Source organism: Diceros bicornis, chromosome 3 (assembly GCF_020826845.1).
Source record: "Diceros bicornis minor isolate mBicDic1 chromosome 3, mDicBic1.mat.cur, whole genome shotgun sequence".
Taxonomy (NCBI): domain Eukaryota; kingdom Metazoa; phylum Chordata; class Mammalia; order Perissodactyla; family Rhinocerotidae; genus Diceros; species Diceros bicornis.
In genome coordinates this window covers 82,597,302-82,669,390 of record NC_080742.1, presented here as the reverse complement: position 1 = coordinate 82,669,390, position 72,089 = coordinate 82,597,302, and the positions used below count along the sequence as shown (strand labels likewise).

At 41.9% G+C, this 72,089-nt stretch overlaps 1 protein-coding gene across 1 annotated transcript; it reads right to left on the bottom strand.

Annotated features, from left to right (window-relative positions):
• Positions 1-23,939: 23,939 nt before the first annotated feature.
• On the bottom strand, positions 23,940-36,344 carry LOC131397457 (aldo-keto reductase family 1 member B10). The gene is made up of 10 exons (XM_058530345.1): positions 36,279-36,344; positions 34,081-34,248; positions 32,870-32,986; positions 31,826-31,903; positions 27,800-27,922; positions 27,426-27,532; positions 26,944-27,025; positions 26,106-26,189; positions 25,372-25,454; positions 23,940-23,982 (listed from the first exon to the last, which is right to left on the bottom strand). Exons 1-10 carry the CDS (start codon positions 36,342-36,344, stop codon positions 23,940-23,942), a joined length of 951 nt encoding a protein of 316 aa, XP_058386328.1.
• Between the last annotated feature and the right edge of the window lie 35,745 nt (positions 36,345-72,089).

Genomic DNA, 72,089 nt, shown 5'->3' with positions numbered 1-72,089 from the left:
GGGCTGATGTTTTTTCCCTCTTAATATTTGATCTATTCGGATCTGTTGGCAGACTATCACCTTTACTATCCTCTATATAATAAAATATACCTTCAGTCCATTTGTTTGGAGTGGAAAGTGTCTTTTACATCTCCGATCGAATCCCCGAACCTCTCATAACAGGGGAAGAAAATTCACATGGAGAGAAAAATGTGAATGTTTGTCAGACAGTTATTTACAGGGCAACTTATAGAGAATGTGGCCGGAGAGACAGAATTTTGATAAGATGAGCTTGTTGGTGCCTTTCTTATCGCCTTCTTCCTTTTATGTTAAATTTTTTTAAACAGTTTGGGAAGGGAAGCTTAAATGTTCTTCCTGAGTCTTCTGAGCCTTTATTGCCTTCAGCTCGAAATAATCCACATACCAGAGTGGTGCATCTTGGGGTTGCCTGACCTGAGCACCATCACCCACTTAAGTCGGGAAGTCTCAAAGCGGAGGATAACTGTGCCCCGTTTCCCAGGGTGAGGCTGGGAAGAAGACGTCAAGTCTGGGATGGAAGCTCCTGGACCCCAAAACCATAGAGTGGCAATGACTGCAGGTGGTGTCCAGGTGAGTGGGCCCGAGGGTGGCCTCAGGATGTCCCATGAGCCCCAGCCCAGAGCTGGGAGAGCAGCCTGATTACTCAGTCCCCTGGGGAAACTGGCTGAAAAGAAGGAACCGGGGAGCCCACAGATGTCTCAGAGCTGAGATTGTGGAGGTTGTCATGTGGACATACACAACCTGCACATCATATTCAGGGGAGCTGGATCGAGGTTATAGAGTGGGCTGTGTGGCCAGGGAGTTGATGGGGATGCGGACATCTGGAATGACTGCACAAAGGGATGAGCACACCTGAGGACCAGATATATGAGTCACATCTCAGGGGAAGCCAGTGTCAGATGGTGATCCACCCCAGGCACCGCTCCTCCACTGTGACATTTAGCGAGTCTCACCTAAACCCAGCTGAGAGCTGGAAAGAAGAAATCCTAAATGTGATGGATTTTAATCCTGAAACAAATAAAAGTCAAAGTGAAATAAAGGAGAAAGCCAGTGTAAGCTGGAAGTGTAACACAGAAAATTTTCACAAGTGGTAAGATCTGCCAGAAGCAGTTGATCCCAACTCATTTTTTTCTTCATGCCTTCAGAAATTAATTTTAATTTCATTTATTAAAAAAAGTTTTATTTCCATGATGAGAATTTATGGTTCAGAATTTATGTCTTGGGAAGAATTATCCAGGCACAAGTCTTACTCAGCTTAAAACAAATGAAAAGAAGTCTTCCTTATCAGATGAGGAGAGGGGCTATTCTGAATTCAGCACAATTCTCTTCATGGTTTATTATTATTATTATCATTAGTATTATTAACAGGACTTGTACCACTTAACATTACATGGATTAACATATTTTCTCATTTACCCTTCAAAACAACCTCAGAAGGTAGATCCTATTATTATCCCCATTTCGGATGAGTAACTGACAAATAGAGATGTTGAGTTTTGAATTTTATTTCAATGTTTCAACGGAACCATATGCTTCACATTCTTTTGTGTCTGGCTCCTTTCACTGAAAAGTATGCTTGTGAGGTTCATCCACGTTGCTGAATGTAGCTGTAGTTTGTTTATTCGTTTATGCCTTAATTCCTCCCAGCCCAGGTTCTTATCCAAATTAGAAAATACTCTGGCTACCCCTCCATCTTATTCCTGCTTATGCAGTTTCTGATTTGCTTTTTAATTCCTTTCCAGCAGTCTGGTTGCCCAAACTTCTTCTGAAACAAGTTGCCCCAGGCCGCCTGTTTTTTTTAACATACTAGCTCTCTAAGTAAGCTCTTAGGTCCTTTCCAGCTGAACTCCAGCCATGGAGCAGGCCCACCTCCAAGCTCATTGGGGGTTATGTTTCACCCACACACAGCAAGGGCCACATTATGACATTTGTCGGCCGTAGACACTTTTGTCTTTGGGTGCCCCTTCTTCCATTTTTCTAAATATTTTAAAAAATATTTAAAACTATATTTTATGACTGCATTGGTATAAGGACTGGGTTCATGATTATATATTTATTATTATATTCATGTTATTTTTCTGACTTTAAGAGAAATTAAAATTAAAATATCTTAATGGTCCCTAAAAGTATTATGGGCCCTAGACCCTGTGCCTACTGGGCTTCATGGATATGTGGGCCCTGCACATAGACCTTTTTCAGATGTGACAGCCTTACCCTTTTCTTATGACATTTTTTTTTCATTCATAGGCTTCATTTTTTTGAGAAGTTTTAGGTTTACAGAATATATTGATACACGATTACTAACTAAAGTCCATAGTTTATGCTAGGGTTCACTCTTTGTGTTGTATATTCTATGGGTTTTGACAAATGTATAATGACATGTTCATCATAAAAATATCATACAGAATATTTTCACTGCCTCCAAAATCCTCTGTGCTCTGCCTATTCATCACTATCCCCTTCTCCTTCAACCCCTGGCAACCACTAATCACTTTACTATCTCTACAGTTTTCCCTTTTCCAGTATGTCATATAGTTGGAATCATATAGTATGTAGCCTTTTCAGATTGTCTTCCTTCAGTTAACAATATGCATCTAAGTTTCCCCCATGTCTTCTACAGCTTGATAGCTCATTTCTTTTTTCACTGACCAGTGTCCATTTTACGGATGTACCCCAGGTTGCTTATCCATTTACCTATTGAAAGATATCTTGGTTGTTTTCAAGTTTTAACAATGATGAATAAAGCTGCTATGAACATTCACGTTCAGGTTTTTGTGTAGCTGTAAGTTTTCAACTCATGTGGGTAAACACCAAGGAGCACAGTTACTGGATAAGATGGCAACAATGTGCTTATATGCTTTTGTTCTTATAACATTTTTCTCTCTGAAACCTTGCCTTTGCTTTTTACACATCCATCCCACCTGTCTAAGGTATCTAAAAACCCACTGTGATTTTCTCTGCACTTCTCTCTGAAAAGTGTGTGCTTGCTCCCACAATGGGAAGGCCTTCCCATCCACCCGATGTTCCTTTTCTCCTCCATCCTGCCAACAAGTCCATGCGGCTTCTAACAATATTGCATTTCTATTGCTCTCCAGCGAATACTATTATGCTGATGAAAATAGGGGTGAAGCAAGCTTTAAAAGGCCTATTTCTATTCCATCAAGATCCTGCTAATAGACCGGAATCAAGTTAGAGCCTCGGATCACAAGTAGAAGAGGAGTTTCTGTTTGTTCATGGTGAGGCAACAAGTTCAACACAGCTGAAAGTTGGAAAGCTAGAGTTCTTTTATGTAAAAGGAACTTAGCTAGAGGAGAAAGACAGAAAGACAGAAAGGAAGGAGGGAAGGATGGAAGGAAGGAAGGAAAAAAAGGAAGAAAGGAAGGAGGAAGGGTGGGTGCGAGGGAAGGAAGGAAGAGAAGAAAAAAAGAAGGAAAGGGAGGAAGGAGGGAGGAAGGAAGAAAGGAAGAAAGGAAGGAAGAAGGAAAGAAAGAGACAGACAGACAGAAAGGAAAATAGTCTTGCTTTGTGATTGTTTCCACTGTGAAATGGGGTCCAGAAGAGGAGAGGCAAGCAGCAGCATCTCCATTTGGAAGGTTGCAATTCCAGGTTCAGTTTAGAGATGGTCAAAACCTGACCTGGTTCATGTCAGCCATGACTAGTCATGTAGTCAGCAATCCAGGGGACATGACACAGATGTGTGGCATGGCATGGCATTAATTTTGGCCTACAGTTAGTCAGTTTTTCTGTCTTTTATGTGTTCTCCCTTGTTTTGAGTTGGCTTTGATTGAATCTTGAGGTGAATATTATTAAGCTCCAGGCTGTGGATTATGACATAGTTCATCGGGGTCAATTGGCATGATATTTTGTACATTTGAGCTGTAAAGCTTAACATACTCCATTAATAATTGTTAACTTATCTATTTCAATATTAGATAACATACACGTTTCATAAATGGGTGGCTGCTACGTTATAGTACAAAGTCTTGTGAATATACATGTGGCATCTTATTGTCCTAGCACACATTGGATGACATGCCATTGCAAGTATTATTGAATTAGTAAATTCTCTGTGACTTACAGAATAGAGAAAGGTATATTACCCCTGATAATATTTCTTCTAGAACCACTTAAACTATGAGTCAGTGAGAAGATCTTTATTGGATAACTGGGATTAGGAAGGTATATTGTTTAGCTTTTTCTGTGTAACAAATGAGCTCATTATAATGACAATCATTTATTTGCTGATGCTTTTGTGGGTTGGTAGTTTGAGCTGGAATCAGTTGGTAAGCTTGTCTCTGCTCACCTGGTGTCAGTTTGGCTTATTCTTCATTTGGGTGGGCTAGGATGGCTGAGATCTCTCTCCACATGTTTCTCATCCTCTAGAGGCTAACTTGACTTGTTCACAAGACAGCAGCATTTTAAGGCCTATTCTTAGAATAGTCACAGTGTTACTTCTACCACATTCTGTTAGTCAAAGCAAGTCACAAGGCCAACACAGATTCGAGGAGTGGGAAAATACACTCCACTTCTTGATGAGAGTTGTTGCAAAGAATTTGTGGCTATTTTTAGCCAACCTCAGAAGGCTTAGTAAGAGCTTTATCAGGTACTTTCAAGCTTCATGGTTTCATACTTTTTAGAAATGGAATTTCTCTTTTATTTAGTCTGAGGAATATATATGGTAATAAGTTTTACTTTGTTTAAAATAAATACAAATTGAGGAAAATTATTTTATAGAAGAAGAATGAGCTAGGGGCAGTGATCATCCTTCACCCCTTCCACCATTCGTGCATCAGTTTATCCAAGAGGGAGCAGAAGCAGCAGCTAATGTATCTTGTAGAAACCAGGAAGAAAAGGACAATTCCCGGAATGGTGGGGTGCAGAAAGCTTTCTGGGCAGAGAAACAGTAGGAGCCAAGGTCCTGTGGTGGGAGAGACTGAAATACATTGGAGCGAGCCAGCGTGTGGACGCTCCAAGAGCAGAGCTAAGAGGTAAAGCAGAGAGGTATATAGAAACCGGATGGTCCAGAGCCACAAAGACATTTCATGGAGGTAGATTTACCACGAAGCTAAAAAAACTTAAGTTTCAGCTGCCCTCACTTACACAGGCCCTGCCTTAGGCTTAGCTATTTTTTTCTCAATAGAGGTTATTTATTTATTTATTCAACTTTATTGAGGTATAATTGACAAACACAATTATAAGATATTTAAAGTGTACAACATGATGATTTGATATATGTATACATTGTGAAAGGATTCACCACATCGAGTTAATAAACGCATCCATTATTTCACATATTTACCTTTTTTGTGTCTCTGTATGTGAGAACATTTAAGTTCTATTCTCTTAGCAAATTTCAATTACACAATACAGTGTTATCAACTATGGTCACCATGCTATACATTAGATCCTCAGAACTTATTCTTCTTGTAACTGCAAGTTTGTACTCTTTTAATAATTTCTCTCTATTTCCCCCTCCCTCGCCCATGGCAGTGACCATTCTACTCTCTATTTCTATGAATTTGAGTTTTTTTTGGATTCCATATATAAGGGATGCCATGCAGTATTTGTCTTTCTCTGACTTCTTTCACCTAGCATGATGCCTTCAGGGTCCATCCATGTTGTTGCAAATGGCAGAATTTTCTTTTTTCTCAGGCTGAATAACATTCCATGTATATATATATACCACATCTTCTTTATCCATTCATCTGTTGACAGACACTTTGGTTGTTTTCATCTCTTGCCTACTGTGAATAATGCTGCAATACACATGGGAGTGCAGATATCTTTTTGATATCCCGTTTCCATTTTCTTTGGGTATACCCAGAAGTGGGATTGCTGGGTAATATTACAGTTCTATTTTTAATTTGTGAGGAACCTCCATACTATTTCCCATAGTGACTGAACCAATTTACATCCCCACCAACAGTGCACGAGGGTTCCCTTTTCTCCACATGCACACCAAACTTGTTGCCTTTTGTCTTCTTGATGATAGCCATTGTCTCTTTATCTTTGATTTTTGATAAGCTTCATCATAATGTGTCTTGGAGAAGGTCAGTTTGCCCTGAGATAAAGGAGTGATCTATTAGCTTCATGAATTTGATTGTCCAAGTCTCTTGTCAGGTTTGAGAAGTTCTCAGCTATTTTTTCTTTAAATAAACTTTCTACCTCCTTCTTCCTCTCTTCTCCTTCTGGAAACCTGATTATTCTAATGTTCGTATGATTCATGGAGATTCATAAATCACAGAAACTTTCTTCACTCTTTTTCATTCTTTTTTCTTTGTTCTCCTCTGATTGGGTATTTCAAAGTTCCTGTCCTCTAGATAACTTATTCTTCCTTCCATTTGGTCTATTCTGGTGCAGATGCTCTCTATTGCATCACATTTTTCATTTTATTCATTGAATTCCTCAGCTCTGAAATTTCTGTTTACTTCTTTTTTATGATTTATATCTCTTAAATTTCTCATTTGTTCATGTATTTTTTTTCCTGATGTCATTAAACTGCCTTTCTATGTTTTCTTGTAGCTCATTAAGTTTCCTCAAAGCAGCTATTTTTAATTTCTCATCAGCTAGATCACAAGATTCTGTGCTTTTGAGGTCAGTTATTGGAGAATTATTATTACCTTTTGCTGATGACATTTCTTTGATTCTTCATGTTCTTTATCGTTTGCATTGCTGCTTTTACATCTGAGTAGTATGCACCTCCTCAAATCTTTACTAGCTGCCTTCAGATAGGGTGTACTTTTCATTGGTCCTGTTATATCTGGGGTTTTCTCTCCGACTGTGCATGGATCCACCTGTTCCACACTTCTTGCTCCCTGTTGTGGCAGAATTCTTAAGCTCTTATGTCTTCTCTGCTGCTTACAACTCACCTGGCTGGCTGCTGGGAAGGTCTCTTTTGTTTTTCAGAAGGTGGCTCTATACCTCAAGCTTGTAGTCTCTGCCTTGCCCACAGACCTGGTCTGCTTTGCTGATAGCGCTCCTTTTACTGCACTTGCTCTTGCCACCACACTTGGGAGTGTGCACAAGGAGTTGGCTGTAGAATGGGGGTAGGTGTGTTTACTTGGGGTACTAGGGGTGCCTGCGGGCCATGGGGAGATCCTCAGGAGAAGTTCTCCCAGCAGCTTGTGTGTGGGCTTCCTGCTGGAGTCCTGAGCACAGTCAGCCCTTTGATATTCTTATCTGCCTCTTTCCTGATCTCCCTCCTTCCAGTCATGGAAGTCCCATATCAGACTGTGCGTGTGGCTGGAGAGACAAGATTTTCTCCAGCATCACCCCACATAGCTGGGGTAGCAAGATACTCACTCACTGCTCTCCTTTTCCTCTGAGCAGGAGGTCACCTTGGATAGATTAGCACCACACTGCGTATTTTGGAGGCGAGCCAGAGGGGACAAAAGTCCTGATACCCTCTCCACCGTGTGCAAACTCATTTAGTTTCCTCCAATGGTGTGCTAGAATCTCCCCTGGAGAAGGCTAAACTTCTACAAATTCTTTTTTATCTATGGGTATTTGCCTCACTCAGCACTCTCCAGATTCTCCCTGGCTTTAAGAGGTGGTCCTGAAGCATGTATCAAGGTCTGTCTGCCTATTTCCAGATGCACAGGTGGGTGAGACTCCTCCTGGGTCCTTTGGTGTATGGTGCTGCATCCCACAACTCCCACAGAGGCAATTCTGTTCAGGGACAGATGCCTAATTAGTTGTTTAAGAAAGGGGACAAAAAGGAGGGACGTCCTTGCTGCCATGATGCTGACATGAGAATTGTGAGTTTGGGTAATGGGCCCATAGATTACCTAAGTCAGAGCAAAGATTCAGTTCTCAGTTTTGCCACTTTATCTGAACCTCCTAATTTGTGACTTTTAAATATTTAAAAGAAAAATAAAATAATATTTAAACAAAGTTGAGAGAATTTCTTTGCAAACTTTAGAGTAAAATATAGTTAGGACCTACATCAACGTTTCTTGTTGATATGACTATAAATGCTTTACAGATCAGCTGACTGATTGCCTCTCAATCTCCTTGCCATTGACACTGTGTCACCGTATCCATTTTCACCCAGATCCCTGAAGTAGCTCCTACCTGGTCTCTGTGGACCTACTCCTGCCTCTCTAAATGCAGTGGATCTCAAAGTATGGACCCCAGCCCAGCATCAGCATCACCTAGCATCTGAGTCTGTCAGGCTGCCATAAGAAAATACCACAGATTGAGTGAGTTAAACAACAGAAATTTGCTTCTCACAGTTCTGGACGCTGGAAGTCCAAGATCAAGGTGCCAGGAGGGTTGGGTTCTGGTAAGGGCTCACTTCCAGGCTTGTAGATGGCAGCCTTCTCACTGTGTCCTTACATGGCAGAAAGTGAGAAAGGGCAAGATCTCTGGGGTCTCTTCCTAAGAGGGCACTAATTCCATCATGTGGACCCCACCTTCCTGACCTCGTCTAAACCTAATTACCTCCTCAAGGCCTAAGACCATCACGTTGGTGGTTAGAGTTCAACATGTGAATTTGGAAGGGACACAATTCAGACTGTAGCACTAGAAAGTTGCTAGAATTGGAAATCTTCAACCCTCCACGCAGACCTACCGTTATAAGAAATTTTTGTATGTTAAAATATATGGGGAAGCCATTCTAGTTGTAGCTTGATTCAGCCTAAATTTTATTTGAACCAAAGAAGCCTGACTTATGGCCTGTCAAACATACATTGTACATCTGCTTTAATCATTACCCTAAAGTAAAGAACGTGCTCTTCTGAAGATAAGCATTGATGCCTCACTTCTTATGAGCCAGCCCTCTTTGAAGATAAGTCTCCCTTCCTGTGATGACGGGGTCGTGATGACCCTCTGTGTAGGTGCTAATCTGTAGGAAAATATCTCCTGGAACCCTTGAAGAAACATACCCCTGTCATGCTTGAAGTAAGTCCTTTGGTTGAGAAAGGGTGTATAACTGTGCTGAAAATCACTCTTCTCTGAGTGCTTTCTTCCTTGTGAAGGCTGCACTTCCCAGGCTATAGTCCTCAGTTTGGCTCAAATAAAACTCTCTCTCCTGTTCTTTTACAATAGCATGATTATTGATTACTTGTGTCGACATTACTGATTTAGAAACACTGGAGATACAGCCCATCAATCTGTGTATTAACAGCTCTCCAGGTGGTTCTGATGCATGCTAAAGTTTGAAAAACGCTGGTATAAACCATTTTTGACATTACACCCTTTAAACACTTAAATGGATCATGTTACCCCCTGCTTAAAAATCCATGTAGGGGCTCTAGCCAGTGGTGCCCTTTTAAGCCATGTGTCCTTGAGGGTCCTTGTCTGGGCTACACTCCAGCACTCATGATGGTAACAGTCCTGGGCTTGGCTAACCCAGGTGTGTTCTCATGGGAGAGTTAGCACAGAGACCCTTGTGATCTGAGGGAACATAGAGGCCCTCCGGAGGGGTTCTGGTCCTTGAAATGCAGGTCATACAGGGACAGCAAGCATGCAGCCTTTGTTCCTCTGCCTACTTAAGCAAGCTTCTCTCAGGGGTGGTTGCGGGTCCACATTTCCTGTCCTGTTGGCCGCCACTGGACTTTCCGTGTAAGTAACTCCGAATAAAGACACGTGTCTCGTTCACTGTCTCTGGGTCTTTTCTTTGGGTTCTCAACAAACTATCCCGCACTGCTCACCCAGCTGGGCGTGTGGCAGAGCAATCCATCAATGAGTTCCCACTGCACCAACAGTGAAATACAGAGCTCAGGATAGAGGCTTTGAGGCCCTTGTGCTCTGTGCCTTTACTGCCTCTCCTGCCTCGTCCTGTGCCACTCTCCCTTTGTTTATCATGCGTCCACCTTACAGGCTGCCATGCTGTTTTATAAAGATTCCAAGTTCTTTCCTGTCCCAGGGCATTTGCACTTGCTTTTCCCTCTGCCTGGAATCTTCTTGTACTGGCTCTTCACAGGGCTGACTTCTCTCTTCAAGTCTCCACTCAAATGCCTCCTCTGAGCTTATCCTCCTTCCTCGACCAGTCTGTGTAAAGTGGCATGCCTACCCACTCTCCCCGAGTATTCTCTACCTCTCTCTCCAGTTTATTTCTCATATCAGCTTATGACAATCAGAATTAATGTTCATTTACTTGTTGATTTCTTTCTCCTACCACAAGAATGTAAACTCCATGAGGAAGAAATCTTGTCTGTCTTGATCAGCACCATCACCCCATTGCCTGATAGAGTACCTGGTGCATAGGTGTTCAATACATACTTCATGAATGAATGAATGAATGAATGAATGATTGTGGTTGGTGAAATTCTCGGTCTTCAAGGGAGCAGGCTACACAGTCCGTTATATTGCTTAAAAGTTTGAGTCAAGCATTTTTTTTTTTTTAAATAGCCAACAACTCCGTCTTCCTACTGCTTCTTTAGTATCTATTATTTGTCATCTTCCTCATGTCAGAGCAAACTACTTGCCCCCTGGAGCTAGTGCTCCCATTTCTTCCCAGCTTGAAGCTGCTACCACCCAGCATGGCTGATAGTGGAAAGTTCCTGGAGGAGAAATTTGTGATAAAAGGTAAAGGAAGGAGTGTCCAAGAGAAAGTCACAACATCTCACTTGACCCACAGTATTTGGCAAACTTTCCATTCAAACAGGACTTATGTGGATGTGCCTTCAGCCAGATAGCTACACAAGCATGCACAGTCTCATTTTAGTAAAATAAAGAGGGCAGGTGGAAATCATCCAAGACTGCTGATGCACGTGGATTCCTTTGCCTTTAAGCAAATATTAATTCCGTGAATGGATTGTAGAACACCCACACCAATAGAGAGAGAAACCATTAGGATTAAAGGAAACATTTTCAATTTGGAAAAAGTCAGGAAAGCATGACAAAAAGAAAATAAATTTAGATAACATAAGTTTCATAAAATTTATCCTTATTACAATAGATATGAATATGTTGAGTTTACCTACTAAAAGTCAAAAGATACAATTGTCTTTAAATGGAAAAGGACACTGTTTTCTTCACAAGTTATTATTACCTAGAATAACCCTTACTGAGCACTTATAGTTCTTCTAGAATTGCACTAATGCTTGTGAAACAATTAATCTTTACTACAAGCCTCTGGTATCCCTTGAGGATTATGCTTAATAAATATTTATTGAATGAATATGATTAATTCAGTGCATGGCCCAAGCCTATCAAATTGGGTAAAAAAGCTAAATCTACATGACATGTTTATAAGAGACAAACAAGAATGAGATACAATAACAAAAGAGTAACACCTGCTAGATTCATGAGAAAAAGAACAAGGAAATTACAAATATTTACACCCAGGAATGAAAATGCAAAAAAATACTCTATAGATACAGAGGAAATTTTTAATTTTTTGACATGATTTTACCTAATTCCATACTAAAAAATTTTAAATTGTGAAATATTGGTATGTTTAAGTTGCTTAAATGTATCTCCTTCCCTCCCACTCGCTAAAAGTTACAAGTCCAAGTGGGTTGGTAGGTGAACTCTCTTCAAACCTTTAACAAACAAACAATCCCTCTATGTTTTAACTCTTCCAGAACCAGACAGAAGAAACGCTTCACAGTCTCTCTTAAGAATTCATTATGACATGGTTACCAAAACTTCACAAAGAGAGTTCACCAAGAAAACTAGAAGCTCAGAGACAACATGGGTGGTCCAGGAGGGCACTGTGCTAAGTGAAATGTCAGACAGAGAAAGATAAATAAGGTATGATCTCACTTAAATGTGGAATCGAAAAAAACCAAACTCACAGAAAAAGACATCAGATTTGTGGTTGCCAGAGGTGGGGGTTAGGGGTTGGGGGAAATGGGTAAATGTGGTCAAAAGGTACAAAAATCTCATTTATAAGAGAAATAAGTCCTGGGGATGTAATGTGCAGCGTGATGACTATAGTTAACACTGTTGTATGGTATATTTGAAAGTTGCTAAGGGAGTAGATCCTCTCTCTAGTTCTCATCACAAGGAAAAACATTTTTTTTGTAACTATATGAGATGATGGATGTTAAACTTACGGTGGTAATCATTTCGCAATATGTACATATGCTGTCTTTATGCGTATATCATAAACTTAATACAGTGTGTATGTCAATTATATCTTAACAAACTGGAAGGAAAAAGAAAAAGAAAACTGAGCAAATACACTAATGGATATTGGTGTAAAAATCTTCCAATATTAAAATACAGAATCTAACACCACTTTAAAAGAAATTTACCTTATGATCAAATGGAATCCCATTCTTACATTATGTATTAATATCTTAGGAGGGAAAAAAAAATATGGTAGTGGCTGGAAGTTGAGGCCAGGAAGAGTGACAGGGACCTAGGACAAGGCTCCCAAGCCCTCAGAGGACACTGCTGTAGTAAGCAGGGAGTTGGCAATAGCCCTCTCGCAGGCTGGCTGCAAGCAGAAGAATTAGGGAAACGCTCCAGCCCAGGAGAAGCAAGATAATGCCGTGTCCAGATGCTAGTGGTCTGTGGCTGTTGGTATATTCCATCAAAACCCTGCCACCCTGATAACGTTAACCCAGGAGCTGGGGCAAGACAGTCAGAGGTCTGAGGTGCCTCAACAGCTATAGTATGGTTGCTGGAGAAGACCTGGGTGGGAGAAGTGGAGCAGGCAGGGCAATAGGACATTGCCATCAGACTTCGTTCTGTCCCCTCATTGTTAAGGGATGTTGATCTTGAAGAGTCATCTCGCAATAGCAAAATCTGCTGAAGAGAGGTCCTGGAAATGTGGTTCCACCCAACACGTTTGGTAATGAGCAAACATTTCCCTTGATGAGTATCTGAGTTCAATTAAGGAAAGTCTCATCTTAAGTAAAATAAAGTAAGTAGAGCACTTACCACAGAGACCGCCCCTTCGACGGCTTCAGTCCCCTGCCCCTCTTTACAAATAATTCCTGCCTTGTAATAATGTAGCACTACAGCGTTAGAGCTTTCCCTAACAGTCACTGGTCTCGTGGCATGAGCTTTCCTCCCTGCTCCTGCTCCTGTCCCCCCGTCTCTTCCTGTCAGCCTTCAGGTGATCTAATTTCATAGTAAACTTCCATTAAATCTGACGTTGCTGTTTTGATTTCAGAGGAAACACTGCTTAATGATGACTTGAACAATTTACAAGGCCACCTTGTGCCTTGTAAGCTGAGCATACATGTGCGTGTACTCCCACTGCTCCTTGCCCTCCTCCTCCAGTCTCTCACTTCCTGCCCTTTTCCACTCACCTGGAGAAAGATGGGACAGGTGGACAGGTGATGAACCATATCTGCCACCCTCATCAATTAGCTTTTGTTTAGGAAATGTTTATTAAGTCAATAAATGGCATGCCTGCCTGGCAGGTGACAGTTCCAGGCACAGGTTGGGGAGGGGGATGAAGAGCTCTAGGCCCAGCCCCCACCACAGACCACAGTATGGCTTTGGCACCTCAAGGGCTGGGGCGCCATGAAGAGAAGAGCTATGACATCAGGATAGCATCCTCACAGAACAAGTTGACCCTGGACAGAAAGGGAGGTCAGGGCAGGAGACCAAGGAGCCCCTATCTGGCACGTGTGCAGGCCCAGGAAGCCCAGCGCTAGTGCCATGGGGTGTCTGTGGTAATGGGTCTCATGTGCACCCTGAGCTGGTGAGGAGTTGCAATTTAGACCACGTGATTTACATTTCAGTCTAGATATTCGTAATTGAATGAAAGTATGAATTTCACTAAGATATTATTTTGTTAAGAATCTCAAAAGCAGATATTCTTCATCAAATTGTTCAGGGAAAATCTTCTTAAGATCAGAAGAAAATAGGTGGAAAGGCAGTATTTCAGAGAGATTGGACTGCTCCACTGGACTACGACCAGCAGTAAGATAACTGTCGAGACTGTCCTGAGGGCAGGAGTGGGGCCTGGACCAGAGGAAAAGCAGATAAGGGAATGTCCAAGGGCCGTCACCATGAGTGTCTCCAGCTGTCCTCACTTTCTGGGCCTCAGGTTTTCTCTCTCTCACGGTTTTGTCCTGTCCACCCATTTTTTTGTCCACCCCATTTCCTGACCTTGCTCATAGTCCCTGACTCACTTAACGTATCAAGGCTAAACTGGAGTCCAACAGTCTGCTGCAGAACTTTCCCTCACTTCCAACATTCTGCTCAAAACCAAAGTACAAACAGCAGCACACACACCCCTCATTACACATTTGTACAAACACCGACCTTCACCTTGGTTACGCCCTAAAACACAAGCACATTCAGTCAATAAAATGTGATTATGAACAAAAGCAGTATCTGCTTGGTGACAGGTTTCATGTTGAACTTATCAAAAGAGCAATTAGTTTTGCCCTCTTTCCTGCGAGAAGAAGAGAATGAAGGATACTTCCTTCTGCAATAAACGCACACTGAGCAACTGCAGTTGTAGTCCAGCTGCTTCTCAACCTTTCTCTGAAGGGCATGAACACGTGCAGGCAGCCTCATCAGCTCTGGCAACAGGCACTTAGTCTACCCAGTTGATTAACTGGCCCAGACTTCATCACTACAATCTCCCTATTTCAGTTTTCCTCAGTCACTCCGAAATGAAAACATGTACGATGTTTGTGCTCTATCTCCCTGCCTCCTCCCTCATGTTCAAATATAGTTCTAGCATTATTGACTCTTCCTTTAGAATGTGTCCCATCTCAATTCACACCTTCCTGTTCCGCAGCCTCCACTTAGTTCAGAACCATATAGAATCACCTGAGACCATTGCTATGGCCTTTGGCTTCCCTTTGGCCCTCTCCTCCTCCTCCCCACTGCCCTCGGATCATGTTAGAGGGTTTCCAACAGTGTGGTCCATGGAATAGCTGTTATGTGAAAAAAAATGGATATATTCAAATAAGTTTGGGAAATTCTGTGTTAAATAAATTTAAATAGGTCTCTTTTCTATAGGACTCATCAGAGCCTTTAGTACGCTAATTATGTGCATTGTGAATCTTGAAGGGGAGGTATCGGGTGTGGTTTTTCTAAATTTTTCTTTTGTTGAGGTCATAATATTTTATAACATTGTGAAATTTCAGTTGTAAATTATTATTTGTCAGTTACCATATATACGTGCCCCTTAACCCCTTATGCCCAGCTCCCAACCCCTTTACCTTCTGAAAGCCACTAATATGTTCTCTTTGTCCATGTATTTGTTTATCTTGCACATGTGAGTGAAATCATACAGTGTTTTTCTTTCTCTGTCTGGCTTATTTCACTTAACGTAATACTCTCAAGGTCCATCCATGTTGTTGCGAATGTGACCATTTTGTCTTTTTTTATGGCCGAGTAGTATTCCATTGTATATATATACCAAATCTTCCTTATCCATTCATCAGTCAGCAGGCACTCGGGTTCCTTCCATGTCTTGGCTATTTTATTTTTTATTTTTTTTACAGATTTTAATTTCTTTCTTTTCTTTTTATTGTGAAACTTTTGTTGTACATTATTGTTTACCGGTCACCATATAAGTGCATCCCTCCAGCCCTTGTGCCCACCGCCCACCCCCCTAGTCCCTGGTAACTACCAAACAGTTCTATCTGTCCATGTGTTGGTTTATCTTCCAAATATGAGTGAAATCATGCACTGTTTGTCTTTCTCTTTCTGGCTTATTTCACGTAACATAATACCCTCCAGGTCCATCCCTGTTGTTGCAAATGGGACAATTTTGTCTCTTTTTATGGCTGAGTAGTATTCCATAGTGTGTGTGTGTGTGTGTGTGTGTGTGTGTGTATATATGGTATACATATATACCACATCTTTATCCAATCATCAGTCGAGGGACACTGGGTTGCTTCTGTGTCTTCGCTATAGTGAGTAATGCTGCAATGAACACAGGTGTGCATAAGTCTCTTTGAATTGTTGATTTCAAGTTCTTCGGATAAATATTCCGTAGTGGGATAACTGGGTCGTATGGTATTCCTATTTTTAATTTTTTGAGAAATCTCCACACTGTTTTCCACAGTGGCTGCACCAGTTTGCATTCCCACCATTAGTGTCTGAGGGTTCCCTTTTCTCCACGTCCTCTCCAACATTTGTTGTTTTTTGTCTTGGTGATTATAGCCATTCTAACAGGTGTAAGGTGATATCTCATTGTAGTTTTGATTTGCATTTCCCTAATGATTAGTGATGTTGAACATCTTTTCTTGTGCCTGTTTGCCATCTGTATATCTTCTTTGGAAAAATGTCTGTTCATATCCTGAAATGAAATGTCTGGGTTTACTTCTGCACTCTCCATTCTATTCCATTGATCTGTGTGTCTATTTTTGTTCCAGTACCATGCCATTTTGGTTACTATAGCTTTGTGGTATATTTTGAAATCAGGGAGTGTGATACCTCCAGTTTTGTTCTTTTTTCTCAGGATTGCTTTGGCTATTTGGGGTCTTTTCTTGTTTCATTTATAGTTTAGGATTCTTTGTTCTATTTCTGTGAAAAATGTTGTTAGAACTTTGATAGGGTTTGCATTGAATCTATAGATTGCTCTAGGAGGTATGGACATCTTAACTATGTTAATTCTTCCAATCCAAGTGCATGGAATATCTTTCCATTTCTTTGTGTCTTCTTTAATTTCCTTCAGCAATGTTTTACAGTTTTCAGTGTACAGATCTTTCACCTCTTTGGTTAAGTTTATTCCTAGAAATTTTATTCTTTTTGTGGCAATTGTAAATGGGATTGTATTCTTAATTTCTCTTTCTGCTACTTCATTGTTAGTGTATAGAAATGCAACTGATTTTTGTATGTTGATTTTGTACCCTGCAACTTTACCATACTCATTTATTTCTAAAAGTTTTTTGGTGGATTCTTTAGGGTTTTTTATATAGAATCATGTCATCTGCAAATAGTGACAGTTTCACTTCTTCCTTTCCAATTTGGATCCCTTTTATTACTTTTTCTTGCCTGATTGCTCTGGCTAGGACTTCTAATACTATGTTAAATAGGAGTGGTGAAAGTGGGCATTCTTGTCTGGTTCCTGTTCTTAGAGGGACAGCTTTCAGTTTTTCACCATTAAGGATGACATTAGCTGTGGGTTTGTCATCTATGGTCTTTATTATGTTGAGGTACTTTCCTCCTATACCCATTTTATTCAGAGTTTTTATCATAAATGGATGCTGTATCTTGTCAAATGCTTTCTCTGCATCGATTGAGATGATCATGTGATTTTTACTCTTCATTCTATTAATGTGATGTATCATTTTGATTATGGGCATGTTGATACGGGCCATATTATGGGCATTTGCAGCAGCCGGGAAATCATTTGGCTGGGCAAGCAGCTCTGCTGCCCCCTCTTCCTAGGTCGCACCAGCCGTTGCGCTTGGTAGGCAGGGCCTCCTCACATGGTCAAGCCTGGGCCACTCCCTGGGACTGTGGTGGCATTGTGGGCTCTCCCCTTGGATGGGAAAGAGATCACGTGGGGGCTCAGGGCGGCCATCACATGTTCCCACAGTCGCACTGAGGCACACTTCCAACCTCGGGGCTGCAGGGGTACTACGGGTGCTCCGGCCGGGAGAGCAGGCACATGTGTGCAAAGGGCTGCTGGGGGCCGGAGAGTTCTCACCATCCACCACCTTCCCGGGGGTATCGTCCATCCACTTTCAGACGTGTAGCTGCACGGGTCTCTCAGGTGTCCTGTTGTGCAGTGTGGCCATCCTTTGTTGATCAATGAATGTTCATTTACTTGTAGCTCAAAGAGGAAGAGATAAAGGGAACAGCTCACTCTACCATGTTGCTGATGTCACCCTCCCTAAATTTTTTTGTTCTTAGAACACCGTCCTCCCACTCCTACCTGCTTTTGTTAGTAGATCATCCTGGAGATAAGTGAACTGCAGAGCACACTATGACAAACAACACTAAGAAAACTTATTTCTCAAAAACTATGTTCTAATAGTCCCGAGTACTCTTACTATATACTTAGAATTTTGCATTATATGGAAATAGAAAGTATTCTTTGATATTTCATATTAATTTAAAAATGTATGCTATATTTCATACCTACAAAAGAATAAACATAATGTACAAATAAGATATAAAAAACATTATAAAGGACGCTTGTGGCCCCACCACACAGTGGATGAACTAAACCAGGGGGCAGAAAACATTTTCTGTAAAAAGCCAAATTTTATCAAAAGGGCAAATTAGCTTTGTCCTCTTTCCTGTGAGAAGAAGAACATGAAGGACTGCTTCATTCTTTGTGGGCCGTGTGGTTTTGTCCACAAATATTCTACTGCTGTGGCATGAAAGTGGCTATAAAAAATATGTATATGAATTAGTGTTCCAATAAAGTTTTATTTACAAAACAGGTGGCAGGCCAAATTTGGCCTGTGGGCTGCAGTTTGCAAATGGAGTCTGAAGTGTCCCAGGCACAATGGCCAGGGATGCTACAGCGGAAGCCCACGTTCTATATTTATGCCAATCTTCAAGGCCACCCAGTTGACGGAAATGTTTAACTGGGGAATGCAGCCTATTAAGACACTCTCACAGTTTTAGCACCATGACTGAGTGCTAATCATTCTTTTCCCATAGTGCCAGTTTTTGTACAAACTTTAAACAGGTAATTGGACTCATGGTAATTAGACAAATTTTAAAAAGGACTAGCGTACTTCTGTGGACCTTGTTGTGGGTTCTCTCTCATTGGGAAGCAATATTTATTTAAGCTATATACCCCAGAGGAAAGGAATTTCACTGTGTGCTCACACTTTTTTTCTTTTTACTCAGGCATTCTGAACCCTAGAATAACATAGATGTGGCCTCAAGTTTATACTCTTATTAGAAGTAACATATAGGGGATGGTAGGCAAAATAATGACCCAAAAGATATTTACACTCTAATCCTGGGAACCTGTGTATATGTTAGATTCCAAGGAGAATTAAGGTTGCAGATGGAATTAAGTTTCTAATCTGCTGACCTTGAGATGGGGAGATTATCCTGGATTATTCAGATGGGCCCAATGACTTCACATGGGTCCTAATAAGTGGAAGAGGGAGGGAGAGAGATGAGAAGAGAGAAGAGAGAATCAGAGAGATGGTAACATGAGAAGGCCTCAGTCTAACATTGCTGGCTTTGAAAATGGAGGAAGGAGACCATGAGCCAAGGAATGTGGGCAGCCTCTAGAAGCTAGAAAAGGCAAGAAAACAGAATCTCCCCTAGAGCTTCCAGAAAAGAAAGCAGCCCTGCCAAGACCTTGATCTTGGACCAGAGAGAACCATGTCAGCCTTCTGACGTGTAGAACTGTGAGATAACAAATTTGCATTTTGTTAAGCCACTAAGTTTGTGGAAATTTATCACAGCAGCCATAGGGAAGTAATGCATACAGTATATGCAAAAGTAGTTCTAGTTGAGAGGGAAAAAATAATGACATTGTATTTATGTCTGATTTCTATTGTAACCCACATCCAGAGTACTACTTGCTATAATTTAGGAAGCATAGATGAAATTAACGTTGTTGAAACTAGTAAACCTTATGATAATACTGATGTCGATGATCACACTTATTGAGAGATTGAATCAAAGCCCCTGCAGGATGTTATGTCTATGGAGGGGAATTGGTCTGAAGATATAGATTTAATTAATGATTTGATTATGGTTCTTAATCACTCAACAGATGTATAGCATAAAGTGCAGATAGCTACAGATCAGGAAGGCAAAAGATTTGTAAAGTTACTACAGAAATATGAGATAGTTTCTGCCAGAATTACTGGATGCTTCAGGTATCTGTTTCAACCTAAATCAACCCCTCCCTGGCTATTGAAAATGTTTGGAATTTGTATGTACATTCTCATGTCAATCTGATTAGGCAATGTCATGAGGCAAGTAATTGCTGTCAAACTGAGAGTGATTGTTTTGTTGTGAAAAGGCTTTGACCATGGATCAGGGGTGGACTGTGCTGTTTAGAGTTCATTCCAGCAGGCCCACAATTAGCCTAAACTGTCTCACTGAAATAAGAAATGCAATTCCATGATGTTGTGCATGATCTGCCCCTGGTATTGGTGAGGCCTCCAGAGGAATCCGGCAGTGGGGCTGGTTACCTAGCAAGACTGTCTACATGACAGAGGATATAAGAGGCCCCCGCTCACACACCATTGGAGGCTCCATGAGGATCTGGAAACTGATTCTCTAAAACTATTCTTGCTCCCTCATCCCTTAGAAAGTCCTCATTAGGACTGCAGTCATGTCTCCTTTTGTAAGAGGAGGGAAGCTTCATGAACCTAGGACGGCAGAGGGTGGGAGGTGGTGGACCTGACAGCGGGAGGATGAGGTGGTGCTTGTCCATTTTCTCTGTGCATTGCTGTCTCTAAATATGCAGAGATCATCAGCTAAACTTGAAGGAAAGAATGTTGGTAATTTCAGGAGGAAGGAGGAGTAAAATAATTTCCAAGGAGGGCAGACAGTAAAGGACGGAGAGCACAATTGGCCTCTTGGAGGTTTTTCCACCAATTGATTTTATTTTCCTCCTCTTTACTGTTTCGCTGCTAGTAGCCTTATTGTCTGGTGCTTTTCTTTTTGACTCTTTCCCCACAATCAGTCAATACTCCCCCTAGTGGCCTTTGGATGAATCTCTCTATTAATGGGGTTCTGTGCACAAACCTTAAGATCACAGCTGAAGTCACCCTCCATTGTAACATGGAAACTGGAAGGATATTGCTGTTATTATTTACAAGGAGAGGGGGTTTCTCAATAGCCCTTCCGTCCCTGTCTTCCACAGTAATCTTTAAAGGAAAGTCCTGAGGCTTTAATTCCCAGTTCTAGAGTTCCTCCATGCTCATTACAAGCATTGTCCTTGACGAGGGAAGCCCGCAGACAGCCACAGTTGGGTTATTCCCTGAGTACTTGTGTTAAAAATAAGGAGTAGACACTGCCCTTCTGCCCTCTCACCATTCCTTCTGACCAAGAAGCTATCTTTGCCAAACTGACTTATTGGGCAGGAGGGGGCAGTGAAGCCCTAAAGAGTCACCCATCCTAGTCTTGAAGGAGATCCCTGACCTCATCACAGAGCCGTGACCTGGGAGTCACATGTGCATGACGGAGGTTCTAGTGAGAGCTTTCCCGCTATCAGTGACGCTCATCCCTTAGCCCATCTAGGCCTCAGTTTCCTCACATGTAAAATGACGGTACTGTGGTGGTTCTCAGCAGAGAGAAGGGTCTGCCTATAGAATAGCTTGGAATGCCTCTGCAGTACACGTATTCTTTCTTATCTCTTGTGAAAAAGACTCCAAAGTCATTCTCACACACCCACCACCCAATACTACAGGACCATGAATGTTCCTAACAGATGGAACTCATAATCTGAAAAACTAGCTCTGCAGTAGTCACCTGTGTTAGCTCGGAAGCTCAGAAAACGTGGATATCTAAAGGTTTGTTTCAGAATGAGCCTACAAGAGTGGAGGATCCAATCTAATGCCTTTCCTGGCCTAGAACTGCCTGGGGGCAATTTCACATGTGACTGAAAATTCCATGCAGCACCCAGTCCAGGGTGGGGCAGACTGTGCATGCCAGACGACGACCAGCAGAGGGCAGCACACACCTCTGTACCAGGCTTTCCAGGCAAATGTAGCATGAAACCCGCTCTCAGGTAGTGTTTCTTGGGTAAAGACAACCAGCTTTAACTAAATCTCCTTGCATATATCAAATTAAAAGCAATTTCGAACACAATCTGGAGCTCAAGCCCTGGTCCAGAGCTGCACCAAGGCAATGTTCAGAAGGGGGATCATTTTGTCTTTGGATCCTCAGGGCCTCCTGTGTGTCCCTCTTTTGCTTCTCAGAGTGTGGTTGGGGGACTGGCAGCATTGGCCTGAGCTAGGAGTTTGTCAGAAATGCAGAATTTCAGGGTCTACGACACCGCATAAGATAAGACAAGTTACCCATGTGATTATAGAGTAGAAAGAGTTAATTTAACACCCATTTATGGTGTACACCTTACAGTCTGTCCTGATTATGACGGCTGCAGGTAGAGTGGACGACTGGTGTGGCTTTATTCTCAACAACTCAACAATAGTGAACAAATTTTAGGATGGATTTATTGTATTTGTTAGAATTGTGAGATTGAGGACCCTAAGGCTGCAGAGCTTTCAATACTTGAGATGGAAGTGTGGAAAATAAAATTAGGAACAACTAGGAAGTAGCTTTTTAAAAAATAACATGTTTCTACATATCAGCTTATTTACTTACCTCTGTGTGGTTAACTTCAAATAAACAAAAATGTCATATAATTCCTTAATTGGAACCTAATCTGTTTATCCTATTACCTAAGTTTCTAAATCAAGGAAATCCTAATCACAATCACATGAAGGAAAAAGTTTTCACATTTTAAATGCACACAAAACAATCCCATAGGTTATTTATGGATGTGTAAATGAACAGTAAAAATATAAATACGTGGATAGGGAGTGTATCAGTCAGGGTGCAGCCAGGAGAACAGAAACCACTCTAAGATTTTTGAACATTGGATATTTAATTCAAAGAATTGGTTACACGGGGGATGGGAGAGCTGGGCTATCAAACAGGAGAAGAGCAGGTGAGCCGACTCAGACACTAACAGCAGCAGGAAGGCTACCAGTCCTTGGGATGGAGGATTTAGGAGCAAGTGCTCTTTCCTAATCCCAGAAGCCACAGCACCTGGTGGGAGATAGACTCAAGGTGGAGGCTGCCTGGCAAGAGCACAGAGGAAATGTGACAACTATGGAGATGCCACTCAGAGAGAGAGAGAGGGAGACACACCTGGCTTCTCCCTTCCTCCTGCCCTCCAATCCCTAACAGTACCTTCGTTGACCAAACCCAGCCAGAAGCCATCTGACTAGGGAGGCAGGAAATGTAGTTAGTAGACCCCCGCCATGCAGAACAGGGGAGGGTAAGGACTGGGAGCAAGTGGGCAAAAGACCTGCTGAGGAAGGAGGAAGGCCCTCACCAACTGGAGGATGAGCATGACCTCTGGGGAGGGAGTCAGGAGAAGGGGGTGGGAAGGAGTACAGAGTGTCCTGAACCATGATGATAACCATTTATTTCGTTAATAATTTTTTTAAAAGTTTTAAGATAATATGGCAAAATGTTAGCATTTGTTAAATCTGTGTGGAGGGTGGTCAGATGTTCATTATGGTATTTTCTGTACATTTCTCTATAAGTGGAATATTTCGTAAGGAGAAATCATTACAGAAAAAGGAAATGTTCCAGTTGAATGGAAATAGTAAACATTCTCCTCATTCAGACGCGGATCCCTTTCCCACTCCACTCCCAGGGCTACACCACACACCCCTCCTTCAGTGAAGGGTGGCACCTTTGTGGGTCTCACAGGCTCTGACACCACCAGAGTTGACTCTTGGCATAAGGACATGTTAAAGGCAAGGTGGGAGAGTGAGAAAGGGAAAAGGTAGAGAAAGGCAAAGAGGGAAGGTGCCAGAAGGCTTGGGGGGGGAGAGGACAAATCCCAGAGCCCACCTGCCTTCACAGCTTGGTTCAACCACTTATAACCTGGGTAGTCTTGAGCCAGTGCCTTGGCCTCCCCATTCCTGCATGTCCTCTTCTGTCAAATGGGAAGAAGAGTCCCTGCCTCACAGGGGTGGTCTCAGGATTCAATGAGTTAACACATGCAAAAAGAACTTTGAATTGTGTTGGCACATATTAAACTTAAATACATGTTGCTTACTCTTATTGTTCTTCATCTTTTTATCTTTATATTCTCAGTGTTAGCAGAGATCAACACCCCCCCATGCACCCACAAGTGATTGGATCAACTAAGTGAGAAACACTGTAATTTGCTTCTCTGGGTCATATCTCCCTGTGAATTCTGGTTGAATATACTGATCTAGATACAACACTGCCTAGAATCTGACCTACGGGAGGGCCAGACTCAGTATGATTTCAGATAAACTTGGCTAAAATAGGGCTCTAGTGGAGAGAGTTACACTTCAGTAAAGCGAAGAGAGAGAATCTGTGGAATCATCTTCTCAGGAGATTCAGCATCAATATTCTGCATTGAAGGGATATTCATCCAAGTGAGACAAACTGAAGAGAAAACAGGCGTAAAGAACAACATGTTACCATTAGACTCTGTTCTCAAAGGCATTCTTCTCTGGTGTATCCTGTGGTCTTTGTGCTCTCTCAGCCTCCTCCCCAGAGGATTCTCTAAACACAAGAAGGGGCCCCACCTCGACCTTCCATCAAACTGATCTGAAGGGTGTGCTGGGAGGAGGGCAGGCAAGCAGTGAGCAGGGCACCAGAATAAACACGTAATGACAGCTAATAATAAGCCCAGTGCCAAGTAGAGTGCTGGTGCCTTAGAAGCATGATCTCGATTTATTCTCATAACCCCTCTCTGCTTGCTCTGGGCCCCTGACCCCTCTGCGACCTTGTCTCCTCTCACTCTTCCCCTCACTCAATCTGCTCCAGCCCCACTGGCCTCCTTACTTGAAAGATCTAAATACAATTCCACCTCAGGGTCTTTGCACTTGTTGTTCTCACTGCCAAGAATGCTCTTCTCTCAGACATCCACATGGCTGACTTCTCATGTCCTTCAGGTTTCTGCTCAACTGTCAGCTTATCAGCAAAGCCTCCCTTGCTCCACCCTAGTTAAAGTATCAATCCTACCACCACCCACAACTTCCTATCCCTTGTACCTGACTTTATGCTATCTGACATATGCATTTTGAGTTTATTTCTGTACTCCCCCAATAGAGAAGAATAGAGAGGTTAGAATAGAACAGAGACGAGAATAAAATAGAGAAGTTAGACAATGCCTTCCTACAATTTACTTTCTTTCTTAGTTGTAGGATTCATTCTTGTTTGCTAAGGAAGATTCACCCTGAGCTAACATCTGTTGCCAATCTTCCTCTATTTTGTATGTGGGTCACCACCACAGATTGGCCACTGACAAGTGGTGTAGGTCAGCACCCGGGAACCAAACTCGGGCCGCCAAAGTGGAGCGAGCCAAACTTAACCACTAGGCCACTGGGCCGGCCCCTGTAGGATTCATTCCTAGTCGACATATTTATTTTGAGTCTATTTCTGTATTCCCTCAGTAGGGTGCTAGCCTGTGAAGTATTAGTCCAGTGTCATATCTCCAGCACCTAGAATGTGCCTGGCACGTAGGAAATGCTGAATACATATTTATTGAGTGAATGGATGAATGGATGCTTCTGCCTTCTACCTCGTGATAACAAGTCCTCCCTTGAAATTCTAGTCCTACATCCAGAAGTTCAGTTAATAAGCAGCAATTAGAGATGCGTCTTTCCTCATAATGATTCCAAGTGCTCCAATTTTAATTTTCAAAATGACTAGAAAATAGGATTTGAAGATACAAGTAGTCCTAGCTGCCTTCCAATCCTTCCAGCTCACCCTCTATCAGCTTAGAAAAACTGACGATCCTCCTACTTAACTTAGCCCAGTGCCACTTACAATTCCATGCCGAAGAACCTCCAGTTTCTGTTGAAGTTGAGTATGGTCGCCATCTCCTTATCACTCAGTTTAAAGTCAAAGACCTAGAAAGGTGAGAATTCCAAAACATCATCGGTAAGGCAACTTCTGGTGTGATTTGTGATTCTCAGCCAGGAGCAAGCTCACATCTGCAGCACTAACTGGCCATAGGAGTTTCTTCTAGTGTGTTCACTGGATACAAATTTGGCTCTAAATCAGGTCCTACAGAAAGACTGCTGTGTTTATAGTGTTTAGTGTTCTAAAGGGAAGAGCAACCATGATTACAGGCATTAAATCACAGGTGTGCACCATGTCTGCGCTCCCCGATGCACATGTGGGTTCTTCCAGGTCAGTTCAAGTATGGTCCATACCACCCCTGCTGCTGGGAGGTGGGGTGTTTAGGCCAGAACAGTCTGCTCCTGCCTGTGGCCCATGACCTTACTGCTCAGGGGCAACCAAGGGTCTTCTCAGTGGTGAGAGGCACACCTGGGCTCAGATCTGACAGGACTCCCTGGCTGCGCCCCTCACCACATCCTTGGCCTGTGGGTCATTCATCTCAGCTCTGCTGAGGTCAGTTCCCTGGCCTGAGATATGACGGGGTGGTGGGAAGGGGGTGAGGCCCACAGACAACACAGGGATGGGATGAGAAGCCTTGAGAGTCTCTCCCATCCCTTCCTCCACTGAGGAAAACGAGAGCCACCTGGCTGGGATCCTACCTGAAAGTTCTCCACGATGCGTGCTGGTGTCACAGACTTGGGGATCACAGCCACATTCCTCTGAATATGGAATCGGATCAGAACCTGTACAGAAAGGGACATCATGTTTCCACTTCTCTGTAAGGAGCCCCCCTCTACTGAAAGGAAAAACAAAATCTCTCTGCCACTCACTGTGTCATCAGTTACAACAGCTAATATGACTGAGCTCTTCATAGCTGTCGGTCACTTGTCAGTCCTATGGTCAATTATCTCCCTTAATCCTCACAACAATCTTATGATTTTCCTTTTTAAAAATAAGGAAAGTGGTGGCCGGCCGCATGGCCTGGTGGTTAAGTCTGGCGCACTCTGCTTCTGTGGCCTGGGTTCACGGGTTCAGACCCCGGGTGTGGATATACACCACGTGTCAGCCATGATGTGACACAGTTGTTAGCTCAGGGCTAAGTTTCCTCAAGCAAAATCATGAGGAAGATTGGCAATAGATGTTAGCTCAGGGTGAATCTTCATAGGCAAAAAAAAAAAAAAGGAATGTGGCTTGGACAGTGTTTGGGGTCATAAGACTGATAGGTGGTGAGCTGGGATCTGAACCCAGATCTCTCAGCTCCAAAAGCCATGCTCTTGTCACTGAGCTATAGGGCTCAACACAAGCAGATAGACAGTTGCTATCCTGGTTTTAGTAATAACTGTGGTATTTCTGGGAGGTCCCAACAGACTTTCAAGGAAGGACCTTAGTGGGCTTTCTCTCCTGTTTTCTTCCCCTTCAAGGAGTTAAAAACACAACATAAGGAACAAAAAAAAGACTGGTTTGCTGGGCTTAAAAAAACACACACATACACTGTACCTGGGCTGTAGTTTTTTTGTGCTTTGCAGCAATCTCCTTAATCTTGGGATCCTCCAGTAGGGAAGGGTCTTCTGGCTTGGCCCTGGAGACAGAAAGATGGCTGGTGTGAATACTCACCATGGTTATCATATGCTAACCGGTATTACTCCAACCATGGTCCCAAGGCTGATCTCTAGTCTTCTCCATGTGGGAGACAAGGCAAGAGGATCTGAAAGCTTTGTGTCTTACCCCTGAGCCCACCCATGGGCTCTGAAGGCTCAGCATTTTGCAAAGGCTGGTCCAGCACTGGGTGGTTGAACCCAGTATTTCCAGAGGGCCAGGCATCTGGCTGTCTTTTTAAACTTTCTGTTTCTCACCACTGTTTGGGTCTGCCAGCCACATTGCCTAAGACACACCTTTCTTCCCAATGGCTTACAATCTCATACCAATGTTAACCAATTATAGAATAATTTTTTAAGAGAAAGAGTCCTCAGAAGCCTCACCAAGGTCTATCTGGAGAGCCCAGAGGGCCGTACGCCGTGACAGTGATGCCTTTGGAGTGGCAGTACTGGATCAATTTCTCCTGCGTGAGGTATGGGTGAACCTCAACCTGCAAAAGCAAACAATCCTCATCACTAGGGAAGTAGGCCTGCTTTGTGAGCTGCTCATAGTGAATTCTACACACAAAAAAGACTGCCAAGCAAAGGGCAAACACTACCCGCTGCCAGACTGGATACACCAGACCCTGTCTCCCATCTCCCCAAGTTTCCTCATCACTGTGCCCTGAGATAAGACTCAGTACATAACAGTGAACTTGCTTCCAAATGTTTAAGAAGTAATAGGGCAGGGCCCTTATCCTTGGTTAAACAGAATTTACCTGGTTAGTCACTGGTTTGTATTTTAGTCCAGGTTTGTTCAAGAGCCTTTCAATCTGGAAGTGGTTGAAGTTGGAGATCCCAATGGCTTTCACCAGCCCCTCGTCCACCAGCTCCTCCATGCCCTGTCATAGAAAAGAACACTTTGGGCATTCTTAGAGCCTTGCTTAGTCCTCTCTGGGGCAGGAGAAAGTGGCAAAGGAGCCACTGCGCTAGGATTAGCTGAAGCAATTAAAGGAAATTTCAATCCAGCCCGTGGATGCCCAAAAATGTTTAGTTCCAGCCCTCCTGCCCTTCCCAACTTCATTGAAACTAGGCGTAAGATGTACTCGTTTTATACACTTGCCGTTCTCTTCTCACCCAAACCTGGGTGGCCTGAGTTACCCCAGAAGAGGCTGCAGCATGTGTAGAAGCATCGCTTGTCTGAGTCTGGATCACCCTCTCCCACACCAACAATCGTTTGGCTTGCAGTATCAGGGTCACTTGAGAAGGTCATGCACATTGCACCCCGGCAGGGTCTCCTGGCCCAGGGGTTGAGTAGGGCCAACATCTGGCCACTATCCACCTACCAAGCCACACTCCCTGGTGCAGAAACTGCATTGACCCCAAGGAAAGATATCTATTTATAGTTGTTATCCTATAAGGGGCACTTTTCCAAATTTGCCCAAAGATACCATATGTGTTAGCAGCAGCCCCAGGTTTAACGTATATTTATTATTATTTTATTACGTGTCTAGACCCTGTCCAGGAGTTGTCAGGATTTAGAAGTATATAATGTGCATCCTTCTCTCTAGATTCTTACAGTCCAATGAAAGTGCTAGGGTTCCCTTCTGGGGAGCAATCAGCCACGACACTGAGGCTGCCTCAGATCTCTGGACAGAGGCACAGCACTGAGAATCTGGGAGGTTAGAGAAGGAAGGGCCACAGTTGCCAGGGGAGGCTTTGTGCATAGAGTTTAAACTGGGACTCAAAAAACAACTTTTGAGTTGAGCAGAAAAGAGAGAAAAAACAAGAGCAGGTGAGGGAGGAAAGCGGGAACAAAGGCTTCGAGGGAGGGACAGGCGTGAGGTGTTCAGAGGATGCTCTATCCAGTGGTTCTCAATCTTGGCTGCAATTTGGAATCACCCGAGAGCTTTAAAATATACTGATGCCTAGGTGTCACTGCCAGAGTGTCTCACCGAATTGGCCTGGGATGTACCCTAGGCACTGAGATTTTTAAAACTCCCTAGGTAATTTTAACGCACAGCCAAAGTTGAGGACCACCGGATAAATGATGTAGGTCCTCAAATTGGGCCTAAGAGTTAGGAATTGATGAGATCACAGGTCCCTGAAACGCCTGAGTTGGGCAATGAGATAACATAAAAGTTTCATGTGTCATAGATCAGGTGCAGTTGAGTCTGTGACACATCTTCACTTTTTTACACTTTTTTTCTCCCGTCTGCTTCAGGGTGGTCAAGGAGGTGTCTATTGAACTGGTTGTGGGTCCACATAAACATTTATCGCTTATGGATTCAGTCCTGTCTGTTTCATCTGAGACCCTCTGATCAAGACCGTCGAAACCTTTTCATGCCTTCAAAATCTTTTCTTTAGCAGTTATTCTCAAATCCACTCAAAGGACAGGGCACTGTGAAAATCTGGATACTTTTTGCAGAGAACAATGACATAATTGCCACATTTGGTCTCATCCTAAAAGCTAGGGCAAAAAATCTTGTGGAACGAGCCTTAAGGTATGCGAGTCCCAACATCTCACAATGAATAATTCCTAAGATAGGTAAGCCCTCGTGTTTTACCAGGGTCACATAGATGACAGAGCCCTCTTATCCCATTTAATGCAAAGGCTGATTCTGCTGTAATTTTAGATGATCTGTAGGTCTTACCACACTTCTCATTCTCAGGAATAAAGCATTCATTGAGTGGAGTCCATGCACATAAACCATTGTATTGTTCATTAATCATCAATCTTGAAACATTTCTGTCACAGGAGGTTGTTCGTGGTAGGAATATAAATATGTTGACTTGTTTTATATTTAAGTACCGGAATTTAACTTTCTTTTTATGACTATAATTTTGTCACTAGCAAAGAGAAATAATATCTTTTCTTGAGATTCAGGCTTAATAAGTTTATTTTAGTGAATTTATCAAACAAGTATTTCAGACCATGGGGTTGGATAATGACTTGTGTGGTCGTTAAGGTAAAAAGGAATATGTAAATCTAAAAACCCCAGCATTTTCCAACTTGTAGTTTGAACCCTCTTTCTAGTATGTGGGCTCAACCACCTCACGGCTTGGACACCAGTGATGCTCTGTCACATGTACCATGGATTCATATTTAATTGTGTGCTCAAAATAGCAGAATGTATGACTAATCGATGCCTTCATAAGATTTTCCCAAGATTATTGTCTTCCTTCGTTCCTTCTTCCTTCCTCCCTTCCTTCCTTCTTTCCTTCCTTCCATGTATAGTCTGTTGCTTATGATATGATATTTCCAGTAATTGATTGTTTAGTATGACTCAATTCCATAAGACATTGCTCTTTTATGATTGCTAATTTTAACTTGTAGAACATACTTGCGAATGACATATCCTTATGGAGCAAATGCAGTGGAAATACTGAAGATCCTTGTCATGACTCTTTATCATGGCCGTTAGTTATTTGCTTTTTTTTTTCGTTTCTACATACAACCCAGAGAGCTTCATGACAGTCTTAAAAATCCACCCACAGAAATCCAGATAGTTTTCTCAATACTTTGTTTTAACAGCCTTTCTGCTGTTAGGAGGCAAATTTAATGATTTACTTGCCAAAGACAATTTCCAACACAAATACATTTACAGGATTGCTAACCTTGCCATTGTAAAATGATTACTTTTCTACTTCGTTACCCTTTCCCTCGGTTATCAATCCAGTTTTGCTATCTGAATTATCTTACTGCCAGTTGTTAAAGTTCAATGCAGAGGGAATGCTGTGCTTACAGATACTTTTGAACACACAATCCACAGAAAAGTTACATTGAATTTAACTACAACAATTCTAAGCTCCTCAGAAAGGTTGGGTTTAATATGTTTTTAAATTATAAGACACAATACAAACTCAGAACGACGTGTGCCCCCACCCTGAAAGCTGACAAATAACACAATTAACTCTTGGAGTTTTCCTGTTTTCTTCACTCTCATTTACAACCTGTTCATTCATTTGGTTCTCTACTAGCGTTTGTAAGAGGACACAATGATTTCAGAAAAAAGTTATCAGAGAAAGACTTTCATTTCTTAATTCCACTTTGGATATGAATTAAGTGGAACAGATCATTATCAGATCTGAGAAGCGGGCACTCATGTGCCCCGATGTTTGAACCTGCATATTCACTGTGTGCCACACACCAGGTTGAGGGCGTCAGTGCTTGGATTTTTGAGACAGAGAGACCTGGGTCCAATCCCAGCTTTGCCACACACTTGCTACGTGACCTAAAAAAGTCACCAACCTCTCTAGGTCTCAATTTCCTCCTTCGTAAATTGGGATGCTAATAGTACCTGCCTCGCAGGGTTGAATGATTAAATCAACTCCATGACTAAAGTTCCTGGCACTCAGTAGATGTTGGCTATCTTAATCCTTAATTGACACATCATAAAAGATATATATGATTAATATGTATTGTGAGATTTTTTTAATAGGCAGAACTGAATTATTAAAGTTAAATAACTTACCCTAGGTTACTCAGATAAGACACACAAACCTAGGGTGAAATTCTGTTCTAAATCCCTCCCCCTGGTTTGAGAACAGCATGTGTATCCTCCAAATTCAGGTATATTATATTCCCAATCTCATTGGAGGACTCAGTCTTGGCCTTTGAAAATATAAATAATGTCAGATGGACCTAAAAGCAAAAACAGATTAGGACGGAGTTCAAAGAATTAGAGAAGGACAATGCAATGAAACAGCATCAAGTACACAGGCTCTTTCACACAGTGCAGACCCTTGTGGATGACTGAAGAAAGTTCTCACTTCCAGCACACTTAGAGGAAGATGGAACCTACCTCCCAGGCATCCAAGAATGTTGTTTTACTGGTAAGGATCTTGCCTTTATCATCTTTGGGGAATATGTCCTCCCCAGGCTGTAAATGCAGAGCAAAAAGCTTAGTGCGAAGTGCATCTGAACATCTGGTTCTGTTAACTGGGTTTCAGGATCCTAACTCGTGCTCTACACCCACATTGCATACCATTTTTTCAAGTTCCAGGGTACAAACTTCAAGAATGTGAGTTTAATGAAACCTCTAAATCAATCAATATTATGTAAATTCTTATATTTCAGAAACTGCTAACTGATGGTAATATCTACAATTAGCATATTCCAAAAGCAACCATTATCACCATGGGCATTAACTTCATAAACTCCATATACGCTTGGGGGCAAACTTCAATTTCAAAATCACCAGACAAGGGTCAACTTCCAAAACAGCGGCTTCCTGAGGCAAGATGCGGGCCAACTTCTATTCTTGCAGCCTCAAGAAGCCTGGACTTAGGGATGGCATGCTATCATCCCCCTAGCTGATCACGAGGTGGGGAGCTGGGAATTCATGTCCTTCTCCCCTCTCAGGAGCAGGCAGGAGCAGAGCCCCAGGTAATATGTGCCGTTTCTTCCATGAGGACTGGCTACCTTCCAGCATGACCACACTTGGGCTTTACTCCAAGATGGCACTCCCAGGGCGGGCTGTGGTTCACACGAGGGTTAGCCCTGAAATATCGTTATGTAAGAGCCCCCTGGGGGGACACTTGGCATGGAATCAGGACCATGGTGACGTGGCAGTTGCAGCTTGCCTGGGCTGCCAGAAATCCTGATTCTCTCAGATGCAGCTGAGAGGAACCTAGGCACGCAGTCAAGCTCCGCAGCCGCACGTGGACTCGGCCTCCCTTCCAGACCAGCACCTTTCTTCCCCATCGTCTCCTCCTCACAACCTGCAGCTCAAGTCATGAAGCGCAAGGCCTCCTGCTTCAGCCTGCCCAGCCCCCAGGCCTGGCCCAGCTGCTATTCTCCAGCTCCCGCTTGGGAACTGGAGTCTGGGACAGAGAGTAGCTCAAACCTGTAATCCCTGTGGCCAGTGAATAAGATAGATGTCCAGATAGTCCAGTTTCAGATCCTTGAGGGTCTTCTGACAGGCTTGCTTCACTAGCGGTCTCTCGAAGAAGGTGGGCCATAACTGCAGAGATGCAACAGTGAGACGTCAGTACTGGGGAGAGAAAGCGCCACGTCACACTCATTCTCCCCACTTTTTGACGGACACCTTGATCTAACCTGGGGGCAGGCCAATTATAGCACTGTTGGTTAACACACATCATCCAGGTATGGAAGATAACCAGGGTGCTCAGGAAGTCAATGACATTATAAAGGTTGAGGGTTAGTTCCTTATCAAATATCCTGGTGTTCTATATGTCTCCTGTGTTATTTAGCATATTTGGGCACTGTGTTTGTTTACATGGGTTATTCCTTTCCTTAGTTGTAGGTTTTCTGAGGACAGGAATTGTGTCCAGTGTTTAAATGTCCAGCATTCTTAGGGCTTTGAGAGCAGATGGTCCTCTCTCTGGACTCCCGTGTCTCCAAGCCTGTAGGCCCCCAGTGATGACTCAACAAGTAGCTTATCCAGACTCAGCCACTGCATACAGTGGGGTCTATTTGTCCAACCAGATGCATATAGTTCCCAAGTACCTGAACTAGTGTTTTCTAGCAAGTTGGGTATAACACAGATCCAGTGATTCTCAATCCTCTCTCAATTGACCCTCTCCCTTTTTTTAAATAACATTTTGTAATTCACCTTTTACTAGACTGAACTAAAATGAACTTCATATTGACAATAAAAATGCTCTCATCATTTTCCAAAATAACCCTTGGCTGAGAACCCCTGGGTACAGCCGTTGAGACCACAGTGCTGAAAGGTGGGCCTTCAGGATCATTCCCTGACTCCACCCTTAGCCTGTGAGTGCCACAGGGCAGATGGATCCCACTGATGGGGAGCAGGGAGGCCAAGGGCACGGCCATGGCTCAACGGAGCCATCCCCCTAGGGGAAAACTGTGTGGAGATGGGTGGGGCAGCAGCAGTGTCTCCACATCCCAATACTGGTCTAGAGTGTGGGTTTGTTTGTGTCCAGAGACGTTATAAAGGCAGCGAGGAAGAGGGTTGGGGGAAATGAAGTGAGCGCTTAGAGGGAAGGCTGGCAGAATTCTGGGTGCTGACCAAGTCCAAATACTTCCGCCTGCCTTGAAGTGCAGTCCTCCTCCCAAATGAGCCCCATGTACCTTGCTAACAATGAAGAGTTCCTCCCTCTTCACAGCCTTCTCTTGGATCTTCTCTTGGATGGCTTCCCCCACCTCATTCTGGTTCTCATATAGATAGGCACAGTCGATGTGGCGGTATCCTGCATCAATGGCCACCTTCACAGCCTCTTTGACTTTGCCTGGGGCAGACTGAAAGGAAAGAGAGAAGACCATCACATACTCTCATCCCCAGACCACCTTCATCAGGCTCTCCTACACAGCCCAGCTCCTCCAAACCAAGGCTTCACTGGGGTCTCATTTTCCAGGGGAGACCTGGGAGGAAAACACACATTGGAAAACTCTTCAAAAGAGAAAGAAGGAAAGTGAATTAACTTTATGATTATGGCCTCAAGTCCTCTGCTAGCTAAAACCCCATCCCCTCTAAATCTAGTTAACCCTCCTGCCCTGAAATGTTGCCTGGTGTGTGGCAGAGACAGCTGGCCCTACTGCAACCCTTTCTAAAGACCAGGCTGACAGCTGGATTCTGAAATCACCCAGAGGAATTTTCAGACGACTGCCCCAAATGGCCACTATCCAGCATAAATCCCGGCTCACCACCTCCTAGGTGTGTGGCCTGAGCAGATAACTTAATTTCTCTAAACCTTGTCTGCAAAATAGGAATAAGAATAGAACCTGCCTCCTGAGGTCATTTTGTTGACTAAGTGCACAGTGAATGTACTGTTTTAGCCCAGCGCCTGGCACACACCAAGGGTCAGTGGGTGCACACCAATATAGAATTATTGTCACAGAGCAAGGAGAAGTAGAAAACTTTGTAAGAATGGAGTTTCTTTTCCCGCAAAAGGCAAAATAAAAAGAAAGAATGCATTAGAAATACCACATTCTGTCTAACCTAGTCAAGCCAAACAATGAAAAAACTGCACGTAATACTGCTCTTTCACAAAATCTTTTCAAAACCTCTTCTATTGTAAAATAATGAACACGTTCAGAAGCATCGCTGAGTGCTCTTCCCAGTCACCACAACCTCCTTTACCTTCACTGGTAAAAGTACATAATCCTTTAAAATTAGATCATCTCCTCATCTTGAAAATGTCTCCCTTCATAATTTTTACTCCCTAAAATTTTCTTTACATTTATATGGAGTGAGCGTATTCACTGGAGATCTGGAAGTGATTATCTGTCACATCTGTGTCAAGGTCAATGCTCTGATTTGGGGAACAACAGCCCTTTTCAAGTAAGAGAAACTGGGACTGAATCCATCTAGAATTGGAGTGCTCACCCAGACTGACCAATAACGCTTCCTGAGAATGACCCAGTCCTGGGACAAAGAGGGCTCCTACTCTCTAACCTGGAGAGGTGAAGGGAAAGAGGAGGCTCATAGAAGAAAAGAGCCAGCAGAGAAAAGCATCAACAATGGACAAGAAAAGAAGAAATGCAAAGACTGCTCCTGGTAACTAGTCAGGATGGTACTGTCACTGATGGAAATGAGAAAGAAGGCAGTTAGGGAATTATGGGGAAACATCACCCTAGGAGAGGCTCAGGAGTCTGCTTTCCTGTGCACTGGGAGGTGCCTGTCTGGCTTTTGCCAGTTGACTTGAGCACACCTTAGGAAGCTGAGCTCCTGACTCCCACCCTGGCTCTCGTTTTGCTGGGTCCATCCTGCCTGTGGTCTCAGCGCTTCTCAGACTCTACTGTGCACCAGGACCTCCTGGGGATCTTGTTGAAGATCTGGGGATGACCTGGGGATGTTGTGAAGATCTTGTGCAGATTCTAACTCAGTAGCCTGGGGTGGGGCCTGAGACTCTGCATTCTCACAGGCTCCCTCCCAGGGGCACTGATGCTGCCAGCCCAGGTTCCATGCTGAGCGGTGAGCAGTGCCAGGGCCTTCTGAGCCCTGGCATCCCCTCCTCTCAGCCACCCAGGCAGCAGCAAACCCATGGCCCCTTTAAGTGTCCTAGAGCCAGGGAGAGTTAGAGGGAAAGGTGGCTAAGAGACAAACTGCCCTGGAAAAGCTTGATAATTGTTAGTGAAGCTCTCACCATTCCTGCAAAAAGCCAGACTTGCAGCCTGAATCAGCCCTAAGGAAAGCAACCTCAGTCCTGGCTCCAGGGCCAAACTCTTACCTCCCCAGACCCCTGCCTCAGGGCATTCCCTACCGACAGAGGAGAGAAAATGCTCAAAGCCCCTCAAGGGATGCACATTCCAAATATTTGTATATTTACCCTCCAGGTGCCCAGGCCCACAATGGGCATCTTGGCCTTGGTACTGAGGTCCACGAAGCTGGCCATGGTGAGTACAGACACGGTTCTGAGCCAGCAGGTAGATGTCTTGTGCCCTGGTCAAGGGGAGGACACCTATCCTGGTGCAGAGGGAGGAGCTGGAGGCTGGGGGCGGGCAGTCGTCTCTTGCCCTGGCATGAACCGGAAGTCCTTACAGCCTTTTGTAAGACTGAGTAATGTTAATGAACTTTCAACACCACAACCTCGTGTAAAGTCCTCCCTGCTACAAAATACATGAATTAATTTTATCAATTTTTGCTTTCTTTTGCTAGTTTTAATAAACAGAAAGTAAAAGTGTCCATGTATTTCAATTTGTTCATATCTAATTGCCCTATAATTCTACTTTTTTTCCCCCAGAGCATAGACATTACCTGTTAACCACCTGGATAGGATCTTTAGATGCTAATATTCTTCATATATTTATTTCGGATTTGGGGCTTTGATTAATAATTGTGTTTATAGTGAATTAAAAAGTTTTTGTAAATTCTTGTGACTTCCTTAAAAAAAACTTTCTGATTATAAAATGATACCTAAGAAAAGTTGGAAGGTGTAGGACATTACAAATAAGGAAATATTAATCACTTATATTCTTAACACTCCAGACACCATTGTGAGAGCACTGTTCTCTAGCCTTTTTTCTGTGCATTATATATTTTTAATACACTGCAAATGCTTAAATACCACAAGATAAATTAAACAATACCACAAAATAAACTTTTCTATACATTTATAAAAACTCTTTTTAAAATTGTTTTTATATGAAACATGATTTTTAATGGTTGTAAAAGATTCTGTTTTCTGGATATATTATAATTTGTTCTATCATTTCCCCTGTTTTTAGACATTTAGGTTATTTCCAGTTTGTTTCTATTATAAATAAATAGATTTCAAAGAACCTCATTGTGAGTAAAGTAATGGACTCATTTTGATTAACTTTAGGCTAGTTCTCCAGAAGTGGGAGTATATGGTAAAAGAAATTTATTTTAGTTTATCTTATGAGGTGTGGTTCAAAATTAAGTTTTTTCCCAACATCATTTATAGAATAATGCATTTATAGAATAATGTTTGTGATGTTTCAAAAATCATTTATGAAACATTTATAGTTTTCATTTCTTTAATACTACAAAAGTCATATATAGATGTGATCTTTGTAAAAAATAAAAAGAAAAATCAGTAGAGAACACATAAAAGGTTATGTAAGAAAATAAAAACCATCCATACTCCCACATTTAGAGATGATCATTGTTAACATTTTGGGGCATACTTGCAGATGCCCACTTAAGTCGAGAAGTCTCAAAGCGGAGGAGAACTGTGCCCCGTTTCCCAGGGTGAGGCTGGGAAGACGACGTCAAGTCTGGGATGGAAGCTCCTGGACCCCTGAACTGTAGAGTGGCAATGACTGCAGGTGGTGTCCAGGTGAGTGGGCCCAAGGGTGGCCTCAGGATGTCCCATGAGCCCCAGCCCAGAGCTGGGAGAGCAGCCTGATTACTCAGTCCACCGGGGAAGCCGGCTGAAAGGAAGGAGCCGGGAGCCCACAGATGTCTCAGAGCTGGGATTGTGGAGGTTGTCATGTGGACGTACACAACCCGCACATCATATTCAGGGGAGCTGGATCGAGGTTATAGATCCAGTGGGCAGTGTGGCCAGGGAGTTGATGGGGATGCGGACATCTGGAATGACTGCACAAAGGGATGAGCACACCTGGGGACCAGATATATGAGTCACATCTCAGGGGAAGCCAGTGTCAGATGGTGATCCACCCCAGGCACCGCTCCTACACTGTGACATTTAGCGAGTCTCCCCCTAAACCCAGCTGAGAGCTGGAAAGAAGAAATCCTAAATGTGGTGGATTTTAATCCTGAAACAAATAGGAGTCAGAGTGAAACAAAGGAGAAAGCCAGGGTAAGTTGGAAGTATAACACAGAAAATTTTCACAAGTGGTAAGATCTGCCAGAAGCAGTTGATCCCAATCCATTTTTTTCTTCATGCCTTCAGAAATTAATTTTAATTTCACTTATTAAAAAAAGTTTTATTTCCATTATGAGAATTTATGGTTCAGAATTTATCTCGTGGGAAGAATGATCCAGGCACAAATCTTGCCCAGCTTAAAACAAAGAAACAAAAAAAAGTCTTGATTTCAGATGAGGAGAGGGGTGATACTGAGTCTAGCACATTCTCTTTATAGTTTATTATTATTATTATTATCATTAGTATTATTAACAGGACCTGTACCACCTAATATTACATGGATTAACATATTTTCTCATTTACTCTTGAAAAGAACCTCATAATGTAGATCCTGTTTTTATCCCCATGTTGGATGAAGAACTGACACATAGAGATGCTGAGTTTTGAACTTTATTTAAGTATTTCAATGGAACCATATTCTGCATTCTTTTGTGGCTGGCTATTTTCACTGAACAGTATGCTTGTAAGACTCATCCACATTGCTGAATGTAGCTGTAGTCTGTTTATTCCTGCTGTTGTATAGTATTCCACTGTATGAGAGACCACAATATTTTTATTCAACTACTGATGAGTATTGGGAATCTTTCTAAATAGGGACTTTTATGAAGTAGCCATGATACATTCTTGTATGTATCTTTCGGTGAATACATGTTCAAATTTCTAGTGGATAGTTACATGGGAATGGAATTGCTGAGTCTGAGGGTAAAACACTGGCATTTTACAAAGCTCCCCGGGGCATCCTAGGGTGCCCCCAAGGTTGAGACTATACCCTAAACACCGTGCGGATGTTTCTCATAGTACAGTCTACCAACCTTGGCACCTAAACCAGCTCAGATACTTGTTAAAAATGCAGATTCCTGCATCTACTGAACCAGAATGGGGAGAGGAGGATGTTCCTTGTGAATCTACCCTTTAATAACCCCACGAGGTGATTCTTACACAGCTCGAAGTTGGAGAACCACCGCATTACGGCATATGGCAAAGAAAAAGTCGATCTAGAGTCAATGATAGTCTTGAGCCAGGATCTTTTGAAAGTGATGAAAATGCAACTGCTAAAGGGAATGATGACGTTTTCCCTTCAGTGAGGATTTGTGGATAAGAAGTACTCCTCTCAGGCATTGTTAATTTTGAAAGCTTGCTACAAGAAGGCAGATAGTTTACAGATTTTTATAAAACTTGGAAACTCATGAAAGCACTGTTTTGTTGGATTTCTTACCACTGGGGTTGATAGAATATGTCCATAATCACATAAAATGAGAAGCATAGGATGGATCTGAGTCAAGGCCATAGCATTCTTATCAGCAATGGAAAAAGAACAAACACAGGCTTTCTTCCAGGAACTATTTCCTATTTCTTTGTAAAACACAAGCACCAGAAGCACTTGTCAGGCCTGTTTAATCTCTACCCATTCAGAGTGGAGTCTCTCCCTTGGAGAGCAGGACTCTTCTCTGTCTCACCTGGTTCCTGCCTACAAGAATCCACCTCCCGTCTAGCTGTTCCCTGAGTCTTTGGTACCCAATGCCTTAGTTCCTCTCAGCCCAGCTTCTTACCCTAGTTAGAAAATACTGTAGCTTCTGCTCCGTCTTATTCCTGCTCATGCAGTTTTTGATTTGCTTTTTAGTTCTTTTCCAGCAGTCTGGTTGCCCAAACTTCTTCTGGAACAACTTGCCCCAGGCCATCTCTGTTTTTAACATACTAACTCTGCATGTAAGCTCTTAGGTCCTTTCCAACTGAACCCCAGCCACGGAGCAGGCCCACACCCAAGCGCCGTAGGTGTTATATTTTACCCACAACAGCAAAGGGCCACATTATGACATTTGTGGGCCCTAGACATTTTTGTCTTTGGGTGCCCCTTCTTCCATAAAAAAATATTTACAACTATATTTTATGATTGCATTGGTATAAGGACTGGATTCATCATTATATGTTCATTATTATATTTATGTTGTTTTTCTGAGTTTAAAAGAAATTAAAATTAAAATATCTTAATGGTCCCTAAAAATATCATGGGCCCTAGACTCTGTGCCTATTGGGCTTCATGGATACGTGGGTCCTGTACATAGCCTTTTTTCAGATGTGACAGCCTTATCTTTTTCTTATGACATTTTTTTTTCATTCATAGCCTTCATTTTCTTGAGAAGTTTTAGGTTTACAGAATATATTGATACATGATTACTAACTAAAGTCCGTAGTTTACACTAGGGTTCTCTCTTTGCGTTGTACATTCTATGGGTTTTGACAAATGTATAATAACACATCCATCATTAAAATATCATACAGAATATTTTCACTGCCCCCCAAATCCTCTGTGCTCTGCTTATTCATGACTACTCCCTTTTTTTTCCAAACCCTGGCAACCACTAATTGCTTTACTGTCTCCATAGTTTTGCCTTCTCCAGTATGTCATGTAGTTGGAATCATACAGTATGTAGCCTTTTCAGACTGTCTTCTTTCACTTCACAATATCCATTTAAGTTTCCTCCATGTCTTTTCATGGCTTGATAGCTCATTTCTTTTTTCACTGACCAGTGTCCATTGTATGGGTGTATCACAGGTTGCTCATCCATTTACCTATTGAAGGATATCTTGGTTGTTTTCAAATTTTGGCAATGATGAATAAAGCTGCTATCAACATTCATGTTCAGGTTTTTCTGTAGACATAAGTTTTCGACTCATTTGGGTAAATACCAAGGATCACAATTGCTGGATCATATGGCAACAATATGCTTAGTTTTGTTCTTAGAACATTTCTCTCTCTGAAACCTTGCCTTTGCTTTATACACATCCAGCCCACCTGTCTAAGGTATCTAAAAACCCACTGTGATTTTCTCTGCACTTCTGTCATCAAGTGTGTGCTTGCTCCCACAATGGGAAGACCTTCCCATCCAGCCAATGTTCCTTTACTCCTCCATCCTGCAGACAAGTCCATGGGGCTTCTAACTATGCGGCATCTTAATTGCTTTCCAGGAAGTGTTATTATGTTGATGAAAATAGGGGTGAAGCAAGCTTTTAAAGGTCCATTTCTGTTCCATCAAGATTCTGCTAATAGACCTGAATTAAGTCACAAAGCCCCAGATCACAAGAAGAATATGAGTTTCTGTTTATTCACTGTAAAGCAAGAAGTTCAACACAGCTGAAAGTTGGAGCTGGAGTTTTTTGTGTAAAAGTATCTCAGTTAGAGGAGAAAGACAGGAAGATGAACAGGAAGGAAGAAATGAAGGAAGAAAGGAAGGGAAGAAAAAAATAGGGGAAGGAAAGACAGAAGAAAGGAAGGAAGGAAGGAAGGAAGAGAGGGAGGGAGGGAGGGAGGGAGGAAGGGAAGAAGGAAAGAAGGGAGAAAGAAAGAGACAGAAAGACAGAAAGGAAAATCTTCCTGCTTTGTGATTGTTTCCACTATGAAATGGGGTCCAGAAGAGGAGAAGCGAGCAGCAGAATCTCCATTTGAAGGTTGCAATACCAGGTTCAGGGTAGAGATGGCCAAAACCTGACCTGGTTCAAGTCAGCCATGACTAGTCGTGTGGTCAGCAATCCAGGGGATGTGATGTGGACGGGGGCATGGCATAGCATCAATTTCAGCCTGCAGGTAGTCGGTTTTTCTGTCTTTTATGTGGTCTCACTTGTTTTGAGTTGGCTTTGATTGAATCTAGAGGTGAATATTAACCTCCAGGCTGTGGATTATGACATAGCTCATTGGGGTCAATTGGCATGATATTTTGTACATATGAGGAGAAAAGCTTGAAATACTCCAATAATGTATTTAAATTATCTACTTGAATATTAGGTAACGTATGCATGTTTCATAATTGGGTGGCTGGCTAGGTTGTAGTACAAAGTCTTGTGAATCTAGACATGTGGCATCTTATTGCCTATTGAATTAGTAAATTCTCTGTGACTTACAGAATAGAGAAAGGTGTATTACCCCTGATAATATTTCTTCTAGAACCATTTAAACTATGAGTCAGTGAGAAGATCTTTATTGGATAACTGGGATTAGGAAGGTATATTGTTTAGCTTTTTCTGTGTAACAAATGAGCTCATTATAATGACAACCATTTATTTGCTCATGATTTTGTGGGTTGGCAGTTTGAGCTAGAATCACTTGGTAAGCTTGTCTCTGCTCCACATGGTGTCAGCTGGGCTCATTCACATGTTTGGTCTTCATTTGGGCGGGCTGGGATGGCTGAGACCCCTCAACACGTGTCTCTCAACCTCCAGAAGCTAACTTGGACTTGATCACAAGGTGGTGGCATTTTAAAGCCTATTATTAGAACATGCACAGTGTTACTTCTGCCACATTCTATTAGTCAAGACTAGTCACAAGGCCAACACAGATTCGAGGAGTGGGAAAATACACTCCACTTCTTGATGAGAGTTGTTGCAAAGAATTTGCAAAGAATTTTTAGCCAACCTCAGAAGGCTTAAAGAGCTTTGATCAGGTACTTTCAAGCTTTATGGTTTCATACTTTTTAGAAATGGAATTTCTCTTTTATTTAGTCTGAGGAATATATATGGTAATAAGTTTTACTTTGTTTAAAATAAATACAAATTGAGGAAAATTATTTTATAGAAGAAGAATGAGCTGGGGGCAGGGATCATCTTTCATCCCTTCCACCATTCGTGCATCAATTTATCCGAGAGGGAGCAGAAGCAGCAGCTAATGTGTCTGGTATAAACCAGGAAGAAAAGAACAATTCCCGGAATGGTGGGGTGCAGAAAGCTTTCTGGGCAGAGAAACAGTATGAGCCAAGGTCCTGTGGTGGGAGAGACTGAAATACATTGGAGCGAGCCAGCGTGTGGATGCTCCAAGAGCAGAGCTAAGAGGTGAAGCAGAGAGGTATATAGAAACCAGATGGTCCAGAGCCACAAAGACATTTCATGGAGGTAGATTTACCACGAAGCTGAAAAAACTTAAGTTCCAGCTGCCCTCACATGCACAGGCCCTGCCTTAGGCTTAGCTACTGTTTTCTCAATAGAGGTTATTTACTTATTTATTTATTCAACTTTAGTAAGGTATAATTGACAAACACAATTATAAGATATTTAAAGAGTACAATATGATGATCTGATACACGTATACATTGTGAAAGGATTCACAACATCAAGTTAATAAACACATCCATTATTTCACATGTTTACATTTTTTGTGTCTCTATGTGTGATAACATTTAAGTTCTATCCTTTTGCAAGTTTCAATCACAAAATACAATGTTTTCATCTATGGTCACCATGCTATACGTTATATCCTCAGAACTTATTCATCTTATAACTGAAAGTTTGTGTTCTTAATAACTTCTTTGTATTTCCCCTTCCCTCGCCCATGGCAGTGACCATTCTACTCTCTATTTCTATGAATTTGACTTTTTTTTTGAATTCCATATATAAGTGATGCCATGCAGTATTTGTCTTTCTCTAACTTCTTTCACTTAGCATAATGCCCTCAAGGTCCATCCATGGTGTTGCAAATGGCAGAATTTTCTTTATTCTAGGCTGAATAACATTCCATGTATATATATATACCACATCTTCTTTATCCATTCATCTGTTGACAGACACTTCAGTTATTTTCATCTCTTGCCTATTGTGAATAATGCTGCAATAAACATGGGAGTGCAGATATCTTTTTGATATCCTGTTTCCATTTTCTTCGGATATACCCAGAATTGGGATTGCTGGATAATATTACAGTTCTATTTTTAATTTGTGAAAAACCTCCATACCATTTCCCATAGTGGCTGAACCAATTTATAGTCCCACCAACAGTGCACAAGAGTTGCCTTTTCTCCACATGCACACCAAACTTGTTGCCTCTTGCCTTCTTGATGGTAGCCATTGTCCCTTTATCTTTGATTTTTGATAAGCTTCATCATAATGTGTCTTGGAGAAGGTGATTTTGCATTGAGATAAAGGAGTGATCTATTAGGTTCATGAATTTGAATGTCCAAGTCTCTTGTCAGGTTTGAGAAGTTCTCAGCTACTATTTGTTTAAACACACTTTCTACACCCTTCTTCTTCTCTTCTCCTTCTGGAAACCTGATTATTCTAATATTTGTGTGTTTCATAGAGACTCATAGATCATGGAAACTTTCTTCACTCTTTCATTCTTTTTTCTTTGTTCTCCACTGATTGGTTTATTTCAAAGTTCCTATCTTCTAGATAACTTATCCTTCCTTCCATTTGGTCTACTTTAGTGTGGATGCTCTGTATCACATTGCATTTTTCATTTATTCATCGAATTATCCAGCTCCAGAATTTCTGTTTAATTTCTGATGATTTGTATCTCTTAAATTTCTCGTTTGTTCATGTATTTTTTTCCTGATATCATTAAACTGTCTTTCTATGTTTTTTTGTAGCTCATTAAGTTTCCTTAAAACAGCTGTTTTTAATTTCTTGTCAGCTAGATCACAAGATTCTGTGCCTTTGAGGTCAGTTATTGGAGAATTATTATTATCTTTTGTTGATGACGTTTCCTTGATTCTTCATGTTCCTTATTGTTTGCATTGCTCTTTTCACAGCTGAGTAGTATGCACCTCATCAAATCTTTACTAGCTGCCTTCAGATAGGGTGTACTTTTCATTGGTCCTGCTATATCTGGGGTTTTCTCTCCGACTGTGCATGGATCCACGGGCTCCACACTTCTTGCTCCCTGTTGTGGCAGAATTCTTAAGCTTTTATGTTTTCTCTGCTGCTTGCAACTCACCTGGCTGGCTGCTGGGAAGGTCTCTTTTGTTCTTCAGAAGGTGGCTCCACAGTTCAAGCTTGTGGTCTCTCCCTTGCCCACTGACCTGGTCTGCTTTGCTGATAGCACTCCTTTTACTGCACTCATTCTTGCCACCGCACTTGGGAGTGTGCACAAGGAGCTGGCTGTAGAAAAGGAGAAAGTGTGTTTGCTTGGGGTACTAGGGTTGCCTGCGGGCCATAGGGAGATCCTCAGGTGAGGTTTTCCCAGTGGCTTGTGGGTGGGCTTCCTGCTGGAGTCCTGAGCACAGTCAGCCCCTTGATATTCTTATCTGCCTCTTCCCTGATCTCCCTCCTTCCAGTCATGGAGGTCTCATATCAGACTCTGGGTGCGGCTGGAGAGAAACAGGTTTCTCCAGCATCTCCCCCCACAGCTGGGGTAGCAGGGCACTCACTCACTGCTCTCCTTTTCCCCTGAGTAGTAGGTCACCACTGATAGCTTAGCTTCATGCTGTGTGTTTTGGAGGACAGCCAGAGAGGGCAAAGGTCCTCTTACCGCGACCACTGTGTACAAACTCATTTCTTTTTCCTGCAGTGGTGTGCTAGAATCTCCCCTGGAGAAGGCTAGACTTCTACAAATTCTTTTTCATCTGTGGGTATTTGCCCAAGTCAGCACTCTCCAGGTTTTCGCTTGCTGCAAGAGGTGGTCCCGCAGCCTGTATCAAGGTCTGTCTGCCTATTACCAGATGCACAGGTTGGCGATAATCCTCTTGAGTCCGTTGGCATATAGTGCTGGATCCCACAACTTCAAAAGAGGCATTTCTGTTCAAGGATGGATGCCTCATTAGTTGTTAAAAAGACGGGGAACAAAAAGGAAGGACGTCCTGTGCTGCCGTGATGCTGATATGAGAATTGTGTGTTTTAGAAAGATGCCCATACATTGCCTAAGTCAGAGAAAAGATTCAGTTCTGAGTTTTGCCACTTTATATGAACCTTCTAATTTGTGACTTTTAAATATTAAAAGAAAAATAAAATAATGTTTAAACAAGGTTGAGAGAATTTCATTGCAAACTTTAGAGTAAAATATAGTTAGGAACTACATCAACATTTCTTCTTTATATGACTATAAGTGCTCTATACAGATCAGCTGACTGATTGCCTCTCAATCTCATTGCCATTGAACTGTGTCACCACGTCCATTTTCACCCAGATCTCTGAAGTAGCTCCTACCTGGTGTCTTTGGTCCTACTCCTGTCTCTCTAAAAGCAATGGTTCTCAAAGTGTGGACCCCAGCCCAGCATCAGCATCAGCAGCAGAATCAGCATCACCTGGTATCCTACTCTGTTGGGCTACCATAACAAAATACCACAGAATGAGTGGCGTAAACAACAGAAATTTGCTTCTCACAGTTCTGGAGGCTGTAAGTCTAAGATCAAGGTGCCAGAAGGGATGGGTTCTGGTAAGGGCTCGCTTCCAGGTTTGTATATGGCAGCCTTCTCACTGTGTCCTTACATGGCAGAAAGTGAAAGAGAGCAAGATCTCTGGTGTCTCTTCTTAAGAGGGCACTAATCCCCTCATGAGTGCCCACCCTTGTGACCTCATCTAAACTAATTACCTCCCAAGAGCCTAATACCATCACATTGGTGGTTAGGGTTCAGCATGTGAATTTGGAAGGGAAACAATCCAAACAATAGCACCTAGAAAGGTGTTAGAATTGTAACTCCTCAGTCCGTCCTCCCGACCTACTGATATAAGAAAGTTTTATACATTAAATTATAAAAATTATATTAAACTATATGGGGAAGCTATTCTAGTTGTAGCTTGATTTGGCCTAAATTTTATTTGAACAAAAGAAACCTGACTTATGGCCTGTCGAACATACATTGTACATCTGCTTTAATCATTACCCTAAAGTAAAGAATGTGCTCTTTTGAAGATAAGAATTGATGCCTCCCTTCTTATGATCCAGCACTCTTTGAGGTTAAGTCTCCCTTCCTGTGATGACGGGGTCATGTTGATGTGCTGGGTACATGCTAATCTGTAGGAAAATATCTCCTTGAACCCTTGAAGGAATGTACCCCTGTCATGCTTGAGGTAAGTCCTTTGGTTTGGAAGTGGTGTATAACTGTGCTGAGAATCACTCTTCTCTGAGTGCTTTCTTCCTTGTAAAGGCTGCAAGTCCCAGGCTATAGTCCTTAGTTTGGCTCAAATAAAACTCTCTTTCCTGTTCTTTTACAATATCATGATTATTGATTACTTGTGTTAACACTACTGATTCAGAAACACTGGAGATACAGCCCATCAATCTGTGTAGTAACAGCTCTCCAGGTGGTTCTGATGCATGCTAAAGTTTGAAAAATGCTGGTATAAACCATTCTCAACATTATACCCTTTTAACACTTAAATGGATCACGTTCCCCCCTGCTTAAAAATCCATGTAGGGGCTCTAGCCAGTGGTGCCCTTTTAAGCCATGTGTCCTTGAGTGTCCTTGTTTGGGCTACACTCCAGCACTCATGATGGTAACAGTCCTGGGTTTGGCTAACCCAGGTGTGTTCTTATGGGAGAGTTAGGACAGAGACCCTTGCGGTCTGAGGGAACATGGATGCCCTCCAGGGGGGCTCTGGTCCTTGAAATGCAGGTCATACAGGGACAGTGCCCCTTGGCAAGCATGCAGCCTTTGTTCCTCTGCCTACTTAAGAAAGCTTCTTCTCTCAGGGGGTGGTTGCGGGTCCACATTTCATGTCTTGCTGGCCGCCACTGGACTTTCCCTGTAAGTAGCTCCAAATAAACACATATGTCTGCTTCACTGTCTCCAGCTCTTTTCTTCGGTCTCTTGACAACCTATCCCGCACTGCTCACCCAGCTGGGCGTGTGGAGGAACAATCCATCAATGAGTTCCCACTGCACTTACAGTGAAATACAGAGCTCAGGATAGAGACTTTGAGGCCTCTGTGCTCTGCGCCTTTGCTGCCTCTCCTGCGTCTTCCTGTGCCACTCTCCCTCTGCTTCTCTTGTGTCACCCTTGCAGGCCTACCTGCTGTTTCTCAAAGATTCCAAGTTCTTTCCTGTCCCAGGGCATTTGCACTTGCTTTTCCCTCTGCCTGGAATTTTCTTGTACTGGCTCTTCACAAGGCTGACTTCTCTCTTCATGTCTCTGCTCAAATGTCTCCTCTGAGCTGATGTCTCCTTCCCCCACCAGCCTGTGTAAAGTGGCATGCCTACCCACTCTCCCCGAGTATTCTCTACCTCACTCTCCAGTTTATTTCTCATATCAGCTTATTACAATCTGAATTAATGCTAGTTTACTTGTTGATTTCTTTCTCCTATCTCAAGAATGTAAACTCTATGAGGAAGAAATCTTGTCTGTTTTGTTCAGCACCATCACCCCATTGTCTGATAGAGTTCCTGGTGCATAGGTGTTCAATACATACTTCATGAATGAATCAATGAAGGATGGTGGTTGGTGAAAATCTCAGCCTTCAAGGTAGTAGGCTACACAGACTCTTACATTGCTTAAAAATTTGAGTCAATGCAATTTTTTGTTTTTTAAATAGCCAACAACTCTATCTTTCTACTGCTTCTTCGGTATCTATTGTTTGTCATCTCCTTCACCTCAGAGGAAACTACTTGCCCCCTGCAGCTAGTGCTCCCATTTCTTCCCAGCTTGAAGCTGCTACCACCCAGGATGGCTGATAGTGGAAAGTTCCTGGAGGAGAAATTTGTGATAAAAGGTAAAGGAAGGAGCGGCCAAGAGAAAGTCACATCATCTCACTTGACCACAGTATTTGGCAAACTTTCCATTCAAACAGGACGTATGCGGATGTGCCTTCAGCCAGATAGCTACACAAGCATGCACGGTCTCATTGTTGTTAAATACAGAAGGCAGGTGGAAACCATCCAAGATTGCCGACTGCATGTGGATTCCCTTTGCCCTTAAGCAAATATTAATTCCATGAATGGATTGTAGAACACCCACACCAATAGAGGGAGAAACCATTAGGATTAAAGGAAACATTTTCAATCTGGAAAAAGTCAGGAAAGTATGACAAAAAGAAAATAAATTTAGATAACAGAAGTTTGATAAAACTTATCCTTTTTACAATAGATACGAATATGTTGCATTTACCCACTAAAAGTCAAAAGAAACTATTGCCTTTAAATGGGCAAGGACATTGTCTTCTTCACAATTTATTATTACCAAGATAACCCTTACTGAGCGCTTACAATTCTTCTAGAACTAGACTAATGCTTGTGAAACAATTAATCTTTACAACAATCCTCTGGTATCCCTTGAGGATTATGCTTCATAAATATTTATTGAACCAAAATGATTAATTCAGTGCATGTTCCAAGCCTGTCAAATTTGGTAAAGAGCTAAATCTACATAACATGTTTGTAAGACACAAACAAGGATGAGATACAATGACAAAAGAGTAACACCTGCTAGATTCATGAGGAAAACACTAAGGAAATAACAAACACTTATACTTGGGAATGAAAATGCAAAACAACTCCATAGGTACAGAGGAAATTTTAAATTATTTGAAATGATTTTATCTAATTCCATTCTAATAAATTGTAAATTGTGAAATATTGGTATAAGTTGTTAAAATGTCCTAAAAAAGAACTAGAAAAACTGAACCTAAAATAACTACAGAGAAGATGAAGAATTGGTCAAAGAACAGTATCTCCTTCCCTCCCACTCTCTAAAAGTTATAAGTCCATTTGGGTTTATAGGTGAACCCTCTTCAAAACTTTCACAAACAAATAATCCCTCTATGTTTTAACTCTTCCAGAACCAGAGAAAGAAGAAAAGCTTCACAGTCTCTCTTAAGAATTCATTATGACATGGTTACCAAAACTTCACAAAGAGAGTTCACCACGAAAACTAGAAGCTCAGAGACAACATGGATGGACCTGGAGGGCACTGTGCTAAGTGAAATGTCAGACACAGAAAGGTAGATATGGTATGATCTCACTTAAATGTGGAATCAAAAACAACCAAACTCACAGAAAAATACATCAGATTTGTGGTTGCCAGAGGTGGGGGTTAGGGGTTGGGGGAAATGCATAAAGGTGATCCAAAGGTACAAACTCTCATTTATAAGAGAAATAAGTCCTGGGGATGAAATGTACAACATGATGACTATAGTTAACACTGTTGTAAGATATATTGAAACTTGCTAAGAGAGTAGATCCTCTCTCTAGTTCTCATCACAAGGAAAAAAAAATTTTTTTTGTAACTAAATGAGATTTGGATGTTAAACTTACAGTGGTAATCATTTCGCAATACGTATATATGCTCAGTCTTTGAGTCCATTGTAAACTTATATAGTGCTGTATGTCAATTATATCTCCATAAACTGGAAGGAAAAAAAAGAAAACTATAAGCAAATACACTAATGGATATTGGTGTAAAAATCTACAATATTAAAATACAGAATCTAACACCACTTTAAAAGAAGTCTACCTTATGATCAAAAAGAATCTCATTCTTACATTATGTGTTAATAGCTTAGGAAGGAAAAAAAATATGGCCTAGTGGCTGAGAGTTGGGGCAAGGAAGAGTGACAGGGCCCTAGGACTAGGGTACCAAGCCCTCAGAGGACACTGCTATAGTAAGCAGGGAGTTGGCAATAGCCCTCTCTCAGGCTGGCTACATCAAGAAGAATTAGGGAACCATTCCATCCCAGGAGAAGCAAGAAAATGCCGTGTCCAGATGCTAGTGGCCTGTGGCTGTTGGTATATTCCATCAAAACCCTGGCACCCAAAAGCATTAACACCGGAGCTGGGACAAGACAGTCAAGGGTCAGAGGTGCCTCAACAGCTATAGTATGGTTGCTGGAGAAGACGTGGGTGGGAGAAGTGGAGCAGGCAGGGCAATAGGACACTGCCATCAGACTTTGTTCTGTCCCCTCATTGTCAAGGGGTGTTAGTCTTGAAGAGTCACCTGGCAATAGCAAAATCTGCTGGAAAGGGGTCCTGGAAATGTGGTGCCACCCAACACTTTTGGTAATGAGCAAACATTTCCCTTGATGAGTATCTGAGTTCAGTTCAGGAAAGTCTCATCTTAAGTAATATAAAGTAAGAGAAAATGTAGCAGAGAAACTGCCCCTTCGAAGACGTCAGTGCCCTTGCCCCCTTTACAAATAATTCCTGCCTGTAATAATGTAGAACTACAGTGTTAGAGCTTTCCCTAACAGTCACTGCTCTCATTGCCCTAGCATTCCTGCCTGCTCCTGCCCCCCCATCTCTTCCTGTCAGCCTTCAGGTGATAATTTCATAGTAAACTTCCATTAAATCTGATTCTGCTGTTTTGATTTCTGAAGAAAAGCTACTTATCATAACCTGAACAATTTACAAGGCCACCTGGCAAGCATGCATGTGCATGTACTCTCACTGCCCCTTGCCCTCCTCCTCCCGTCTCTCACTTCCTGTCCTTTTCCACTCACCTGGAGAAAGATGGGACAGGCGGACAGGTGATGAACCATATCCGCCACTCTCATCTTTTGTTTGAGAAACGTTTATTAAGACAATAAGTGTCCACCATGGCCCAGCCACTGTGCTGGATGCTGGGATGCAGTCCCTGCCCTCTGGCAGGTGACAGTTCCAGGCACAGGCAGAGGAGGGGGATGAAGGGCTCCAGGCCCAGCCCCCACCACAGACCACAGTGCAGCTTTGGCATCTCAAGGGCTGGGATGCCATGAAGAGAAGAGCTGTGGCATCAGCTCGGCATCATCACAGAACAAGCTGGCCTGGACAGGACAGAGAGGTCTGGGCAGGGGCCGAGAGGCATCTTCCCAGGGGAGACTAGGAGACTGTGGGCAGATGAGCAGGCCCGGGAAGCCTAGTGCTGGTGTCATCGAGTGCTGTGGTCATGGCTCCCACTGGCAACCTTGTGTTGGTGATGCTTTGCAATTTAGACTACGTGATTTATATTACAGTCTGGATATTTGTAGTTGAATGAAAGCATGAATTTCACTAAGATATTATTTTGTTAAGAATCTCAAAAGCAGATATTCTTTATCAAATGGTTCAGGGAAAATCTTCTTCAGATCAGAAGAAAATAAGTGGAAAGGCAGTATTTCGGAAAGATTGGACTGCTCAATGGGACAACGATCAGCAGTAGGGTAGCTGTGGTGATTGTCCTGAGGGCAGGAGCAGGGGCTGAACCCGAGGAAAAGTGGGTAAAGGCTTGTCCAAGGGCTGTCACCACGGCTGTCTCCAGCTGTCCTTCTCACTTCCCAGGACCCAGCTTTTCTCTCTCTCACAGTTTTGTCCTGTCCGCCCCATTTTTTTGTCCATCCAATTTCCTGACTTGCTCAGAGTCCCTGACTCACTTGACGTATCAAGGCCAAACCAGAGTCCAACAGTCTGCTGAAGAACCTTCCCTCATTTCACATTCTGCTCAAAACCAAAGTACAAACAGCAGCTCACACACCCCTCATTACACATTTGTGCAAGCACCGACCTTCACCTTGAGTTACACCCTAAAACACAAGCACATTCAGGAGAAATTCCTTGGCCACCCCACTGTAATAACAATCAATCAATAAAATGTGATTACAAACCAAAGAAGTATATGCTTGGTGACAGGTTTCATGATGAATTTATCAAAAGAATAAATTAGTTTTGCCCTCTCTCTTGTGATAAGAAGAGAATGAAGGATACTTTCTTCTGCAATAAACTCACACTGAGCAACTACAATTGTAGTCCAGCTGCTTCTCAACATTTCTCTGAAGGGCATGAACATGTGCAGGCAGCCTCATCAGTTCTGGCAATAGGCACTTAGTCTACCCAGTTGATTAACCGGCCCAGACTTCATCATGACAATCTCCTTACTTCAGTTTTCCCCAGTCACTCCAATAGGAAAACGTGTACAATGATCCTGCTCTATCTCCCTGCCTCCTACCCCACATCCAAATATAGTTCCGGCATTATTGACTCTTCTTTTAGAAGGTGTCCTATCTCAATTCACACCTTCCTGTTCCGCAGCCTCCACTTAGTTCAGAACCATATAGAATCACCCCAGACCATTGCTATGGCCTTTGGCTTCCCTTTGGCCCTCTCCTCCTCCCCACTGCCCTCGGATCATGTTAGAGAGCTTCCAAACATGTGGTGCATGGAACAGCTGTTAGGTGAACAAAAAAAAAATGGATGTATTCAACAAAGTTTAGGAAATTCTCAGTTAATTAAATTTAAATAGGTCTCTTTTCCATAGGACTTGTCAGAGCTTTAATACATTATGCGCATTGTGACTCTTGAATAGGAGGTATCAGACATGGTTTTTTAAATTTTTCTTTTGTTGAGGTCATAACATTTTATAATATTTTGAAATTTCAGTTGTACATTATTGTTTGTCAGTTGCCATATATATGTGCCCCTTAACCCCTTATGCCCAACCCCCAACCCCCTTCTCCTCTGACAACCACTAGTCTGTTCTCTTTGTCTATGTGTTTGTTTATCTTCCACGTATGAGAGAAATCATAGTGTTTGTCTTTCTCTGTCTTGCTAATTTCACTTAACATAATACTCTCAAGGTCCATGCATGTTGTTACATATGTGACCATTTTGTCTTTTTTACGGTTGAGTAGTATTCCATCGTATATGTATATATATATATATATACCACATCCTCTTTATCCATTCATCAGTCAATGGGCACTTGGGTTCCTTCCATGTCTTGGCTATTGTACATAATGCTGCAATGAACATAGGGGTGCATAAGTCTCTTTGAATTGTTGATTTCAAGGTCTTTGGATAAATACCCACTAGTGGGATAGCTGGGTCCTATGCAATTTCTATTTTTAATTTTTTGAGACATTTACATCCTGTTTTCCATAGTGGCTGCCCCAGTTTGCATTCCCACCACCAATGTCTGAAGATTCCCTTTTCTCCACATCCTCTACAACATTTGTTGTTTTTTGTCTTGGTAATTATAGCCATTCTAACAGGTGTAAGGTGATCAAAACTCATTGTAGTTTTGACTTGCATTTCCCTAATGATAAGTGATGTTGAACATCTTTTCATGTGCCTGTTGGCTATCTGTATATCTTCTTTGGAAAAATGTCTGTTCATATCCTCTGCCCATTTTTTGATTGGGTTGTTAGTTTTTTTGTTGTTGAGTTGTGTGAGTTCTTTATATATTTTGGGGATTAACCCCTTGTTGAATATATGATTTGCAAATATTTTTTCCCAGTTGGTGGGTTGTCTTTTTGTTTTGTTCCTGGTTTTCTTTGTCCTGCAGAAGCTCCTTAGTCTAATGTAGGCCCAATTGTTTATTTTTTCTTTTGTTTCCCTTCCCCGAGTAGACATGGTATTCAAAGATATCCTTCTAAGACCAATGTCAAAGAGTGTACTGCCCATATTTTCTTCTAGGAGTTTTATGATTTCAGGTCTTACATTCAAGTCTTTAATCCACTTTGAGTTAATTTTGGTGTCTGGTGAAAGACGATGATCTATTTTCATTCTTTTGCATGTAGCTGTTCAGTTTTCCCAACACCATCTATTGAAGAGAATTTCCTTTTTCCATTGTATGTTCTTAGCTCCTTTGTCAAAGATTAGCTGTCCTTAGAACTGTGATCTGATTGGGATTGCATTGAATCCATAGATTACTTGAGGTGATATGGATATTGTAATGATGTTTCTTCTTCCAATCCATGTGCGTGGAATATCTTTCTATTACTTTACGTCGTAATCAATTTCTTGTAATAATGTCTTATAGTTTTAATTGTATAGGTCTTTCATCTCCTTGATGAGATTTATTCCTAGATATTTTATTCTTTTTGTTGTGATTGTAAGTGGGATTGTCTTCTTGAATTCTCTTTCTGTTAGTTCGTGTGTAGAGTATAGAAATGCAGCTGATTTTTGTAAGTCGAGTTTGTACCCTGCAACTTTGCTGTAGCTGTTGATTATTTCTAATAGTTTTCTGATGGATTCTTTAGGGTTTTCTGTATATAAAATCATGTTGTCTGCAAGAGGCGACAGTTTCACTTCATTGCCACTTTGAATACCTTTTGTTTCTTTTTCTTGCCTAATTACAGGGGTCAAAACCTCGAGTACTATGTTGAAGAAGAGTGGTAAGAGTGGGTACCCTTATCTTTTCCCTGTTCTCTGAGGGATGGCTTTCAGTTTTTCACCATTGAATATGATGTTGCGGGCCGGCCCTGTGGCTTAGTGGTCAAGTGCGTACGCTCCACTGCTGGCGGCCCAGGTTCGGATCCCGGGCGTGCACCGACGCACCGCTTCTCCTGCCATGCTGAGGCCGCATCCCACATACAGCAACTAGAGGGATGTGCAACTATGACATACAACAATCTACTGGGGTTTTGGGGGAAAAAAAAAAGGAGGAAGATTGGCAATAAATGTTAGCTCAGAGCCAGTCTTCCTCAGCAAAAAGAGGAGGATTAGCACGGATGTTAGCTCAGGGCTGATCTTCCTCACACACAAAAAAAAGAATATGATGTTGGCTGTGGGTTTGTCTTATATGTCGAGGTTCTTTCCTCTATACCCATTTTATTGAGAGTTTTTATCATAAATGGATATTGGATCTTGTCAAATGCTTCCTCTGCATCTATTGAGATGATCATGTGATTTTTATTCCTCATTTTGTTAATGTGGTGTATCACATTGATAGATCGGTGGATGTTGAACCATCCCTGTGTCCCTGGTATAAATCCCACTTGATCATGGTCTATGATGATTTTAATGTATTGCTGTATTCAGTTTACCAACGTTTTTTTCAGGATTTTTGCATCTGTGTTCATTAGCAATATTGGCCTGTAATTTTCCTTCTTTGTGTTGTCTTTGTCTGGTTTTGGTATCAGGGTGATGTTGGCCTCATAAAATGTGTTAGGAAGTGTTCCGTCTTCTTCAATTTTTTGGAATAGTTTTAGAAGGATAGGTATTAAATCTTCTTTGAATGTTTGGTAGAATTCTCCAGAGAAGCCATCTGGTCCTGGACTTTTATTTTGGGGGAGGTTTTTGATTACTGTTTCAATCTCCTTACTAGTGTTTGGTCTATTCAGGTTGTCTATTTCTTCTTGATTCAGTTTTGGGAGGTCGTATGAGTCTAAGAATTTATCCATTAGAAGAATTTATTCATATCTTCGAGATTGTGCAATTTGTTGGCATATAGTTTTTCATAGTATTCTCTGATAATGCTTCATATTTCTGTGGTATCTGTTGTAATTTCTCCTCTTTCCGTTCTAATTTTATTTGAGACTTCTCTATTTTTTTCTTAGTGACTCTGGCTAAGGGTTTGCCAATTTTTTTTATCTTCTCAAAGAACCAGCTCTTAGTTTCATTGATCCTTTCTACTGTTTTTTTGGTTTCAATTTCTTTTACTTCTGCTCTAATTTTTATTATTTCCCTCCTTCTGCTGACTTTGGGCTTTGTCTGGTCTTCTTTGTCTAGTTCTGTTAGGCATAGTTTAATCGCCTATTTGAGATTTTTCATGCTTGTTGAGGTGGGCCTGTATTGCCATATATTTCCCTCTTAGGACCTCTTTTGCTGCATCCCATATGAGTTGGTGTGGTGTATTTTCATTTCCATTTGTCTCCAGATATTTTTTTATTTCTCCTTTAATTTCTTTATTGATCCATTTGTTGTTCAGTAGCATGTTGTTTAGTCTCCACATATTTGTCATTTTCCCAGCTTTTTTCTTGTGGTTGATTTCTAGTTTCATAGCATTATAGTTGGAAACGATGCTTGATATGATTTGAATCCTCTTAAATTTATTGAGGCTTGCCTTGTTTCCCAGCGTATGGTCTATCTTTGAGAATGTTCCATGTGCACTTGAGAAGAATGTGTATTCTGCTGTTTTTGGGTAGAGTGTTCTATATATGTTAAATCCATCTGGTCTTATTTTTCTTTTAATTCAACTATTTCCTTGTTGACTTTCGTCTGGATGATCTATCTATTGATGTAAGTGGGGTGTTAAGGTCCCCTTCTATTATTGTGTTGCTGTTAATATCTCCTTTTAGTCTGTTAATAGTTGCTTTATGTATTTTGGTGCTCCTGTGTTAGCTGCATATATATTTATAAGTGTTATGTCTTCTTAGTGGAGTGTCCCTTTTATCATTATATATTGCTCCTCTTTGTCTCTCATTGCCTTTTCATCTTGACTTCTACTTTGTCTGATATAAGTATGGCAATACCTGCTTTCTTTTGTTTGCCATTAGCTTGGCGTATCATCTTCCATCTCTTCACTCTGAGCCTGTGTTTGTCTTCCTTCCCCAGGTTTGGGATGTTCTCAGTTACTATTTCTTTGAACAAGCTTTCTGCTCCTTTCTTCCAGTCTTCTCTCTCTGGAATACCTATAATCCTTATGTTGCTTCCGAAATGAGTCAGATATTTATTGGAGAATTTCCTCATTTCATTTTAGTCTTAGTTTTCTCTCCTCCTCTGCCTGAAGCATTGCTATAGTTTTGTCCTTTAAATTGCTGATTCTGTCCTCCATAATATCAGCTCAGTCATTTAAGGACTAAAGATTTTTCTTTATCTCATTCACTGTGTATCTCATCTGTAACATTTCTGATTGGTTTTTCTTTACAGTTTCAATCTCTTTTGTGAACAATTCTCTCTGTTCATTAATTTTATTCCTGATTTCATTGAACTGTCTATCTGAGTTTTCTTGTAACTTGTTGAGTTTATTATGATAGCTATTTTGAATACTCTGTCATTCAGATCATAAATTTCTGTGCCTTCAGGATTGATTTCTGGGTGTTTGTCTTTTTCCTTCTGGTAAGGACTATTAATACATGCCTTCATACTATTGGTTGGAGTGGATTTGTGTCTTCACATAGTGGTAGTATCTGGTGACAGATTCCACCTGTCGCCACGGGGGCAGGAGGCAGGAGCTGCATATTCTGAGTCCACTGTGAACCCTGAAAGCTGTGCCTGTCCAAGGCTGGGCCACTCCTTGGGACCACAGCAGCACTGTGGGATCTCCCAACAGATGGGAAAGTGATCACATGGTGGCTCAGTACCGCCGTCACCTGCTCCCACAGTCCCGCTGAGGTGTGGTCCCACCTTGAGGACTGCGGCGGTACTATGGGCTTTTGCAGCAGTAGGGAATTCATTTGTCCAGACATGTAGATCCACCGTCTCCTCTTCTTGAGTTGGCACCGGCCACTGTGCTTGGTGGGCGGGGATTCCCCATGGAGTCCAAGCCAGGCCACTTCTTGGGACCTCAGCAGCACTGTGGGCTCTCCCATCGGATGGGAAAGTGATCACGTAGGGGCTCAGGATTTCTGCCACCTGCTCCCACAGTTCCACTGAGTACACTCCCACCTTCGTGGCCACAGCGGTATTAAGGGCATTCACAGCAGCAGGGAAATCATTTGGCCGGGCAAGCTGATCCACCGCTGCTTCTTCCTGGGTCACACCAGCCACTGTGCTTGGTGGGTGGGGCCTCCCAACGGGGCTGAGCCTGGGCCACTCCCTGCAACTGCGGCAGCCCTGTGGGCTCTCCCCCCACATAAGAAAGCGATCACGTGGGGCTCAGGGCAGCCGTCACCTGTTACTGCAGTCGCACTGAGCACGCTTGGATCCTTGGGGCCAAAGTGATACTATGGGAGCTCCAGCCGGGAGAGCAGTCACACACGTGCACAGAGCTGCCAGGGACCGGATAGTTCTCAGCATCCACCACCTCCCCGCTGGTATAGTCCATCTACTTTCAGATGTGTAGCTTCACGGGTCTCTCAGGTGTCCTGTTGTGCTGTGTGGGTATCTTCCATTGATCAGTGAATGTTCATTTAGTTGTAGCTCAAAGGGGGAGAGATAAAGGGAACAGCTCACTCTGTCATGTTGCTGATGTTAGCGTTCCTAGGTTTTTTTTGATCATAGAACACCATCGCCCCACTCCCATCTGTTTTGTTAGTAGATCTTCATTGAGACAAGTGAACTGAAGACCACACTGTGAGAAACAATGCTAAGAAAACTTATTTCTCAAAAACTGTGTTCTAATACTCCAGAGTGCTCTTACTACATACTTAGAATTTTGCATTATATGGAAATAGAAAATATTCTCTGATATTTCATATTAATTTAAAAATTTATACCATATTTCATAACTAAATATAATGTACAAATAAGGTATAAAAAACATTATAAAGGACACCTGTGGCCCCACCACACAGCTGATGAAGTAAACCAGGGGGCAGAAAACTTTTCCTGTAAAAAACCAAAATTTATCAAAAGAGAAAATTATCTTTGCCCTCTTTCTCTTGAAAAGAAGAGAATGAAGGGCTGCTTTATTCTTTGTGGCCATGTGGTCTCTGCCACAAATATTCAACTCTGCTTCTATAGCATGAAAGTTGCTATAAACAATATGTATATGAATTAGTGTTCCAACAAAATTTTACTTAGAAAATAGGAAGCAGGCCAAATTTGGCCCATGGACTGTAGTTTGCAAATGGAATCTGAGGTTGCCAGGCACAAGGGCCAGGGATGCTACAGCAGAGGCCCATCTCACTTACGTGAGATGTCTAGGCCACTTAGTCAATGGAAATGTTTAATTGGGGAATACAACCTATTAAGATGCTCTTTCACAGTTTTAGCACCATGACTGAGTGCTAACCATCCTTTTCCCATAGTGCAACTCATGGTAATTGGGCAGATTTTAAACGGGTCTAGAGTACTTCCCATTGACCCCATTGAGTGATCTCTCTCATTGGGAAGCAATATTTATTTAAGCCATATACCCAGAGGAAAGGAATTTGGCTGTGTACTCAAGACTTTTTTTCTTTTTACTCAGACATTCTGAATCCTAGAATCACAGAGACACGGCCTCAAGTTTATACTCTTATGAAAAATAATTTATAGCATATGGTAGGCAAAATAATGACCCCCAAAGATATTCACGCCCTAATCCCCAGAACCTGTGAATATGTTAGGCTACATGGCACAGGAGAATTAAGGTTGCAGATGGCATTAAGTTTGCTAATCTGCTGACCTTGAGATGGGGAGATTATCCTGGATTATTCAGGTGGGCCCAATGATATCACATGGGTCCTTATAAGTGGAAGAGGGAGGAAGAGAGATGAGAAGATAGAAGAGAGAATCAGAGAGATGGCAACATGAGAAGGACTCAGTCTAACATTGCTAGCTTTGAAAATGGAGGAAGGAGACCATGAGCCAAGGAATGTGGGCAGCCTCTAGAAGCTAGAAAAGGCAAGAAAACAGAATCTCTCCTAGAGCTTCCAGAAAAGAAATCAGCCCGACTAACATCTTGATATTAGCCCAGTGAGAACCGTATCAGAGTTCTAATATGTAGAAGTGTAAGATAAAAAATTTGCATTGTTTTGAGCCCCAAAGTTTGTGGAAATTTATCACAGCAGCCATAGGGAAGTAATTCACATAGTATACGTAAAAGTAGTTCTTCTTGTGAGGGAAAAGATAATTACATTGTATTTATGTCTGATTTCTATTGTCACCTGCATCCAGAGGACTACTTGCTATAATTTAGGAAGCATAGACAAAATTAAAGTTGTTGAAGCTAATAAAACTTATGACAATACTGATGTTGATGATTAGACATTTTGGGAGATTGAATTAAAGCCCCTGCAGGATGTCATCTTTATGGAAGGGAATTGGGCTGAAGATTTAGATTTAGTTAATTCTAATCATAATCACTCAACAGATGTATAGCATAAAGTGCAGATAGCTACAGATCAGGAAGGCAAAAGATTTGTAAAGTTACTGCAAAGATATGAGATAGTTTGTGCCAGAATTACCAGATGCTTCAGGTATCTGTTTCAATCTAAACCACCCCCTCCCTGGCTATTGACTGTGTGGAATCTGTATGGACATTCTCATGTCAATCTGATGAGACAATGTCGTGAGGCAAGCAAGTGCTGTCAAACTGAGAGTGATTAATTCATCCTAAAATGGCTTTGACCGTGGATCGGGGGTGGACTGTGCTATTAGAGTTCATTCCAGCAGGCCCGCAATTAGCCTAAACTGTCTCACTGAAATAAGAAATGCAATTCCATGATGTTGTGCATGATCTGCCCCTGGTATTGGTGAGGACTCCAGGGGAGTCCCGCACTGCGGCTGGTTACCTAGCAAGAATGTCTAATGACCAGAGGGTGTAAGAGGTCCCCGCTCCAACAACATTGGAGGCTCAATGAGGATCTGGGAACTCATTCTCTAACACTATTCTTGCTCCCTCATCCCTTAGAAAGTCTTCATTAGGACTGTGGTCGTGTCTACTTTTGTAACAGAAAGGAACCTTCACGTGGGCCTAGGACAGCAGAGGGTGGGAGGTGGTGGACTTGACAGTGGGAGGATGAGGTGGTGATTGTCTCTTTTCTTTATGCAACGTTGTGTCTAAATATGCAGAGATCATTAGCTAAACTTGAAGGAAAAGTGTTGGTAATTTCAAGAGGAAGGAGAAGGAGCAAAATAGTTTCAAAGGAGGGCAGACAGTAAAGGACAGAGAGCACAACTGACCTCTTGGATTTCCTTACACCAATGGATTTTTTTTTCCTCCTCTACTCTTTGGCTGCTAGCAGCCATATTGTCTGGTGCTTTTCTTTTTGACTTTTTCCCCACAATCAGTCAACCCTGCACCCTAGTGGCCTGTGGATGAATCTCTCTATTAACTGAGTTATGTACACAAACCTCAAGATCACAGCTGAAGTCACCCTCCACTGTAAGATGGAAACTGGAAGGATATGCCTGTTATTATTTACAAGGAGAGGGGGTTTCTCATTAGCCTTTTCATCCCTGTCTTCCATAGTAATCTTTAAAGGAAAGTCCTTGGGCTTAAATTCCCAGTTCTAGGACTTCCGTGGTCATTACAAGCATTGCCCTTGACGAGGGAAGCATGCAGGCAGCCACAGTTGGGTTATTCCCAGAGTATTTGTGTTAAAAATAATGAGTAGAGGCTGCCCTGCTGCCCTCTTGCCCTTCTTTCTGACCAAGAAGCTATCTTTGGAAAACTGACTTGCTGGACAGGAGGGGCTGGTGAAGCCCTAAAGAGTAATCCATCCTAGTCTTGACGGAGACTCCCACCTCCTCACAGAGCCATGACCTGGGAGTCACACGTGAGGCAGCTCATGCACGACTGAGGGTCTAGTGCCATCTTCCCCGCTATCAATGCAGCCCATCGCTTAGCCTCTCTGGGCCTCAGTTTCTTCACATGTAAAATGACGATACTGCGGTGGTTCTCAGCAGAGAGAAGGGGCTGCCTATAGAATAGCTTGGAATGCCTCTACAGCACACGTATTCTTTCTTGTCTCTTGTGAAAAAGACTCCAAGGCATTCTCACACACCCACCATGCAATACTACAAGACCGTGGATGCTCCTAACAGATGGAACACATAATCTGAACTAGCTCTGCAGTAGTAAGCTGTATTCAATCTAGGAAAATGTGGATATCTAAAGGTTTGTTTCAGAATGAGCCTACAAGGGTGGAGGAATGAATCTAATGCCTTTCCTGGCCTATAACTGCTTTGGCAACTGCAGATGTGACTGAAAATTTCATCTACCCAGACCACTGTGGGGCTGACTGTACATGTCAGACTACAACCAGCAGAGGGCAGCACATACCTCTGTGCCTGGCATTCCAGACAAATGTAATACACAACTTGGCCCTCAGGTAGTATGTGCTGGGGAAGGACAACCAGCTTTAACAAAGTCTGCTTGCACATATCAGATTAAAAGTCATTTCGAACACAATCTGGAACTGAAGCCCAGGTCCAGAGCTACATGAAGGCAATGTTCAGAAGGAGGATCATTTTGTCTTTGGATCCTCAGGGCTATCTGTATGTCTCTCTTTTGCTTCTCAGAGTATTGTTTGGGGAGTGGCAGCATTGACCTGAACTAGGAGTTTGTCAGAAGTGCAGAATTTCAGGCTCCACCCAACACGATAAAATAAGGCAAGATCCACGTGTAATCATACAGTGGAAAGAGTTAATTTAACACCCATTTGTGGTGTGTACCTTAGAGTATCTCCCCTTTATGATGGCTGTAGCTTTAGTGGAAGACTGGTGTGGCTTTATTCCAAAAAAATCCAAAAATAGTGAACAAATTTTAGGAAGGATTTATTAATTTGTTAGAAATGTGACACTGAGGACGCTGAGGTCTGCAAAGCTCTCCTTACTTGAGATGTAAGCATGGAAAATAAAATCAGAAATAACAAGGAAGTTGCTTTTTAAAAAATAAAGCATTTCTCCATATCAGCTTATTTACTTAGCTCTGTTTGGTTAAATTCAAGTGAAACAAAAAATGTCATATAATTCATTAATAGGAACCTAATCTGTGTATCCTATTACCTAAGCTTTTAAATCAAGGAAATCCTAATCACAATCACATGAAGGAAAAAGTTTTCACAACATTTTAAATGCGCACAAAACAACCCCATAGGTTATTTATTGATGTGTAAATAAATATTAAAAATATAAAAATGTGGATCGGGAGTGTATCAGTCAGGGTCCAGCCAGGAGAACAGAAACCACTCAAGATTTTTGAACATTGGATATTTAATCCAAATTATTGCTTACACGGGGGATGGAAGTGCTGGGCTATCAAACAGGAGACGAGCAGGTGAGCCGACTCAGACACTAACAGCAGCAGGAAGGCTACCAGGCCTTGGGATGGAGGATTTAGGAGCAAGTGTTCTTTCCTAACCCCAGAAGCCACAACATTTGATGGGAGAAAGAATCAAGGTGGAGGCTGCCTGGCAAGAGCTGGGACCACAGAGGAAATGTGACTTCTCTGGAGATGCCACTCAAGGTAGGGAGAGAGGGAGACACAGCAGGCTTCTCCCTTCCTCCTGCCCTCCAATCCCCTAACGGTACCTTCGTTGACCAAACCCAGGCAGAATCCATCTGACTAGGGAGGCAAGAAATGTAGTTAGTAGACCCCCGCCATGCAGAAGAGGGTAAGGACTGGGAGCAAGTGGGCAAAAGACCAGCAGAGGAAGGGGGAAGCCCCTCACTGACTGGAGGATGAGCATGACCTCTGGGGAGGGAGTCAGGAGAAGGGGGATGGGAAGGAGTACAGAGTGTCCTGAACCATGATGATAACCATTTATTTCGTTAATAATTTTTTTTCAAGTTTTGAAGCCAATATGGCAAAATGTTAGCATTTGTTAAATCTGTGAGGAGGGTGGTCAGATGCTCATTATGTTATTCTCTGTACATTTCTATATAATTGGAATATTTCGTAAGAAGAAATCATTACAGAAAAAGGAAATGTTCCAGATGAATGGAAATAGTAAACTTTCTCCTTGTTCAGACACGGCTCCCTTTCCCACTCCACTCCCAGGGCTACACCACACACCCCTTCAGTGACGGGTGGCATCTTTATGGGTCTCACAGGCTCTGCCACCACCAGAGTTGACTCTTGGCATGACGACACGTTAAAGGCAAGGTGGGAGAGTGAGAAAGGGAAAAGGTAGAGAAAGGCAAGGAGGGAAGGTGCCAGAAGGCTTGGGAGGGAGAGGACAAGTCACAGTGAACTCTCCCAGAGCCTCTGGTCTTCACAGCTTGGTTCAGCCGCTTACAACCTGGGTGGTCTTGAGCCAGTGCCTTGGCCTCCCCATTCCTGCATGTCCTCTTCTGTCAAATGGGAAGAAGAGTCCCTACCTCCAAGGGGTGATTTCAGGCTTTGATGAGTTAACACATAGGAAAAGCACTTCAAATTGCGATGGCACACAGTAAATTGAATATGTGTTCCTTACTCTTATTATTCTTTACCTTTTTACCTTTATATCCTCACTGTTAGCAGACATCCCCACCCCCCAGCCCACACTGTGATCAGATCAATTAAGTGAAAAACACCGTAATTTGCTTCTCTGAGTCATATCTCCCTGTGATTTCTGGTTGAACATACCGATCTAGATACAACACCGCCTAGAATCTGACCTACAGGGGGGCCAGACTCAGTATGATTTCAGATAAGCTTGGCTAAAATAGGGCTCTACCCGAGAGAGTTACACTTCAGTAAAGCGAAGAGAGAGAATCTGCAGAGTCATCTTATCAGGAGATTCAGCTTCAGTATTCTGCATTGAAGGGATGTTTGTCCAAATTAGCAAGACTGAAGAGAAAACAAGCATAATAAGAATGTGTTATTATTAAACTCTGTTTTCAAGAGAGAAAACAAGCATAAGAAGAATGTGTTATTATTAAACTGTGTTTTCAAAGGCATTCTTCTCTGGTGTATCCTGTGGTCTTTGTGCTCTCCCAGCCTCCTCCCCAGAAGATTCTCGAAGAACACAAGAAGGAGGCCCCACCTCGACCGTCCATCAAACTGATCTGAAGGCTATGCTAGCAGGAGGGCATGCAAAGTGTGATGAGGGCACCAGAATAAACTCGTAATGATAGCTAATAACAAGACTGGTGCCAAGCACAGTGCTAGTGCCTTACAAGTATCTCAATTCATTCTCACAATACTGTGACGCAGGGAATAACAATAGAACAGTTTGGAGTTTGTCATGATCATTAAATGAGTTAATAATACATGCAAAGGGATGAAGATGCCTGGCACATTCTAAGCTAACACTCAATGGATGTTAACTGCAATTAGTACCATCATCCCAGTTTTGTGGATAAAGAAACCAACTTGGGAAACAGGAAATTTACGCCAGGTCACATGGCTAACAAACAAGTGGCAGAGCTGGGATTTGAACCAGGTGGACTCACTGCTGAGTTTTGCCTGCATTGAAGAGAAGAAGTTTCATCTCTGGTAATGTCACATTTTAAATTTGACCTTCCTTTTCATTGTAAGTAGCTGCTGCTTTGCTGTCCTCCAACAAAAGTAAGTGATTGGAAGATGGGAAAGGACAGATATGTGATATCATGTCAAACATACAACTTTTGAGATACTGAAACACTTTTTTAAAATGTGAGAAATCATTTTGGCTTTATAAACCTTGGAGGAAAATCAAATTGGTATTAGATTTCAGACCTGACAGTAATAAATGCCAGGAGCCACCTTCCCACAGACAAATATCTTTGATATATTTAGGGCAATACATTAATCAGAAAGTATTGATGGAAGATCAATAGATCATTTAGAATGATCACCTAGTAACTGTGAAAAAGTTTTCTCACATGCTTATAAATATTTAAATAATTTAAGGTGAAGTTACACCTCCTTTAAGAGGCCTTCATTTAAGAATGAATCCTATGACTTGCAAAGACAGTAAATTGTGGGACGGTGTTGTCTACCTTCTCTATTCTTTGGAAACTCACTTTCCCAGAAACCTGTTTATCCAATCTTGTGGCTTCAAATACCACCCATGTGCTACTGACTCCAAGATGGTTATCTGAAGCCCAGACCTTTCCTCTCAACTCCACACCGATACATCCAACTGCCTATTTGACATGCCCTCTTAGATTTGTAATGGGCGTTGCAAACATGTCCCAAATCAAACTCCTGATTTCTTCACTCAAATGGAAATTCCATCTTGTGTGGTTCACGCCAAAACAAAACCAAAGAAAAAAAAACTTGGAGCCATCTTTGACTCCTAATCATTAGCAAATTCACTTGCCTCTGCTTTCTCAATATATCCAGAACCTGATGATTCCTCATTTCCCCCTCATCATCACCCAGATCCAGCCACTGTCATCTTTTCCCTAGATTATGAAGAAAGCCTCTCTATGCAGAAGTCCAAGTGGCTCTTTTAAAACATAAGTCAGATCACGCCAGCCCTGTGCTCAAAATTCTTCAATGGCTTCTCAGCTCACTCAGAGCTAAAACCAAAGCCCTTCAGTCTACACCCCTCTGCCTGCTCTGAGCCCGTGATACCTCTCTGTGACCTCATCTCCTGTCACATCATCCCTCACACATTCTGCTTCAGCCCCACTGCATTCCTTACTTGAGTGATATAAACATAATTCCACCTCATGGCCTTTGCGCTTGCTGTTCTCACTGCCAAGAATGCTCTTGTTGAGTGATGTCAGCATCATGTCAGAGTGAGCTCTACCCTTAGACTCTCCCCACTAAGATACAATGAAAAGGACACTCATAAACAAACAGAGGACAACCACACAATACAATAGATGTTTGAGATATCCATGCAGCCATATGTCTGAAGGTGGAGGTGCTGGACCCCCCAGGAGGCAGTGGAAGGGGGTAAGTGGATCTCCTCTCCCTCCCTGAATGACAGTAATCTAGGGTGTGGGACCACACATGGCTCTGAGAGGAGAGGGAGAGAAAGGGCAGCCTTCCACAGGTTCACCTTCACTCTCGAAGCTGCCTCTCAGAAGGAGGAAAAGCTCCACACTGAGGAGGCTAAGCAATCACAGGGGCATCTTCAGCAAGCCAAGCAACCCCGACGGGCAGACAGCAAGTGTAGAGCAGAGTGCCCCCGGGATTGTGCACCCGAAAGAAAGGATCCCTCCCCCCTCGGCTGATCTGCCAGAGCAAGAAACTCCTGCTGGAGCATCTTTTCATTTGCGTGGAAAGCAGTGGCAGCCAATGGGCAAATTCAGACAGCTTCCAAAGTAGACTCAGCACTGCCATGAATCACGGCAGACTCAGAATATACAGCTCCTGCCCGTCCCACGAGTGGTGGCAGGTGGAATCTGTGACCAGATAATACCACTATGCAATGGCACAAATACACCCCATCAAATAACATGAAGAGGTTTATTAAAACTCCAGACCAGAAGGAAAGTTACAAGCACCCAGAAGTCAATCCTGAAGGCACAGAAATTTATAATCTAAATCACAGAGAATTCAAAAGAGCTATCAGAAAAGGAAAAAAAAAAAAACCCTCAATGAGCTACAAGAAAACTGAGAAGGAGAGTTCAATGAAATCAGGAATAAAATTCATGAACAGAGGGAATTCTTCACAAAAGAGAATGAAATTAAAAAATAAAAAAAACAAATGTTGGAGATGAAAAGTAAAATGAATGAGATAAAGAAAAATCTGGACTCTTTAAATAAGAGAGCTGATATTATAGAGTACTGAATCAGCAATTTAGAGGACAGAAATCTAGTAATACCTCAGATGGAGGAGGAGAACTAAGACTACAAAGAGATGAAGAAATTCTCTGAGAAATATCTAAATCGTTAGCAAATGGAACATAAGAATTATAAATATTTCAGAGGGAGCAACAGATAGGAACAGAGAGCTTGTTCAAAGAGATAATAGCTGAGAATTTCCCAAATCTGGGGAAGGAGTTGGAATTACAAGTAAGTGAAGCCAATGGAACTCCTAATTACATCAATGTAAACAGACCTTCTCCAACGTATATATTAGTAAAACTGGGAAAAAGTCAATGACAAAGAAAAAGTACAGAGGGCAGCAAGGCAGGAGAAAATAACCTACAAAGGAACGCCTACCAGGCTTTCAGCAAATTTCTCAGCAGAAACCTTACAAGCTAGGATAGAGTGGAATGATATATTCAAAATTCTGAAAGACAAAAACTTTCAGTCAAGAATACTCTATCCAGCAAAAATATCCTTCAGATATAATGGAGAAATAAAAACTTTCCCAGACAAACAAAAGCTGAGAGAGTTCATGACCACAAGACTCCCCTACAAAAAATGATCAAGAAGACCCTCATACTTGAAAAAAAGAAAGAGTTCAAAAGCCTTGACATGGAGATAAATAGGCAGACAAAATCAGGAAATTACAACTCTCGATCAGAACAGGTTAGCAAATACTTAATTATAACATTAAAGATAAATACTTAATTATAACATAAAGATAAGATTAAAGATAAAGGGAAGGAAAGCATCAAAAATAACTATAATCACTTCATTTTAACCACAAACTCACAACACAAAATAGAATAAGTTGTGACAAGAATAAATTAGACAGGGAAGAGGAAAGTGATGGAACCTGTGTAGACTAAGGAAATAAGAGGCTATCAGAAAATGAATTATCTCCTCTATGAGATCTTTTATACAAACCTCACAGTAACCACTAAATGCAAAATCAGAAAAGAGACACAATGATAAATAAAGAGAAAACCATCATAGAGAACCACCAAATTGAATTGGCAGTCCGAAATACATGGGATAAGAAACAAGGGAAATACAGAAAACCAGAAAACAAGTGATAAAATGGCAGTGGTAAGCCCTCATATATCAATAATCACTTTAAATTTAAACGGATTGGATTCTCCAATCAAAAGACACAGAGTGGCTGGAGGGAATAAAAAACAAGACCCAACCATATGCTGCCTCCAGGAATCCTATCTTAGCTCTAAAGACAAACATGGGTTCAGATTGAATGGATAGAATATGATGGTCCAAACAAATGGCAAACGAAAGAAAGTGGGTTTTACCATACTTATAATAGACAAAGTAGACTTCAAGATAAAAAAGACAATGAGGGACAAAGAGGGGCAGTATATAATGTTAAAAGGGACACTCCACCAAGAGGACATAACACTTATAAAAATGTATGCACCCAACAAAGGAGCACCAAAGTACATAAAGCAAATATTAACAGACCTAAAAGGAGATATTAACAGCGTAGTAGGGGACCTTAACACCCCACTTACATCAATGGATAGACCATCCAGACAGAAAGTCAACAATGAAATAGTGGAACTAAATGAAAAACTAGAACGGATGCACTTAATAGATATATGGAGAGCACTCCATCCAGAAATATCAGAATACACATTCTTCTCAAGTGCACATGGAACATTCTCAAACATAGACCATATGCTTGGAAACGAGGCAAGCCTCAAGAAATTTGAGAAGATTGAAATCATATCAAGAATCTTTTCCAACCATAATGCTATGAAACTAGAAATCAACTACAAGAAAAAGGCTAGGAAAGTGACAAATATGTGGAGACTAAACAACATGCTACAGAGCAACCAATGGATCATAGAAGAAATTAAAGGAGAAGTCAAAAAATATCTGGAGACAAGTGAAAATGAAATTACACCATATCAACTCATATGGGATGCAGCAAAAGCAGTCCTAAGGGGGAAATTCATAGCAATACAGGCCCACAATCACAAACAAGAAAAATCTCAAATATGCAATCTTAAACTATACCTAACAGAAATAGTAAAAGAAGAACAAACAAAGCCAAAAGTCAGCAGAAGGAGGGAAATAATAAACATTAGACCAGAAATAAATGAAATTGAAACCAAAAAACAGTAGAAAAGGACCCCAATCCAGCAGATTTTGCTATTGCCAGGTGACTCTTCAAGACCAACACCCCTTGACAATGAGGGGACAAAACAAAGTCTGATGGCAATGTCCTATTGCCCTGCCTGCTCCACTTCTCCCATGCAGGTCTTCTCCAGCAACCATACTGTAGCTGTTGAGGCACCTCTGACCTCTGACTGTCTTGCCCCAGCTCCTGTGTTAACACTATCAGGGTCGCAGGGTTTTGATGGAATATACCAACAGCCACAGACCACTAGCATCTGGACACGGCATTATCTTGCTTCTCCTGGCCTGGAGCGTTTCCCTAATTCTTCTTGTTACAGCCAGCTTGAGAGACGGCTATTGTCAACTCCCTGCTTAATACTGTAGTGTCCTCTGAGAGCTTGGGAGTCTTGTCTTAGGGCCCTGTCACTCTTCTGTCCCCAACTCTCAGGCACTAGACCACATTTTTTTTCTCCTTAAGCTTGTAACAGATAATCCAAAAATGGAATTCCTTTTGATCATAAGGTAGATTTCTTTTAAAGTCGTGTTAGACTCTGTATTTAAATATTGTAAGATTTTTACACCAATATCCATTAGCTTATTTGCTTGTAGTTTTCCTTTGTTTCCTTCTAATTTATTAAGATATAACGACATACAACACTATGTAACTTTAACTTGCTCAGCATAAAGACTTAGCATATGCATATATTGAGAAATGATTACCACCATAAGTTTAACATCCATCACCCCATACAGTTCAAAAACTTTTTACCTTGTAATGAGAACTAGAGAGAGGATCTACTCTCTTAGCAAGTTTCAAATATACCTTACAACAGTGTTAACTATAGTCATCATGTTGTACGTTACATCCCCAGGACTTATTTCTCTTGTAAGTGGGAGTTTGTATCTTTTGACGACCTTCACCCATTTCCCCTAAACCCTACACCCCACCTATGGCAACCACAAATCTGATGTCTTTTTCTGAGTTTGGCATTTTTAGATTCCACGTTTCAGTGAGATCATCCAGTATTTGTCTTTCTCTGTCCTACGTTTCACTTAGCACAATGCCCTCTAGGTCCACCCACGTTGTCTCAGAGCCTCTAGTTTTCCTTTGGTGAACTCTCTTTGTGAGGTTTTGGTAACCATGTTGTAATGAATTCTTAAGAGAGATTGTGAAGCTTTTCTTCTTTCTCTGGTTCTGGTTCTGGAAGAGTTAAAACATAGAGGGATTATTTGTTTGTGAAATGCTTGAAGAGAATTCACCTATAAACTCATGTGGACTTGTAACTTTTTAGGGGTTGGGAGGGAAGGAGATACTGTTCTTTGAAATTCCTCATCTTTTCTGTACCTATTTATAGATTCAGGTTTACTATTTATTTTTTGTACTTTTTTCAACTTAAACATACCAATATTTCACAATTTAAATTTATTAGAATGGAATTATGTAAAATAATTTGAAAAAATTTTAAATATCCTCTGTATCTATGGGAGTTTTTTTGCGTTTTTATTCAGTTGTGTTGATGCAAATAATCAATAATCATGCTATTCTAAAAGAACAGGAGAGAGAGTTTTACTCAAGCCAAACCGAGGACTATGGCCACAGAGGCGCAGCCTTCACAAGGAAGAAAGCGCTCGGAGAAGGGTGATTTTCAGCACAGTTATACACCATTCCCAAACCAAGAGACTTACATCAAGCATGACAGAAGTACATTCTTTCAAGGGTTCAAGGACATGTTTGTTACAGATTAGCACTGGGTCAACATGACGCTGGCATCATGGGAAGGGAGACTTATCTTCAAACAGTGCTGGCTCATAAGAAGGGAGGCATTAATTCTTATCTTCGAAAGAGCATGTTCTTTACTTTAGGGTAATGACTAAAGCAGATGTACAACGTATCTTTGACAGGCATAAGTCAGGCTTCTTCAGTTCAAATAAAATATAGGCCAAATCAAGCTAAAACTAGAATGGCTTCCCTGTATACTTTAATATATAAAAATTTCTTATCTCAGTAGGTCTGGGGAGATGGTGGAGG

Excerpts from the sequence above, each read along its gene's own strand:
- LOC131397457 (XM_058530345.1), bottom strand. The coding sequence starts at position 36,344 with ATGGCCAGCTTCGTGGACCTCAGTACCAAGGCCAAGATGCCCATTGTG. Across the intron at positions 27,533-27,799 it reads ACAAACCAGTGACTAACCAG|GTTGAGGTTCACCCATACCT; the intron begins GTAAATTCTGTT and ends TTGCTTTTGCAG. Across the intron at positions 23,983-25,371 it reads AGGTTCTTCGGCATGGAATT|TTTGTCTCACTTGGATGAAT; the intron begins GTAAGTGGCACT and ends TTTTCTCTTCAG.